This window comes from Mytilus californianus, unplaced genomic scaffold, assembly GCF_021869535.1.
Source record: "Mytilus californianus isolate M0D057914Y unplaced genomic scaffold, xbMytCali1.0.p SCAF_2, whole genome shotgun sequence".
Classification (NCBI taxonomy): Eukaryota; Metazoa; Mollusca; class Bivalvia; order Mytilida; family Mytilidae; genus Mytilus; species Mytilus californianus.
The window spans coordinates 33,419,795-33,491,883 of NW_026262668.1; the positions used below are offsets into that span (position 1 = coordinate 33,419,795).

The 72,089-nt window shown below is 31.7% G+C and overlaps 1 protein-coding gene and 2 long non-coding RNA genes across 3 annotated transcripts; all 3 read left to right on the plus strand.

Moving 5' to 3' along the window:
- Window positions 1–6,217: 6,217 nt before the first annotated feature.
- Window positions 6,218–18,158, plus strand: LOC127728780 (uncharacterized). Its single transcript, XR_007994371.1, has 3 exons — window positions 6,218–6,317; window positions 15,269–15,368; window positions 17,932–18,158. It is a non-coding gene; the product is annotated as an uncharacterized LOC127728780 (long non-coding RNA).
- A 536-nt stretch (window positions 18,159–18,694) lies between these two features.
- On the plus strand, window positions 18,695–38,830 carry LOC127729740 (uncharacterized). The gene is made up of 11 exons (XM_052237612.1): window positions 18,695–18,800; window positions 20,252–20,387; window positions 21,016–21,137; window positions 22,611–22,811; window positions 24,941–25,120; window positions 29,652–29,924; window positions 30,198–30,410; window positions 33,061–33,237; window positions 35,164–35,634; window positions 37,783–37,939; window positions 38,703–38,830. The coding sequence occupies exons 2-10, from the start codon at window positions 20,323–20,325 to the stop codon at window positions 37,890–37,892; spliced, it is 1,812 nt and encodes a 603-aa protein (XP_052093572.1). The 5' UTR covers window positions 18,695–18,800; window positions 20,252–20,322; the 3' UTR covers window positions 37,893–37,939; window positions 38,703–38,830.
- Window positions 38,831–56,026: 17,196 nt separating this feature from the next.
- LOC127729742 (uncharacterized) lies at window positions 56,027–58,550 on the plus strand. The gene is made up of 3 exons (XR_007994817.1): window positions 56,027–57,095; window positions 57,747–57,796; window positions 58,014–58,550. It is a non-coding gene; the product is annotated as an uncharacterized LOC127729742 (long non-coding RNA).
- The last annotated feature ends 13,539 nt before the right edge of the window (window positions 58,551–72,089 follow it).

The window sequence follows — 72,089 nt, forward strand, 5'->3', positions numbered from 1 at the left end:
CTAGAGGATCCTTATGGGGGATTCCTAGAATTATAATTGTATACAATGACAATATGGTGTTTTACACAAAGTAGATTTTTTTCATTTTTTGCAGTTTGAAAATGAAGTATTTAATTTGTATTTTCTTTTAAAAAGAATTCATATTTAAACATTCTCTTCAAGAAATTCTAGTATAAACATCAGCAACATTTATTGTTGCACAATTATATTTGTTTACTATCTGTACATTTATATTTTGATTCCCTCTTTAGCTCCAAATAGTTGTTTTGTTTTTTCTCCTGACATCTCCAATACAGAATTGTATTTTTATTTGGAATTCATTATCTTTTATTTTTCCATAAATCCCTAATCCACCTCTTTTTCATAACTGTTATTTTCTATTGCTGGTCAGTGGTTGTAAAGCTTTCAAATGATTCTATTGATTAACCGCATAGTACTACCCTCATGTTCTTATCTTGTATCAGTCAGACACGTGCATTTGTTTATAAAACTAATTATCACCAAAACTCATTAACACTGCAAGATAAGTAAATAATTTTTTCTTCTGTGGTTTTTGAATATTAAGAAGTAACAAAAACAGCCGAAAATGAAATTTTGATAAAATTTAGATGCTTTTGTATTGTGCTACCTTAAATTAACCGGAAGCGACATTTTGTGAACTGGAAGTATCAAATTATCTCCCTTATTTCAAGCAAAATTAAATAGAAACCATATATTTTTCAAATCAGTGAATTTTATGCTATCATATGACTCCGAAAATTGCATGTCGGTGACCGAAAGTAGCCAATTATCTCCTCCTTTCCCAATGATAATAAATAAAAACAATATTTGTTTAGTAACCAGTGAAAAATAAGTTATTAGTTAACACCGAAAGTGACTTTTTGAAACCGGTAGTAGCTGAGCATCTCTTTTATTTCAGAGAAAAGAAGTAATAACTATATTTTTGAAATCTGTGCAAGATGTTATCTTCTTACACCGTTTTTTGTATACCAATATAAAATAAGAAGATGTGGTATGATTGCCAATGATACAACTCCCCGCCAGACACCAAATAACTTAGAAATTAGCAACTTTAGGTCACCGTACGACCATCAACAATGAGCAAAACCCATACCGCATAGCAAGTAATAAGAAGGCCCTGACTTGACAAATGCAAAACAATTCAAACGAGAAAACTAACGGCCTGGTTTACATACAAAACAATAAGCGAAAAACTACAACTAGGGAGTGTTTAACGACCTTGACTAACAATGAGGGTCTCGCACGGTCGGTAGCAAAAAACAATTATGATAAGCAGAACAAAAAGGACAAACACTGAATTACAGGCAACTGACTTGGGACTCGCACATACAGAATGTGCCGGGTTTAAAAAATTGCAAGAGCCCATTCCATCCGATAACCCGAGACAGTGGTGTAACAGCGAAACATTAGAACAAACTATAACAATGAGTTGAATAGGGCTTAACTCATCAGATCGATACAAAGCACAAAAAAAAAGAAAGAACAACAACAGTACATATCTGAGAGTACTCGCAGTTACGTTGTACCGAAAGATAGTTCAAAGCCGAAAACAACAAATAAAAAAATCATGTATTTAAGACTAAAATACCAATCAGTATACATTTAACTTCCAATGAATTGAGTGTAAAGACGTCTTTAACAGTCAGAGAAAAAAAAACCTTGTACATTGGCAAAATAAAGGTATCGACCGATTGTAGGACCGTGAATTTGATAACAAAATCAAAATGTATACTAATAGAACAATGTTCAAAGATCTAATAACAATGTTGAGTTGGTAACCTTTAAGAATAAGAATAAGTTTATTTAAAGGATCAATAAGTTTACCCTGATCGTATCTAAATTCACTTGTTTGGTAAACAACATCACCGAAAAAATTAGGGTGTCCTTTCCCGTTTGTTATAAGCTTTCTGCAGGTACAACCAAACTTCAAAACTAATCTTTGTATCCATAAAAGAATTTAGTAAAGGTTTTAAGTAACAAAATCATTGACTTAATAATTTACCAGTAATACATAGATTAAGTTAATTGTAATCAAAAAACGTTCCTACAGACACGGACATAACGAACGAGTTGGGGATGGTGCCAAAGGAACATTACCGTCTAAAAAACAATTAACAATAGGCAACAAAGAATCGTCACTGTTGTAAAAATTGTGTGTGTAGAATTTTCCGTGTTAAACTGAAATATCTGAATACTAGTATAGGAAAAGTAATTTATTGCTGTTTATATTGGATTTTTTCAAGTAAGTTTCTTTGGGTAAATTACGGCAGTATATTAAGAGATTATTTAACGAAAAAATATCATCAAGATAACGGCAAGTGTTGTTGAATTAATCAATTAAATGGAACTAAGACGGGTCTTTACTAAGTTTGGCCATAAGCTGTTATTCAAAACAGTACAGGAACAAGTCTGTTATCAAAGGGTTGCAATTGGTGCCCATAGAAATACATATAACCTGCCGAAAAACTTTATTGCCGAAACGCATTTAAATGTTGTCAAGGAGAAAATTTAAAGCTTTTGTCATCTCATGACACCTCCAGTAATTATATCTAGCATATTTACCCTTTTCATTACAGAAGAAAACTTTATATGAGTTGCAGCAGATAAATTTGCAATCAGATTTTTCAAACGATCATTTAATCAAATAGAAAAAAAAATACTATTGTAATTAATTTTTGCATATATGTATAAAAATTCATTTTAACCTTATTTACCAATATGTGAAGCAGAAAGACCTTCTGTTGTGTTAAAAAAGGTATTTAATGTAATATTTCTGCTGCTAGATAAGTAGTTTTCTTTTCTGTGTTTGAATTTTGACGGAAATTATTTTTTGCAATGCACACTTTAGTGTTTTTCTTACACTCACTATGTATTAAGTTGCACCATTGTTTGATTTTTTTTTGTTACTGCGCTTTTTATTGAAATTTTTATCTCCCGCTGATCGAGATAATAATAGGGGATGGCTGATTTTTTTTTATTGTTTAACTCTGTCAAATAAAAATTGTCCTGTCCCACGCTGGGAATTACGTCAGTGGATGTCGCTGATTTTTCAGGTTTAGGTGTATTTGGTGCTATTGTCAGATAATTGGTAGTTCGTGTTGAGTTTTTTCGCTATCATGTAAATGTATTTTAAAATGCCTGCATACTGCTGATAGTCATATATTGACTTGATTAAAAGGCTTCTTAGTTTTATACGTTCAGACAAAGTTGATCTCGAAATGAATTTTAGTTTTTTGTTGTTTTGGACTTTCACTTTTCTATTTAGTCATGTACTAGATAAGATTTAGCTGTTTGTTTTCACATTTTAAATTATAAGGCCAACGAACAATTGTGAGTTGTAAATTTTGCCCTCAGAACGTGTGTCTTGCGGAATGAAATCAATATCATTGTTTTTATTATATACATGCAATTATGTACATCAAATAAAATCCTTCCGTCAAATATTTCTGTGACATTTTAATTCTTTTTTGATGAAAAAGAGGCGAAAGATGTCTTAGGACATTCAAACACATAAGGGGACGACCATTTGATATTCTGGGGGGGGGGGGGGGGGGGGGCAGGAGGATTTTGAAAATAAATAACTCAGCCTTGATAATCACAAACATAAATGGTTTGTTCTGTGGTAGTTCGTAAATAAATAACCTGACTTACAATGTATTGAAATTGAATAACTCGGCAGGTCTCGGCAGGTCTTTGAGCCATTTATAAATGCTATTCGAAAGTATGAGGTGGCACCAGATTCTTCATAAAATTCATCTTTTTTTCAAAAACAAATTCGGGAAACACTTCCCAAATCTTTTAATAAAAAAGGTATAAATATTATTTAAATATACTTGAAATGTCTGAAAATAGGTTTCATTTAACTTGAGGTATATTGGCTCAGGAACACTTACCTCACTTTTATTACAGGGCTGTAACTACATTGAGGCAAATGCCTTTATGTAGGAAATTTTAAAACCAAAAGCTTGTCTTCATATCAAATTGTTTTCACAGCGAGTGTTTGCAAGAAGCAAGTTCTGTTCTCCCTTGGACATAGCACCTGTTTTTTCGGGTTCAATGTTTCTTTAAATTTGTCTTTTGTTCATTGATTGCCCTTCTGTATTCTCTTAGTGTTGCATTCCTTTTGAGATTTAGAAATTTTGTTTTCAACTTGATCATGAGTTTTATTTTATTTAAGACTTTTTAGCTAATTTTACAACTTAACTACTTTAAATTGTATCCCAGTTAAGAGCTACATCAAGTTGTAATTGAAATGTGTTATTAAAAATTACTTGACATAGTTATATCACTGATAATCAGCCCCCTTTTAACCGTTGGCTTAATTTGAATAAAACCCCATATAATATACAGGTATAAAAGAAACATGCCGAAACAACAACAACAAAAAAAAAAAAAAAAAAAAAAACCAGCAGCCACATACTTAACTATGTGAATTACATTTTTACTTTATTTTTCATTTTGGTCTTTTGATGTTGTCCATAAAAACTTAAGTCTTACGCTGAATCTTTACATTTTGCTTTGAGACAAAAATATTGTCAAAAAATTATTAAAACATAACTTGCGTTTTCAGAATAAGAAAGGGTCTGGGAACGGCCAGAAAGCACGATTTTGCATCATTTGTTCTATAGTTTCTTTGGGCCTTCAGCGGCTTCAAAACCCTTCAAAATTTTTTTGCCTCGCTCCGCTCGGCGTAAATATATTTGGCAATACTTTTAAAAGAGGCTAGTCACAGCCCAACTCTAATACCGTGTATGTATGCAATACATGTATATGCAGTTGGGAATTCAGAAGATTCATTTCCGCAGAGGAGGAGGATTAATTCTGATTAAATGGTACATTAATGACTTGACTGTACATGTATTATTTATAACAAAAAATAAATTTAAAAATTGTATGTTTTCAAATATTATTAACATAGTTATGAAGATAAATAATCAGTCCCTTGTTTTAATGAAAATGAAAAATCTTGCTTCAACAGTGCAGAAAATAAATAATCTGTCCTCTTAGTTTACAAAAATAAATAACCGATCCAAAACAAATCCTCCTGCCCCGCCCCCCCCCCCAGAATATCAAATGGTCGTCCCCTAAGTCGAAAATAAAATGAGAACTCCATGACAATAAAAGATAAAAGGACCAAAGACAAAGAGTATACACAACACAACATATAAAACTAAAAACTGAGCAACACGAACCCAACCAAAAACCGAAGTTAATTTCAGGTGCTCCATAAGGGTAAGCAGATCCTGCTCCACACGTAACACCCGTTGAGTTACTCCTAGACAATTTGTTAACAGTGGCGGATATTTTTCCAACAAAACGGGGGGGGGGGGGGGCAAATATGTTAGCCCGGCCTAAAAAACCGGTCTTATCATCGACGTCACAATGAATGAACCGACATTGATAAGTTTGACCCGAACTTATCAAGTCATCTTCCGGTTTGCTGGTGAAACAAAGAAAACACATTTGTTTCTAGCAAAATTCACAAATACAATCCGATAAATCGATTATCCGATTTTCATCATATTTATGTTGTAAAATATTAGCTGCTCGACACAATTTGAAACCTGTTTGAACTTTTTCTCAGCCCTCACTCGACAAAAAAGCTTCATATTGTGACTCATAGCTGATATTTTACAATATCAATATGCAGATAACACGATAATCGGTACAGCAACTCATAACAGCACTTTCTTTATTTTTGAATAAAAAATCACATTCTGTTGATGTTATACCGTTTTTTAAGATTAATCTCAACGTTTCTTTTAGCTAGCTCAAGGAAGTGTTTTCCACTGATACAAATGATTATGTACATACCATAGTGTGTTATAAAGGAACTGCACTTCTAAAGATATTTAATATACTTGAATGTGTTTGTTTAACCATATTTGGCAAACACTTCAGATAATCTTTGGAGTGGTACTAGGTTATATCACCCCAGAATATGGTTCCTTTAATTTTTTTTAACCTAGTGTTATTTCAAATCTGTATTAAAAAAAAGTTTTGTAGGTATAACACTAACGAACAATTTAACTTATATCTATTAACCACGATTAATTAATGGGACTTCCAACATTACACGGAATTAATTTTGAATTCAGCAGAAATCAATCATCAATATATCGACGCTTAAATGAATTTTTTGAGTTCAGTCAACTGACCAATTACTTCCTTGTACATTGACGAGGTGATCAGTAGCATTTAAACACAAACAGGGTACTGTGACCTATAGTTATTTATTCTACACCAGAGTTGTCTCATTGACAATCAAACCATATCTGCCTATTTTTTTTATGAAGGTAAGTTATCTACAAAATATTTAACTTGTTATCTTTAAAATACAGAAAAATTGGAAAAAAGCCTTGATCATACAAGTCATCTACACTGTATAATGATTATTTGGAAAGTACAAAAAGTTATGGAATATGAAATGAATTATATTTATATCAAAATGTCTGTTTAAAATTCAAATTATTATATTGACGTCTTAAAAAACCAAACAACGATTTGGTTAAGCCTTAATTAGTAAATAGTATTATACATTGTAGACGACTTTTGATGAAAATGGAATAGAAATAAATGTAATACTCCATTAAAAGAATTTCAAAAGTTTAAAAGTTTCAAGCGAATTTTTATCTTTTCAATTTTCATTCAGGACAACTTTAAGTGAAGCAAATTTAAAGTTTTCAGTCCCTTTTACCTATAAGGTTTCTCGGGCATAATAAGAGTTTTCAACGTTGAACAGTTTGAGGTTTTTAATTTTTTTGTACATTTTTTTTCCAGTTATGATAACAAATTTTGCAATTAAAATGATCGAAAAGCATCTGAATTTGACCAAGAAGAATCAGTGTTGACCCGAAAATTTCATGAAGTTTCAGGTTATAAATTATCAACATGACCAATAGGGGAATAAATAATGCACACGAAAAATGCATAATCATCAAGTGTTGGTATATAACATTCGTAAGAATGTCATTGTCACATCAAAATTTGACTGACAAGACTGATTAAGACAGAGTTATGGATACTTTTTACCTACACTCGTTTCTTAGTTAGTGTGGCAAGTCTTACTAGACATTTTCGAAAACTAATCGATACTGACACTTACACATAAGCCTAGGACGACAAGTAACCTTTTAATTGGGTATTATCGCAAGGTTTACAATGATTTCAGGTACAATAGCATCTAATGGTGGTTTATTACATATATATTATATACTATCTAAAACATTTATTTATTTTGATGCTTTGTTCCATGATTACTTATCTGTTCACCATTATGCACGAATAATACATCCTTAAAAATATATAAGAACATAAGCATCTTGGAATAGCCCTATCATCTAATACCAGATTGAGAAGTCACATACGGGGATATCTATACAAAAGCTTGTAGACGTCTTAATACAATGAGATATTTAAAAAATAAAATTGATAGATAGTCGTTAGAAAGACTGTATATTGCTTGTATTAGACCTACCTTTAGAATATGGGAATATAATTGGAGATAACTGCACAAAAGAAGAATCAGATCTAGTTGAGTCTGTACAAAAAGCTACTGCTAGAATTGTATCTGGGCTTCGAAAGGAACACCTAGATAGAAATTATACACACAAAAATAATAAAAGTGTTATAAAAAATCATGCAAATAACGGATTTTGTAATAAGATGGTATACTGTCTGACTCTGTACACATATTGAAAAATAAGGGGCAATAATTCTTATATATATATTTATTTATATATTACAAAAACAAATATAATGGAGTGAGTTTGTGAATTTGAGTAAATATCACCGAATCGTGTTTATTTAATTCTTTACCTTTAATTTTTATGTGATATGAAAGTTGACATTTTTATTCAGAGTAGTGTTCACTGATAATTATTCATTAGATATGCATATACAATAACAAAAAAAGTCTAAAAGCTGGGAAGGGGAGGATGTTGCCTCTCCTGAATCAATGTAATAATGAATGATCTATGAATGATCAGAAATATATTATATACTAGTAAATTCTTAAATTAATCTTGCATGGAAAAAGATTCGTAAAGGCTTTGCCTTTTGTCCAATCCCTTGGTTTAAATGTATTTTGACTTATGAACAATAACATTCTTTGAATAGAATTGAATTGATTTGTCGGTTTAGTAAAATAGAATTGTCCGATGCTCAATTAAAAATGTAATGTTTTTTGTTTTTGTGAAAATTAAAGAAAAAGAGATTTAAAAAGTAGAACAAAAACAGAAAAATATAAAGCCTTTAATGATGTGAAACATAACTTAGTATAGATTATGTAATACTTTGTTTAAAAGAACAACTGACATCAACGAAAAACGAAGCCTGCTCAGATTTCAATCAGTAGAGATAATTTGCGCGATAAAAATGTTCCGAACGCAATTTTTTTTAACGTATTCCCCTAAACAGAATAAAAAAAATGTTAAAAGAGAGGCGAAAGATACCATAGGTATATTCAATTTAATATTGCAATTTAATAAATAATCCAGTAGTGATATGTTGTGTTTGAAAATAAATGAATAAATAAATACGTGCACATATTGCCGTGTAAAAGGACGTTTATTATTTTGATAACACATCAACAAAAACATCTTTGAACAGAAACTTTTATTTCATGAATATGCAATAGTTTGAATATCGTTTTCAACTTACTTAAAAATGATATAGTAAAATAGGGAAAACTTAGTAAGTAGTTTGTCATTGATCTACATGCGTATTATGGCAGTAAAGTTTAGTCTTCTGTTGAGATTTTACATTCAATTCAAAACGCAAGATTATTCATTAGAACAGACGATGCTTGTATGGGAGACGGGAAAACGAATAGCTATCGTATTTTGGAAAGATAAATTTTTATAAAATACGGAATCAACCATTTTACAATTTCAAGGACCTTCTTTTCCCTAAATATCATCTAAAAGTTGACTTGAATTTGAATACTCGAATTTGACATACACAGTCATCTCAGTACCAGAATCTATGACAAACGAGATGATTTTAATTTTGAAATTATCAATCCCCCCCCCCCCCCCCCCCCCTTTAGTAGCAATATACCAACTATAGATTCTGCGTACTGACGTTGTTTATCATCTTAATAACGTGTTATAGTATTCTTTTATTTGTCTTTATTAATATTACTTTTACTGTTAAGTCTGTTTTTTGTGATATCCATTTGACGTGACTCTGTTCTTATGTATCCCGTCATACTTTGAACGACAAAATCATTTTATATCTACATGTGTGACGTCAAACGCGCGATTCTACGCCAGTACTTAAAACCTTCCATTCTTTATGGGTGGATTTTACATAGATAAATAAAATCGTATAATAAAAAAGCAAAATGAGGATGTTGAATTTGATGTATGCCTTTTTGTGCTTCTTTGTTACATTTGTTTGTTTTTATAGTGATTAAGATGATAACACAATGTTGACTGCTGTACCCCTATTTTTGACATTTTTACCTATTGTGTCTGTTTGTTTTGTTCACGCATCGTTGTCAATATAATGGAATTTGATGCGACTGTCACACAAGTGAGAGGTTTAGCTAGCTATAAAACCAGGTTCAATCCACCATTTTCTACATAAGAAAATGCCTGTACCAAGTCAGGAATATGACAGTTGTTATCCATTCGTTTGATGTGTTTGAGCTTTTGATTTTGCCATTTGATTAGGGACTTTCCTTTTTGACTTTTCCTCGGAGTTCAGTATTTTTGTGATTTTACTTTTGAATACATTTATAATGTTTTGGAATTGTTTTTCTTACACGTTTATAGCAAATCCAATCAATATCAATTCAGAATATTTCGACATTTTGAGACGACCCCTCTATTTTTAATCAACATAGGTATGAATGTCGATAGAAGCGTCTGACTAGACGACTTTCCAAAAAAATGTCTAATATTAGTAGTTTAGCGAACTCTCTATAACCTCAACCACTGGACTAATAATCGTCTTTTGTCACTTAACCTGCTCTTTACAATTTTATTTGGTAGTGCTTCATGTATAAAGTATAATTATAGAAAAGAACCGAAATCCAAGGGGAATTCAAAACGGAAAGTCCTTTTTCAAATGGCAAAAGTGTATAGTTTATTTGATGGGACCTTTAAATTTCTTCCAAGAGAAATCTATCACTCACTGATTAACTTTACCTGAACAAAAAATTGAACTGTCAAAAATGAAAATACATGTACAAATACTAAATAAGGACTCAAAAAAACTGCATGTGATGTTGTATTTATTCAATATCAATAATTCATCTTTAATAGTTTCAATATAAACACTGATATAAAAATTAAAAGTTGATTTCTAAACAAATTTTTTATATTTTCCCTATTAAAATTTGCTTTTTTTTGTGTGTTTGGCAAAAAAAAAATTGAAAAAAATTGTGTTTAAATGTATTCTATAACTGAACAACAACAAAAACATGCAAATTCATTGGAACAATACTAAAAATTTTGTCAGAAATAAACTTTTTATAATTAAATCAGTGTATATATTGAACAGATTGAAAATATATTATTGATATTGATTAAATACAATATTGCATGCAGTTTATGCGAGTTTATACAACTATTTCCCCCAAAAAAGAAGATAATTTTTTGGTCAGGTAAATTAATCAATGAGTGATAGATTTCTCCTAGAAGAAATTTAAAGGTCCCAGTGAAAAAACTACACAGAGAACAATAGCTATTGTATTTATTCAATAGGACAAGAGAATAGACAAAAGTTTAAATACCCTGGTCAAGAGCAGACGACTCTGTGGAAGACTTTCATTTGATTCGTAATTACACCTTATATAAGAATGCCGGATTTTGATTGGTTGTTAGCCAGTGTATTTTTTCGCATATTCTAACATTTTTTCCTCATTTCAAACGAATTTGCCTGTTTTTTCACCTCTGCCGGGGAATTTGCCTCAAATTCCCCTCTCTGCCGTGGTATTTGCCATTTTGGATATTCCTTTTTTACCCTCGCGAGCCTGTTCCCGCCAAAATTATTCGGAACATTTCTCACTTTATCCCGACAACATGGTTAAGCACTATTGATTGAGTTAAACCGAAAACTGTCAGAAATATACATATAAAGAGGGAAAAAAAATGTCTATACAAATGAACGATTTAATGATGGAATAACAATGACGTTTACACATATAGATACCATGACGTTACAAAAAGACAACAGTAACGCATATAAGTACATGTATAATTACCGCGGTACTACGATTTCCCTTTACATGTACAGACAGTTTCAATCAAAATCCATTCGGTGTAATTAAACAGATATATCATGTTATGGAGGGGTATTTGCGAAAAATACCAGTCTTGGGACCAAATTTCCCTCGCCTAGCGGCTTGGGAAATTTCACCGTCCCTTAACTGGTATTTTTCGCAAATACCCCTCCATAACATGATATATCTGTTCACAATAATACATATGTTTAAATTTGCATATTGGCAAATCACTATGAGAGTAATTCGTAATGTGCCTAGAATAAGTTTTCTTGCTAGAAATTCGGAAACATACGTATTATATATACTTAGAAGTTACTTCGAATATGCCTTAATTTGTAAATTACAGATAATAATCAGATTCATAATAATTCAATAGAAATTTCAGTATAGTATACTGAAAGTGCATACAATTTTGTTTTTAAATATTATTTCATGATTTAAATCCACTTCCTGTATACTTCTAACTATTGGTTGTTTCTTGTGAACCATTCAAGATGATTTGGTGGTTATTTCAACACACTGATAATATGGCCTAATTAATGAAAGAACTGTAATTTTGAAAAGACTTTTCAACAATTATCTAAATAAAAGAAACAATGGATAAGCCATGGGCCACTCACCTTCCGGGTTCATAATATCCTTTTAACGAACCAATGCTTATTCAATGTATCTACATTATATATTTTATCAGCTCATTATGACTCCATAATAAACACGAAAACTAGATTAATCATTTAAAACTGTTTCGTAAAGGCTTAAAACCACATTCTCGGTTTTTGAGTGTCAGATAAAGAACTGTTTTTCATTTGACCTTACTAAAATAGGAAATTTGTAAAGACCAAATCATCAGTATGATATGATAAGTGTACCAAGCTAGATAATTTTGTGCTATGTGAAGTCTGTGAATAATATATAAATTCAGTGCATTAGTCCCAGGTGAAGTGCTTGCTATAAAATAAATTTGTAAAGAATACATTAAATAACAATAGTTAATTATTAGTCTAGTGGTCGTGTTTGAAGATACTTTGATAGACTACAAGTAAGACTTGTCGCACTAAGTGGTGACTAACTAAAAAAAGAGAATAAAAACACACCACATGCACTTATATACATACATGTTAATATGGGTGTGTATTCTACATCTTAATTTTTCTGCAAGAATTTTATTTTGGCCCAAGGATGTGGCAACTGTTTTCCAGAAGAAATGCACCTTTAATTGCATTAAAACAGCAAGCTCTGCTAAACCTGAATTCTATATTCTACCTTAGAATCTGTCAACAATAACGCAAAACAAAGTTTAAGTTGGGTTATGACTGACTTTTAATTAGAAGGGCAAAATTGGGACAACTAGTGCGGTGTTTACGAATTTATTCATTGTATCAATATAAATGTAAAAGTTTTAATGATTTATTTTGTTTTTGTCATCATTTCTTTTGCGGAAATGTCTTAATCCCTCGGTTTTAGTTTGTTACCCGGATTTATTTTTCCTTTATTTAATTATGACTATTGAACAGCTATAAACTACTGCTGCCTTTATTTATTCGACTTTAAATTTCCCTTTGATATCTTCTATCTTTTTATAAACTAATGATATTGTCAATATTGTGTAAGCTTCGATGTTTAATGATATTGGCAATATTGCGTTAGCTTCCATGTTTAATGATATTGGCAAAATTGCATTAGCTTCCATGTTTAAAGATATCGGCAATATTGCGTTAGCTTCCATGTTGAATGATATTGGCCATATTGCGTTAGCTTCCATGTTTAATGATATTGGCAAAATTGCGTTAGCTTCCTTGTTTATTGATATCGGCAATATTGCGTTAGCTTCCATGTTTAATGATATCAGCAATATTGTATTAGCTTCCATGTTTAATGATATTTGCAATATTGTGTTAGCTTCCATTTTTAATGATACTGACATTATTTTTTTTAACTTCGATGTTTAAAGATACTGGCTTCATTTTGTTAGCTTCGATGATTAATGATATTGGCACTACTTTTTTAACTTCGATGTTTAAAGATACTGGCTTCATTTTATTAGATTCGATGTTTAATTAAATGAGTTTAATGTGAAAATATAAAACAGTGTATAGTGGAATAGAAATGGTATTTATAACAAATCTTGTAAATACACCACAATTTTTCTTTATAAACAAAATTGTACAATGAAAATCAACTTTACTACATGATAATTGAAATTGCAAAGATTGAAGTTTGACCAACATGTTAAAATGTCATACATTTATAGGTGTTACACTATACACATATAGGTTCAGACGTAGAATCTTCCCTTACTCTGATACTTATAGATAGAAATTGTCGCATGTTTAGTAGATAAGGTGTCAACATCGCATATACAACTTAATTTATGAATTGATCTCATATCACATGCACATCACGTTTTTTTCTGGAATAACTGTCATCAGGTTCGATCGGTACAAAAAAATGAAAGCCAAAACTCGGAAACGTTGGAGAGCACAACAAATAACAAATTGGTGTAAAGTGAACCGTCATAAATGTATTCCAATACTGAAAACTGGCTACAGGAGGAACGGAACCCTCGGGAATACTGAACGTTACTAGAGAGCCTGACAACTCTTTTTCAAAGCCGACCGACTTTACGGGAAAAAAAAATGATTTTCATTTGTTCTATTCGTTCTCTTCCTAAAAAACTTTTATTATTTGCCGTTTGTCACATCGATACATCTAGTGATAGTATTTATTGTTTTAATTTTTCATGATGTATATTTATATTTTTTCACACGTAGTCATTTATCATACAAAGTAAGTGTCTTCCTCATCATCAACCATGGTTTCAACTTTTTGGTTGCCATCTTAAAATATCGAGACTATTGCGCCTAATTTATTTCGCTCTTGCTTATCTCTATCTCGATCGCTTTACTCATTTTCTGAACGTAATGGCAAAAATGAAAGAATGCTAATATCCACCTCATTTGGTCTCTGGTGAATAGAAAGATGGCAAACATACCAAAAGGACATTAAAAGTCGAAAATAAACTGACAATACCATGGCTAAAAAAGAAAAAGACAAAAGAAAAACAGCAATACACAAAACACTACATAGAAAACTAAAGACTGAGAAACATGAACCCTACTAAGAACTGTGGGTGATCTCAGTTGCTCCGGGAGGGTAAGCAGATCCTGATCCACAATAGGCACTCGTCGTGTTGCTCATGTTAATACAAACCCGGTTATAAGTCTAATTCGGTAGGTCACATTGGTGGAAAAGGGAACGGGATTGTAGTTACGTCATCTGTGACACATATATCCCATAACGGTTGACCAACTCGTTATGGCGTCCGTAAAATTTACGAAGGAATGATTTAATTTTATTTTTCATTCTCTTATTTTTTTATATAAAAAGTCGTAATGCATGTTCTGGGATATCAGACGTAAATAATTAATATCTCTCAGAAAAGCCAGTCGGAAGCTCAAAATTTACATAGTTTGAATACAAATTTATGTTCATTTACAAGCACTTGGTCGATACCAGTGCTGATGGACTGTTGGCCCCAGATGATATCACCAGTAGGCAGCGCTTCGGTACTTACATGATGTATACCAGCATTTAGGATGTTTGAAATTTAGCTGTTGCGATAGTATAAATGTCTGAATAAATGAGTCACGCTTAGGCGTATAGTTTCGGTTTACTTTCCAATCGTTGAATTTGTTTTTATACGGAATTAACATGACGTAAACGCGGACTGCGATGAGGACCCCGAATTGAATTGTCACGTAAACAGTAATTTGAATATAACCGTTCGCTTACAGCAGAAGCAGGATATCAGGAGACTATAAACGTTAACAACTCGTTTATTATACGTTATCTATATATTCATGATAGTAGCAATTGCAGGTTAAAATATAAACAAAAAAGTTAATGTACTTCTTATCCTAGCTTGCATCCATAAACATAGTGATTATTCCTAGAGAAATACTGAACACTTCTAAATGTTCAACACTGTAACTGTTTTCTCTTTTATTTTTATAGGCATGATCTTTTGTTTAGAAAGAAAAAAATGCTGTCCGCAATTAGTTTATTTGTCTTGCTCATACTGCCTTCTACAAAAGGAGATCTTTTACAAGATGCTGTAAGTATTTTTGCCATATAAAAGTACAACACTGATGATTTTGAGCACGTCACGAGTTTTTGGAGTAACCCTAATCATTTTGTCGATTATGTCGACTCGTACGAATAAACGCATGAAAGGATCGTTTTACAGTTGAAAGGATTCAAACAGGAATGCCAAGGAGTAGGATAAACAATATACAAAAAGCTTATCTTGAATAAAGATAACATGCTACCGTTGTTTTTATCTGAAAAAACTCATCAAAGCTACCAGGCCTACAATTTTGTACTCCAGACGCGCTTTTCATCTACAAAAGACACATCAGTGACGCTCGAATCAAAATGGTTTAAAGGCCAAATTAAATACAAAGTTGGAAAGCATTGGGAACCGCAAATTACCGAAATGTTTTGCCACCTAATCTATCCCTGGGGGTAGACCACCCTTCGTTTTTCGAACAATTAAAAGTTTTGTAATCTATAAATTTATGAATATGACCATATAATTGATATGTCATATCAAAAAAGTATAACAAAAATACAGAACTCCATTGGCAATAGAAGTGATATCTCTAAGAAGCCACTCCTCCTAGTTAGTCAGCATTTCAGACAGTGTTTATATTGACTAAAGATAATGTGTCCCTGTTGTCTATGTTTATATTGACTAAATACAATGTGTCCATGTTGTCTATGTTTATATTGACTAAATATAATGTGTCCCTGTTGTCTTTGTGTATATTGACTAAAGATAATGTGTCCCTGTTGTCTTTGTTTATATTGACTAAATACAATGTGTCCATGTTGTCTAGGTTTATATTGACTAAATATAATGTGTCCCTGTTGCCTTTGTGTATATTGACTAAAGATAATTTGCCCCCATTGTATTTGTTTATTTTGACTAAAGATAATGTGTCCCTGTTGTCTATGTTTATATTGACTAAAGTTAATGTGTCCCTATTGTCTTTGTTTATATTGACTAAAGATAATGTGTACCTGTTTTCTTTGTTTATATTGACTAAAGGTAGTCTGTCCCTATTGTCTTTGTTTATATTTACTAAAGGTAATGTGTCCCTATTGTCTATGTTTCTATTGACTAAAGATAATGTGTCCTTATTGTCCATGTTTTTATTGACTAAAGATAATGTGTCCCGGTTGTCTTTGTTTATATTGACTAAAGATAATGTGTCCCTATTGTATGTGTTTATATTGACTATAGATAACGCGTCCCAAATGGCCTTGTTTATATTGAATAAAGATAATGAATACCTGTTGTCCTTGCTTATGTTGACTAAAGTGAATGTTTCACCCTTGTTTTATTTAATCTTAACTAAGAGAATGTGTCACTGTTGTCCATCTGTATTTTATAAGTTAAATGAGGCCAAAAGTGTTTTCTTTGTTTTCGGATCTGCTTGATATTAGCTTTATCATGGTTAACTGAGATAAATACACACAGCACTGAAACAAAAATGTTTAGGGGGATATATACTATATACAAATGTATGTCCTGAATACTATTTTGAATCCAAATAAAAACATTCTACATGTACAATGTATGCTGATATATATATTTTGTTGTTAAAAGAATTGTTCTACATTGTATTGCATGTTTAATTTATAGTTGTGTTTTTATTTTCATACTGCAGCCAGAACACTTCCTGCTGTTTGTATCTATCAAATATAGATATTTCCTACAACGTCGATTGTATGTCACGTCACTTTTCTTCACAATCTGGGTTGCGTTCAATATCGTAGCAGCTAGTATAGCCGCTATGTCTTAGATATTTATTTATGTTGAACGATATGCTACGTAGCTAGCCTATCAAAATGACGTCACCAGTAATAACCTTCCGACGCCATTTTGAATTCTCTAGATAGCATATATTTTGGGGCTATCTAGTAAAATTGAGAATGGAAATGGGGAATGTGTCAAAGAGACAACAACCCGACCAAAGAGCAGAAAACAGCCGAAGGCCACCAATGATTTTTCAATACAGCGAGAAAATCCCGCACCCGGAGGCGTGCTTCAGCTGACCCCTAAACAAAAATATGTACTAGTTCAGTAACAATGGACGTCAACTAGACCTATTAGCGACTAGGCTAGCTACACGTTCAGTCGTTAAAATCTACTTAGCCCTACATAGCCGCTACGATATTGAACGCACCCAAGAGCTTCATTTAGGGATGGAAAAAGTTTTATTTTTTTAATAAAATTTTCATAAATATAATTGTAGCAATATTAAACTGCAGTATTAAAACAATATAAGGTCAATGTCAGAAAAAATATCAACTTTTTTGTATTAAATACGGAACTGTTAAAAGGCTCGGTAAACCGCGCCCTTCTCCAATTTCTAAGCCTCATACAAAAAATTTGATATTCTTATGACATTGATCTAATATTGTATATTTATGCATGGTTTTTCTTCCTGGCTGGCTGATAGATATAAACATTTGACTTGACGCCAAAAAATAAAACCTATTATATTTAACAATGTTTACTCTTTTATAGTATGCATTGTTTTATCCATAAAAAAAATAGAGACGACATAATATTGTTTTGCATAATAGAAGACTCATTTAAATCTCTCTAGGTAAATGAGATTAGTCAAAAAGCTAACGAAGACTGTAAAATACAAATTGAAGATCGACAGCTCGTCGGATGTGATGTGGATTCAGCTACAGATACTGTTCCATCAGGAGCTTTGTGTACCTACATAAGTGAGGGTAGGATCCAATCCGATAATCCGGTAGAAACATTTGTATGTGACCAGGGATTTTTTATCTACTTACATCACAAAAGTACAGGCTAGTTTTTACCATGTTGGTGACATATATAATATATGCATTTTTCTAACATCAATGTTTGAGAATACAAGGAATGCATTTATATCCTTGCTTCCTGTTATCATATACTTATTTGGAGGATTGAATATCCCCCTTTAATTGACCGATTTCTAAACGCTGTCACATACTTTATTTTTGATAATAAGATAACAAATTTCAAAAGTTCAGTATATGTTAATATCACTGCACTTTGTAGGATATGTTATTTTTTGAATATATTATGCATAAATTTTCTACCGTCATAATTGTAATGATAATTTTAGAAACTAGATCAATCTGAACTTTTTATATACTTAACGTTTTTAATTTAGATATAATGCATGTTAACAATGTTTGTACTTTGTATCTTATTCTTTTTGTCTTAAACAATGTCTGATATAATGTGCTCATTGTAGGCTCATCTAACGGAAATACATATCTTCTTCTTATACTACAGCAAGGGGCACCCCTCCATCGGAAACATTTAAATGTATCTTTTCAACATTATTGTAATTGACAATCTTCACAGGTACAGCAAATGGACACGTGATATCTAAACGATGGTTTTGGGTTGCCGCTGCATTTCTTGGCGGGGCTGCACTTTGTGCTGCATTTTGTGGTGGAGGTGGAGGCATAGGTAAGTAATATTATCAAATTAAATTGGTCTTTCGAATATTTTGCATGTAAAATTAAATTATGTAGACGCCCGTCTATTGACCTTTAGATGTGCTTTTGTTTTTGAATCGACGTCATAGAACAATCCTCTACTTTTTTTTATGTTAAATATAAAAATGATAAATTATTGAATATCTAATGTTCATAAGCTAAATCAGAAAAATGTGTGAAAGGAATTACAAAATTTTATTATATTAGATCCACGACTAATCACAATCGAGGACATACCCTTTTCAAATGATCTTTGTTCTCGATTGCCATTAAAACACACACCCACACACACCCAATATTGATTTCTATTTAGTATATATCATAAGATAAGTCTAGGTTAGTCTATGAAAAGGTATGTACTATGACAATTAGAGCGAGAGGCTTGACCCGAGCACTTAATTTCATAGTATATACCTTTTCATAGACTATCCAATTTAGCACATATTTACAACTCGAGTAATCTTTTAATTGGTCCATTGACATATTATTTTGGCTGACTTCTTGTATCACAAGTGTTTGTAAACCGGAGCTCATTAATGAAGTATTATGTTTTGTAAATCTACTCACTAGTATCATTGTAAAATATGCGATTTCAAAAGGCCCTTGACTCCAAAATGAAAAGATGGTAGCTGCTGGTGTAAGTATGTATATTGATATAAAGCGGTGTTTTACAGTGGAAGCAAACATGTTTTGAAATTTTTTTTTTAATTTCACAGTAAAACTAAAGCTATAATAAATTTGAAACATACAGATAGTTTGTTCCCATAGATAGTCTAGGGGATAGGCATTAAAAAGCAACTACCAACTAAGTTCAAAGATTATAGGTTTCGTAAATGCATGAAATATTTTCCACTGGACATTAAGCAACCAATAATCAATCAATCAATCAATTCATGACGAAATAGATTAATTTCCTTAAGAAAGTTTAAAAAATCATCCCCAAGTTGCCTTAATTTCCTTTAGTTTCATAATACACACTTTTTTTTGCGTACAAAGTAATTGCATGGATGATAAATTATCACAGATTTAAGATAGCTTTGTACTTTAATCAAGGTTTAAAGAACCATAGTTGTTACTCGTTATTTAAATGAAAGAAACTTGCAATTGTCAAAAACATTTTTAGATCCAAAGATTTTGATAGCAGGATATTTAAAAATCAATGCAAAAACTAATAATAAACTAATTAATTTAATTTGGAACACAGCTTTTTACTTCAAAATAGCCAGTGGCAATTTTTGTTTTAATACCTTGATACAATGAAAACTTACCCTTGTGGTCATTCATGCATAGTTACTTAGTACAAGGAAAAACATATGTACTATGAAAATTAGAAGGCAGATTCAAGAAATTTGATTGGACGAGAAGTTGTAAGTATGTGCTAATTAGTAATTTACCTGACACATTTGGCTTATTAACTTACAGAATATGTAGTTAATAAACCACCCACAATAACATGTCCACCTGTAGTGGGTCCGTTCTATCCGGACAAAGGGATGGATACTGTAGTTGTGACATGGGACGTGCCTACTGCATCTGATCCGGAAGGAAAGCTGGAAAGGTTTGTAGAATAACTGCTGAATATGTCAAAAATTCATTGTGAAAGTATTATTTCAGCGTAAGTTGTTACAGATGAAATGATCTTATGGAAGACACATTGGTATTCCGGGTTCTCTAGAAAATACACTTAGACGATTGAATAAATAGTATAACTCTACAGTGGGAGAATCCACATAAAAAGAAATACAAGTTATTATGTAGCTAATAACAAAGTCATCAAAATAAGAACATAACTATCGTTTATGTTTAAAGCATTTATGTATATTGATAAATTACAGGTGGATCAATGATAGGATTCCTAGAGCAAAATTGCAATTTGTATGCATACTAAAATACATTACCGCCTTTTTGAAATTCTGAATCATTGTCTCTGATTCAAATTGCAATCAAAAACCAAAACATTTGACAATGCAAATTATACCATACTTTGTTTATTTCACCACGTCTGCCTATGACGTTTGATTTACGGGCTATTTGACACATGATTTTTATATAAGTTCTATTCTAAATATTATGCATTAAGCAAAACTATAAAAGTGCAAAATAATAAAAAAAGAAAAGAAACAAAAGAAGAAACCATCAAGAAAAATGTGTTTGTTATATGATATTAGTTATACTATCCTTTTAAGTGTTGATTTGGATGGTACGCCACCCAATTCAAAGTTTGGAGATGGTAGTCATACGATTCTTTATACGGCTAGAGACGATGTTGGAAACACAGATACTTGTACCATTAGATTTCAGGTCAAAGGTGAGTTTTACTTTTAATGTCAAGGTCAGGTGGGTCAAAATGCATTATGTTTTACTGTTATGACTTTTGAACAGCGGTATACTACTGTTGCCTTTATTTACTGTTCATCTAATGTAAAGAAAACTTGGAACCGAAGTTTGTAATTTGCATGTGAGGATAACTTTGAACTGATATTTTTCACTTTTATCCTCTGTTATATGAGTCGGATGATATTGAAATTATAAAGAGGTCCAAACCTTGTTTCTTATTTCAATTGATGCCTTAAACTTGTGGTATGCGGATTTGTCAAAAACAAATCACAGAAATATTGTATATGTATCATACAATTACATGATTAAATACATAACGGGATGTGAAACTATCAACCAGAATCCAAATGACGAGTCTAAAAAATCACGGAAATATTATATATTTATCACACAATTACAAGCATATAAAAACAAATAAATGAAATGAGTTTTTAAAACATTAGGAAATGTGAAACTATTAACCAGAATCCAAATGACGAGCCTAAAAATTAACAGAAATGTTTTATCTATATATCACAAAATTACAAGCATATACAAATAAATGAAATGTAAAACATAAATTTCTTGTTTTTCACGATACTTTGAGTCTATCTTGTTTATCCAGAAATCAGCAAGCGCGCAACACTAAAAGAACCCTTGGAATTTAGGAGTAAAACCTAATCGTACCCATTAAGACAATACACAGATAATAAAGATAGTAACAGAAGAAGAGTCTCTTTTTTTGATAAACCGATGTAGAAACGTTAGGCTCAAAGATTGAAAAAAAGAAATTGGTGTCAAAAATTTTAGTGGTTATTGTCAGTTGGTTATTTTGTAACTGAAAAAAGGAGACTGTATCCCCGGTTTATCGTATTCTTTTATCTAGTTTTCAGTAACAATATTAGCAATAACAATGTTGATATGTATTAAATGAAACTATTTTTTTAAAGACTTATTTGGGCAAAAGAGTTTTCGTAATTTCATTTATAATGGAAATTTGAAAAATGGCTTTCAACCATTGATTTCATTAACAAATCTCAGATGTTCATGTAAGTCTGTGAAATGAGATACAGAAGTGATTAAATGGGCCCAAAATACTAGGTAATGAGACTTGCAACCCCTCGATTGTCTCGAGAGTAGTTGAGACGGTCAAACCAAAGTGTTTTGAAGGAATGTTTGTCGTTTCTCCGCTAGGTAAGCAGCCCTAGAAGATACGACAAATAATATGTCTGAGTTCGGTGACATGTCTTTTTACAGACTGTGAACTACCTAGCACGTTAAAAAAATGGCAAGTATATTCATTGTGACATTAAAATGTTAAAGGTATCATACAATTAATCAACCATAGTACTTGAAGTTTGAAAGCGTGAAGATTATTTACCCATTTCTCTTGGTCATTAATTTCACAAGGCCCTAGTGAAGGTCATTTATTAGAAGTCACACTAATATGGTTAACTGTTTTCAGTTATATATTGTTATTTCGGCATTAGTTTGTATGGAAAGCACGGCAGAGCAACATGTGATACACCTGCTTTGTATGGGACGACCTGTGAATTTTTCTGTAATACAGGGTATCAGCTTTCAATATCTAGTCCAACAACAAAAATATGTGAAAAAAGTGGATTGATCGGAGAATGGCAACCTTCGGATAAATTTGTGTGTGAAAGTAAGGATGCATAAAACACAAAAAATTATTACTCTTGAGAGTTTGACAAAAATGTATAATCAATGAAAGGGATGATATAGTTATTTTGGTAATCTACCATAATTCTTTCGTTTTAAACGAATTGACTGTGGGCTGTGTCAAATAATGAAGAAAAAACGCACTGTAGGGCTTTTTTTTTATTCATATGAAAATAAACTGATCATAGGTACCAGGATTGAAATCTTGTATTTGCGCCAGACGCGCGTTTCGTCTACAAAGACTTATCAGTGACGCCCGAATCCAAAAAAGTCGAAAAAGTCAAATAAAGTACGAAGTTGAAGAGCATGAAACAGATTTCACACGAGGAAGTCTCAAGAAGAACGAAAAGAATCCAACATATCCTTTAACATCATGTTCCGCTTTTAAGATGGTGTTCGCTCATTGTTTAAATTGAAGTTTGACCATGTTTAACTTATCTATTGCACTGAACGCGAACTAGGTACCAAAGTAACAATTAGGTCTGTCTGCTTCATATCTTGACTTACACCTAGAAGATGACATTGAGGGTAGATTGAAATCTGAACTTAATGACAAGAGGGATGACTTTAATTTTGTGATCTTTCCATGATCAGTCGTTACGTTTCGGTTAATATATTTTTAAACCCGTTTTAATTAAAGATTTTCTCTACTCTGTTTCAAAATTACAAGCTTTATGAATTAAAAAGAAGAAACAGAAATAAAAAAAACCATAAACAAATGCAAGGTCCGTGTTCTCCGTGTGCGATATAATAAAATTTGGTGGGAAACGATTCTCTCTAGATGTTACATACATTTACCATTGGCACATTTTTGTTTCAAAAACTAGGAAAAATAAGGATTTTATAAGATTTTCAAAAATTATATTTTAAACAAAATGTAGTAAAATTATGAAAAGAAAAGTAGGGGGTTTGCGGGCAAATATTTAATTGGCACCAAATGGATAAAACTAGAGGATTCAAAATATCTGACTAAAAGTCAAAAACAAGAGTAGCGAACATACTTAAACATACTCAACTCTGTTTGAAACTAATCAACAGTTATTATATTTCTCATGTCTTGAAATATCCACAATTGAATTCAGTACAGCGATACAAATTATAGCTTATAGTAATCAACTTTTGTTCAGGAGCGCTTTTATAGTAGGGATTATGACTTACAAAAGCTTAATTAAGGATGTTCGCTACTCTGTTTCAAAATAACAAAACTTTGAAAAGACTGTTATAAATTGATAGTATATGGATAACGGATCAAAGAAGCAGAAACAAATGAAGGGTCCGTGTCCTTGTTTTCGAGATATCAGTCATTGAAATTTTGGCGGGAGATGATTCTCTGTAGATTTTTTATACATTAAGCATTGCCACCTTTTTTCTGTCAAAAACTATGAAAAAAAAAACCAAGGATTTTATAAGATTTCAAAAATGGCTTCTTAACATACTCAACTCTGTTTAAAACTAATCAACAGTTATTATATTTCTCATGTCTTGAAATATCCACAATTGAATTCAGTACAGCAATACAAATTATAGCTTATAGTAATCAACTTTTGTTGAGGAGCGCTTTTATAGTAGGGATAATGACTTACAAAAGCTTAATAAAGGATGTTCGCTACTCTGTTTAAAAAAACAAAACTTTGAAAAGACTGTTATAAATTGATAGTATATGGATAACGGATCAAAGAAGCAGAAACAAATGAAGGGTCCGTGTCCTTGTTTTCGAGATATCAGTCATTGAAATTTTGGCGGGAAATGATTCTCTCTAGATTTTTTATACATTTAGCATTGCCACTTTTTTTCTGTCAAAAACTATGAAAAAATAACAAGGATTTTATAAGATTTCAAAAATGGCTTTTTAAACTCTATGCAATAAAATGATGAAAAGAAAAGTAGGGGTTAGTGGGCAAAATTTTTAATGACACTTCATATATAAAACGGGAATTCAGAATATCTGACAAAAGGAAAAAAAAAGAGTAGCGAACATCTTTTAATGAAGAATCCCTCAAAATTTTGAGATATTCGAACCAGATCGTTATAAGCGTTCGGAATTGTTTTGACGACCTCACTATATTATCTTTATGAAGAATGTTTCAGGAAATTTTAAAACCTTCATTTCAGAGAAGAAATGCAGCGATCCACCTGCGTATTGTAATGGACAGTTGCTATGTTCTGATGGTTATAATTTAGATTCTGTGTGTTACCCGACCTGTATTGAAGGTTATTCCACAGATATGACAAAGAATATAAGATGTAATGGTGATGAGTGGCTAGGAGTAAACCATATACAACCATGTTTAGGTATGTAAAATGTGTGCCACTGTCTCTCACTTATTATCATCTATAATACTAAATGAACAAAATTTTCGGCTTTTTCAGGAAAACAAAATGTTACAACTAAACGTGATATAGTTTAGTTTGCACTTGTTGTTCTCGCATTAGCATATCTTCTCTTACAAACATACCCTTTTCGTGAATTCATTTATATATGTCTATTTATTTGCAAATTATGCTCTTTTTATTACCAAATGCCTCCTACCTTAGAATATGATAGTGTTCATTTACGTCTTAGATATTCATACTAGGTGCTGAGATGCAAAGGCGTATCCATGTCTAATGATGATGGCATTGTCTCTCTTTGCCACACACATTTTTTATAAATTGACAGGTTTGCAAATTCAAACATGCGAGAAATCGATAAAAAAAAATAATAGGAACACGACTATTGTTTAACAACATGCTTTCAATTACCATTTTTACATAGTGCATTGCTTCTACACTACAAATGAATAAGTTTAATAAAACATATCTTTATTTGACTTTATTCAAAGTACTTGAACATTTGTTTTATTCTTATCAGTAAAAATATATGGTGTGTTTGCATTTTGTATTAGAATGTATTTATTATTTATTCCGATTTACTAATTTTTTTCAACAGCTATAGCTCTCCTTGGTATAAAGTAACTACCATTTTAATGAAAGGTTATGTTTTGGGAAATCCTAAACTGTTTTGAGATATTTCGTAGCAAAAATATGGGGTCAAATTTCTACTCCCTCCGAAATCGGAGAAATGGTTCAGTTTAAAAATAAGAAGATTTGATGTGATTGCCAGTGAGATTTTTTTTTATCAACCAGAAACCAAAATATATGTCAGCGCCCGGCCTTCAAAAATGAGCAAAACCATTACCTTATAGCATGTTTTAAAGGCCCTTACATGAAGAAATGTAAAACAGTTCAAACGAGAATATCAATGGCCTGATCTTTTTTCAAAACAATACAATAAATGCGGTGGATTTGAACATGTTTGCGAGCGCTCAACCCTTAATTAACATATGACAGTAGTGTCACAACACAACATAAGAACAAACTGTAAAATTCAGTTGAAAAAAACTTGAAACATCAGATCTTAACACAAAGCACAAAAAAAAACAAATAAAAAAGAATAAAGACAAAACGTACCGATGAAAGAGCACTTGCAGGTACTGAACGGTAGTTCAAAACCAATCGCAACTAATAAATAAATTTTGTGCGCAGATTAAAATATCAATCAGTACACATCCAATGGATTAAGTGTAAAGACGTGATTTGTGTTAATTGATCTTGTTAGTTTGTGTTTTGTGTCTAAAGGACTATTTAGAACTATTAAGAGAAACTAACATTGCATAACATGAATTTTCCTTTAGTTTCTACAAATGTATTTGCAACAGCTTCTATACAGCAGTATTAAACGGAACAATCATATATATATCAGAAGTAAATCAAGTTGGTTCATAATATTTTATTTGACTTAAATATTGGTCATTAGTTCTAAAAGCAACCGCATAGACTATGACTGCGAGAAGTAGGTTACTATAAAGTTTTTGTTATGCAATGGGATTGCTGTCTAATTGGCGTATACTCCGCATTTTTTTTTAACGAATACAATATATTCATGGTATAATCTATCAAAAGTCTTTAATTCATTTAAACTAAATTTGAGAGAAAATAAAGAATTACTCTGCTTTATTCATAAATAAGTATATTTAAGTGTCATTTACTCTCTAGAAATTGTATAAATGAAAGGTTTCAGTGCACACGCCAAATGTTTATATCCTTAAACTAGCTTTGTCATTTTCGCCAGAAACTAAACGTTAAGAAAAAGAATACATCAAGCGTTTAGCAGCATTACTCCCAAAACTGTGTCATATATCCTTTGCCTAAATATGGTGTGACATAAGTTTAAATACACTAAAATAATTTATAAACTAAAAATCTGTATTCAAAAAGTTCAAATATATTTAATACTTGACCGAAGTACTCGATACCCAGCTGATGGTTTTCTGAAGCGACAATTACTATTCAGTAGACACCAACAATTTGTTATCAACAGGTATAACTTCAAATCAAACATACTGTGATGTAGGTAACATATTTTCTTATTGAATTAAAGATTCTAATTTGTACGTTTTACTAGTAAACAAGTAAGTAATTGCACCATACAAGTCTAGCATATGTCCGTAACTCTCCGCTTTATCCGTATTGACAAGAGAAATGAAATTCACAACATTTTATATAATTCGAAAATGTCAATACTATAAAACTGTAGAGAACACAAGAGACAATACATTTACTTGGTTAAACTTGAAAAGAGCGACATATATATTTATGGGTGTCTTTGTTTGTGCACTATTTTAAAAAAATGTACATTTTAAAATGCACTCCTTTTACTGATTTTAGAAATTAAAGATATAATTCGGTTTGAAATCGATGAAACTTTCTTTTCACTGGACCATTGTTCATGCATCTATATGGTAGTGTGAAAGTCTTAGAAGATTTAAGCACTTAAGAATTTAAATGTAATTACAATATCAAAGGGGCATAAAGGATATACCTTAATTATACATTCTTTTAAAAAACTTTGAATCAAGATACATTATTTTAAAAATGTATAGTTACTTTACGCATATATTTGTAATAAAGAGTTACATTTAAAACATATGACAACATGGTTTTTTTGCCCCCGCAACTAAAAGTTGGGGGCATATTGTTTGTCCGTCCGTCCGTCTGTCAGTCCTTCCGTCCGTCGGTCCCATTATGGGTATATAGTTATTCCAGATAACTCCTCCTACAGTTTGAATGCTAGGAAGTTTACTCTTTGTTTGCTGTTTGTACATATATTAAAAGTGTGCAAGTGGTTATGGTTTTGATATTTATTAATATCTGCTCTTTTGGGAGATAGCTGAATTTTGTCATTTTTTGGCGTATTTAATTGCATAAGAGGTGCAAAGCGTTTCCGGATAACTTCTCCGTCAGTTTGAATGTTAGGAAGTTTTCACTTTGCTGGCCGTTTGTACATATATTGAAGGTGTGCATCTGGTCAGGGTTTTGAATTTTATTAATATTTGTTCTTTTGGGAGATAGTTGAACTTTATCATTTTTTGGGGTATCTACTTACATAAGAGGTGCATAGCGTTTCCGAATTACTCCTCCTACAGTTTGAATGCTAGGAAGATTTCACTTTGCTGGGTGTTTGTACATATATTGAAGGTGTGCATGTGGTCAGGGTTTTGATTTTTATTAATAGTTGCTCTTTTTGGAGATAGTTGAACTTTGTCACTTTTGGAGTATATACTTGCATAAGAGGTGTATAGTTTTTCCGAATAACTCCTACTACAGTGAACCATAGATCTATGTGCTCACATGCTCAACTTTTGTATTTTAAAATAACTCTTTGCATCTGCGGGGACATCATTTGTTTCTCCCAGACACAATAATATCTCAAAGAAAGTCCTACATTGATTTTGTTATAATACAGTTACTTAAGAGTGGAGTGGGGGGCATCACTTTGTATAGTTTAAGTATTAATTGTTTTAATGAACGAACTAGAATTGTCAAACTTAAATGTAAGCGCAGGCCGATTATGTTAAATAGTAGAGGATACATTAGGTGAAAGTGTTCTTAATCATTGGAAAGATTTTAGAGAAAATACAGATAAGAGTAAACTCGTGACTTATTTGTCAATTAAATATTTGTTGGAACAGAATTGTTTCAGAATTAAAAGAATTTAAAGATAGGCAAGCACTATGCCAGATCAGAATAAGAGCACACCCTGTTAAAACAGAGACTGATTGATATAAAAAAACCGATATAGATAAATCACAAATATTATGTAAAAAATGTATGTTGGATAAAGTTGAAATTGAAGAAAATATAAATTCTAATCTTTTGAGAGTTTTTTTTTATCAAATTTTGAAGTGTTAAACACAAGTGCCAGGTTCAATTGGCTTTCTATTCAAGAAAACCTAGAGGTATTGAGAAGTATTTGAACTTATATATTAATAACGTTTTGAACTCAGAAAAACTATCAATATAATAGAGATATGTTTATATGTAACCCATTAAGAGTATTGCCTATTGATATTTTATTCAATCTGTTTTGTTACTGCTTTATTACACACATTCTTATGGCTCTGGTCTGGCTGTGGTTAAGGATCTAACATTAAGTTATATTCATATTTATTTAAGATTGTCAAAATCATTTGTGGCTCTCAATCACAAAAAAAATCACTTAAATAAATTTCTTTGCTCATCATGGGCCCTTTAATTGAAATAATAATATCCTTATCTTTATCTTTAAAGTAAGAAATGTATACATTGGCAATCATACAACATCTCCTTAATTTTATATGTTATTGAAATAAAACAATCAAACTGTTTAAAAATTGACAAATTTCTTTGTCATTTGTGCATATGAACATTGCTCGTTCTTCTAAGATTTACGCTTGTTGAATCATCAAATATTTTCATTAATGTCGTAACAGATAATATATGTATAATATTTTATTTGCGACAGATGTTCAGCCTCCCGAGTTTTCATTGTGTCCAGAGTCAGTTCATGCATTTTCTGATGTAAATGGTTTTGCAATTGTTGATTGGCCAATACCAGAAGCATCAGACAATTCACAATATGCAGACAGTTGCGGAGGTAGTAGTGGAATAACTGTATCCCAAGTACTTGGACAAGCTCCAAGATCAAACTTTGAAATAGGTTACCATGACATAACTTACACTGCAACAGACAATAACAATAATGGTGGATTGTGTACATTTACAGTCATAGTTGAAGGTACGACTGATATATTTCCCCCCGTTTAGTCATAAAAACGAACTGGTAAGGCATTCAGAAGGTCCACGCAAAGGTGTTTTTATTGGTTTTTCCTGAATCATATGTCAACATTTCAAAATCCTATTATATATTTTTATTTCATTGCATTTGAACCAGCAGTTAAACAGGTTAGATTTTGTTTTTTCATTATACATTTGTACCATATAATATAAGAACAACCTTATCGGTAACAATTTTCTACATGTATAACATTATTATTATTTATTTTTACAGAGCTTACTTGTGATCCGCTTGTTGTTCAAGACCAGTATTTACTAGTTCAGTGCCCGAATGGTTATTCCTTTGGATCAACATGTTCAATTTCCTGTTTTTTAAGCTACGAACTGAAAGGCGGCACGAATGTTACATGTCAAAAACATCCAAATTTTGAAAACAAAGCATTTTGGGATTGGAAAAACGCCAATGAATCTTACTGTGAAAAGTTGAGTAAGTGTGTTATGTGTTTTATGGCCTCTACAGTACTTATAGATATATACAAAATATACTGATAAAAAATTTCTCCTATATACAAGGGAAACAAACGAACATGTAATGCATCGTAATAGGAGTACTGGCCATCAGATTTTAGATAAAGGTAAATCAAGAAAAGCGGTTCGGACGCACAAAATTAATAAAGTGTGTTATTTTTATTAACAAGAAGCGGTTATATTTTGCTGCTGGTGGACTGCTAGTCTATGAGGTTATCATAAGGTCAGAAGTCAATGTTTCGGTACCGAAATGATTTGTAACATGTTTTCTTTTTACTTAAATTCTCTGTTGATGAATTAAGAAATTATCAACAAATTAAGGTTCCAACTCCCTCAGACAAAATGGCTTTATATTCATTTAAAAATTCTGTTTAGGTCCCTCTTTGTCGTATAGCTCGTAATGTATTCAAGTACTTATACATACTTCTAGGTTTGAATGTTGATCATGTAGGTCAATCCTGAAAATAGCTGCGAACGTACTATATTTTAAAATTCTTATTTCATTTGTACTCAAAGCCTATAATTTGACAATTGTTCATGCTTACAATTCATTTTGCGAGAAATAGATATCTGTGACATATTTTAATTGCTCATTTTTAAAAGATGACTTTTTGTGGACGTCGCATGAGACGTTTCCGTAGACTTTACTCTTTTTACTGGATACTTCATCTGTTGATATATAATATGACCGTTTGTGTATATTTAAATATGTTAAGCTTCGTTGAAAGACATGCATAATGGCAAATTCTAAAAATACAAATTAATTAGTCTCGAAGAAAACCTTGTAATATTTTCGCTGCTTAGTTTGCAAAGTGGGTTCAATTTGGGTACTTGATGCAGTGTGGGTACGATGACGTTAGACACAATAGTTTTACTGCCGATCGGAATATCAAGGTGACTAAGGTTGCCATATTTCTATCCCCTAGTCAACCTTGGGGTAAGAAATCATATGGATGTAACAGCAAAAAAGAAAAAAATAACCATGACAGAAAACCTGATAATAGCACTAATGCTATTGACATAATAATTCATTTGATATGCCATTTTCACGTCATAATTGTGCACTTCGATGTATAAGATCATAATTTTGAATACTAGTTGGATTGTCTTTGCTTTCGAAAAAATCGGACAAAATACCTAAGAAAGATCTAATCTGATATCAACACATCATAAAAAGGAATTGAACTAGTCGAAAGTTAGATCAATAATGCTTAGGAAAATTAGGTTTTTGAAAATTGTGAATTGTAAATGATGTCAAATTTTAGTTTATACATCAATGTTTGAATATAACGATTTTCAAATTTAATGGCAGAATTTAAGCAGTTTTTTCATTTTTGTTAGCCTAAGATGTAAAAAAGTCATCTTTTGTTTTATAAGTGTTGTTTCAGAGTAGAATGATTTAACATTGCAATGACATATTCGTCGCCTTGGCATGCAAAGGGTTGAAAAAAATTAAATTTTGCAAAAGGGTTGAAAAAAGTAAAATCACAAAAATACTGAACTCCGAGGAAAATTCAAAAAAAGGAAAGTTCCCAATCAAATGGCAAAATCAAAAAAACAAACACATCAAACGAATGGATAACAACTGTCATATTCCTGACTTGGTACAGGCATTTTCTTATGTAGAAAATGGTGGATTGAACCTGGTTTTATAGCTAGCTAAACCTCTCACTTGTATGACAGTCGCATCAAATTCCATTATATTGATAACGATGCGTGAACAAAACAAACAGACACAATAGGTAAAAATGTCAAAAATAGGGGTACAGCAGTCAACATTGTGTTATCATCTTAATCACTATAAAAACAAACAAATGTAACGAAGAAGCACAAAAAGGCATACATCAAATTTAAAATCCTCATTTTGCTTATATTATATGATTTTATTTATCTATGTAAAATCCACCCATAAAGGATGGAAGGTTTTAAGTTTATACTTTAATGAAATTTAAAGCGCGATGTTTCATGTTTGCCATAAATTAAGGACGATTACGAAAACAGAACCCAGTTCTTTTCGTTCACATAACATTGACCGAACATATGGTGGGCGATTATTTATTATGTTAATGCACTTTTGATTCCTTTTATAGAAGGGAAACATTGTTTAAACACAGTTCATCGACATAAATTTAATATAAAGTAATAAACTCCATGTTCAAAAGTCATACTTTAAATAGTACTCAATCTGCTGTATAACAACATTTGCATTCTTTCTCCAGAAAAAATGTACAATTTATCGGAATTCATGACAGATAAGGGTGTTTTCATCCTTTTGAGACATTTGAAATAGAAGAATTTTAGCCAAGAAGCAATGCAATATACCTTTTCATAGTTTAAAATTTAAAAAAATAAATGTGAAACTGTATGAAATGTGTAGAAAAAGTTATAAACAAAAATACCGATCTCCAAGGTAAATTCAAAAAGGGAAAAGTACATAAAACATGACAAAAAATAACACAAAAGTAAATATTTTATCTGAAGAATTTTATCATGTATGCTTTTAGAATATATTGAGAAATATAGGCAATGCAGTGCAAAACATTGTGTAAAGAAAAAACTTGACAAGTATGAAGGAAAATCTTAATATCAAACCTTTTTTAATTGTTCAGCATGTCCTGATCTACCACCACCGGCTGGAGGTGCTCTGGCATGTTCCACGGTTCTGGGTAATCAAATCTGTACAATGTCATGTTCTGATAAATACCAGATATCTAAACAGACATCAAAAGAATATGTTTGTAATGATGACAAAATTTGGATACAAGGAATTCCTCCGAATTGTACAGGTATGTATATATATGTTTAGAAATTATTTGAATAGTAACTGGAAAAATTAATGTAATGATATTAATGGTTGTATAGATCTGGTGAGTTAAACCCCTTTCAACTGATTTTTACAGCTTGTTATTTTGTTGTGCTTGGTCTCTGGTGGAGAGTTGTCTCATTGGCAATCATACCATATCTTATTCTTTTTTATACTAAAACTTTTTTCTCGAGATTTTTCATGATTTTCAAAATTTTCAAGATTTGATTATTAGGAAACTTTTAGACAAGTTTATGTGTGACATACGGTAAATATCACAAATAATCATGAACTATATTAAAGCAGTAACAAGATGATACAAAACAAAGTTATTTATCAAAATAGGCAATTTAAGTTACTAATTAGAGATGACAACTATCAATACATCTACAAAAAATTATCGCACCACCCTAATTTTTCTCACAAACCCAAATATTATAACACATAATATTTTTTATGTCCACAAAAGTTTATAAATTAAGCAATTCTGATATTGACTAGACCACAGGCATGAATAAATTAAAAGAAATAATGAAAGATAACAAATTTAATTGATAAAATTGAGAATGGAAACGGGGAATGTGTCAAAGAGACAACAACCCGACCAAAGAGCGAGAATGTTTGGGTATTAAAATGGACAATGTTCAACTATTGGTGCATTCAAGTAGAAAAGCTCATCAGCTCAATTCACCCCTTTTTCAGTTTTTATGAAACGAAAATATGTGTCAGTGACAACAATAAACACAACAATGTTTAATACAGAGTGAAACAACCGATTATACGAATCACCGATTCACACCGCCTTCTCATGCCATGGTTGAAACGTTGAATTTGTTATTGTTGTAGCATTTAGATGAATCATCGATTTAGCATATCTGTGACATAGTTAGTATGTGAGAGAGTATCAAATGTTTAGAATCTCGATGATTTATCTCACGCTTTGCAGATGTAATTGCTTTCAGCTATAAAACCAGGTTTAACCCACTATTTTTTTTCTTCGAAAAATGCATGTACCAAGTCAGGAATATAGCAGTTGTTTTTACTTATTCCGTTGATTGATAGCATTTGATTTTGTCAGTATTTATGGACTTCCCCTTTTTGAATTTGCCTTTGAATTCGGTTTTTTTGTTATACTTTTTCACTACTTCCATAACATATTCAACATTTGACTAATGCAATGAGAAGATGGTTAGCATCGATTATTCGTGTTGACGGTAGGTTAACTCTGTATTGACCATTGCTGTGTTTATTGTTACCACAGACAAGTATTCTCGTTTTCCTATCAAAAGGAACAGTGCTATCAAACGTTTCTTTTTGTAAGCATACAAAGTAAAGCATTGTTAATTTGTAGTACCCAAGACATCCTCTTGTCTGTCAAAAAGGTGGTAAATTAAATTCGTCATTTTCCTTCAATCTTTTCAATTTAAATATGGCTTTGGTTTTGTCAATGACAAAATGACCTTATTTATATACTTTCGGAGCCATACATAATATTATATATGTTTTGATATTTTGGTTTGTGTGAAAAATCAGAGCAGCGCTAAAATCTTTTTACAGGTGTATGTATAAATTAACTGCATTGAAATATTATCAAATCGCAATTTTTCCCAAATTCTTTCCTGTTTTGGCCGCGAATCCCCCATGAAAAAAAGAAAAGTAGCAATTTTATGTGAAAGAATTGTAAATTGAAGGACATCAAGTATATAAACGAGGAAAATACGAACAAAATAAGGTTTAAATTGTACTTGGTTACCTTGTTTACTATAAATGTAGTGTTCCAAAATTCCCCCGAAAATTGTAGTGTAAGCATTAACTACAGTACGTGTCAGTAAAACAGTATAGCCTTCGCATTTATGCATATATGCATTTTATACATGAAATACATTGTTTTTTTAAATCTTTTTATCAGACAGAGTTCATCCATCGAATGCAATATTGCCCGGTGAATTATTTTACTACTACTCAGGGAATTGTTCAGACTCTGGTGTTCAAGAGAGTATACAGAATAATTTTGTAGAGGTGATGAAAAGTCTTGAAGGTACATATGGATGGGATAATATTTGTCCAGCTTACTGCACTGTGGAAGGGGTGACTGTTACATGCGGTCCTTCAAACGGTCGACGCCGACGGAGCATATTCAAACGATCAACAAATAATGAAATTATAGTTGATTTTAAAGTTTCATCACAATGGGAGACAACTAAATCCCTATGGGGAAATGATGATACTCTACAAAACTTGGGCAACTTGATAAAAAGTGAAGTGTCAAAAGGAGCAGTTGACGTTAATGGAACTACTACTGGAAGAATGACTTTTGGTTGGATAGAATTCCCATGTGAAATTGGGCAAGAACCAGTCTATGAAGATGATGCTAGATGTGGTGAGTTAACAATTGCAATCTTACGACATATACAATATATATACAGGTAGTAAGATGTCAACTTTTCGCACAAAATTATTCGTTGGCATAACTAATTTAATAGATCTATTTTATGTTAAATGCATATTTGTCCAATATAAAGAAACACGTCCTTTTGTCAGATAAAAACAAGTGAATGCCAAAAAAGGTTAATTATAACTTGATTAACGGAACGTACACCTATAGTTCAATTCAATGAGGTTTGTATTTGTGGTTGTGGTATATACAAATTTTATATTATTTGGTAAATGCACGTGAGTATGTCCAGATCAAAGTTTAATGGCAGGCTAATATTCTTTTATCTGGTCGATACAAATATGTCATGACCGGTTTTTACCATTATAGCATCATAGCATTTAAAAGCTGTGATTAGTGACACAATGACACAATCGTTTAAATTTTATTTGAGATAACAGAAATTTTGAGATAAAAGATGTTAATATAACGAAAGTTAATTTACAATTAATAAACATAGGTACAATGTAAGTTCTGCAGAGTTAGTCAAACGTAATAAAAAGTGGGAAATTTTGACTGCCATCCGTAAATAAGAGTTTGTCTGGTATGAACAGAGAGAATACTGTGAGAACTCAAGATTGACCATATTTCCATTTCAATTATTGGGATTGTGTTATAATAAATGTGTGATCATAAAAAAATACTGGTATTTAAAGTGTTTCGTTTAGCACCTTTCATGGCCGATAATGATATGGCAATTTCTTCGGAAAATGCCTGTACTAAGTCAGGAATATGGCAGTTGTTTTTTGACTTGTTCCGTTGATTGATAGCATTTGATTTTGTCAGTTTTATGGACTTCTCTTTTTTGAAAATGCCTTGGAGTTGAGTATTTTTGTTAAGTTCTTTTATTAGGCAAGTACACAAATTTGTTAACAATCAAATGTGAAGGTTAAGAGACTATCGCGTTAAAATCGCTGTTAAAAATCCGAAAGATAAAGGTTTCGTTAAGCCCTTTTTATGGCCGATAATCATCAGGCAATCTCATTAAGCAAGTAATCGAATTTGTTTACAAAATCAAGTGTGAAGTAAAGAGACATAAGCGTTTAAATCACTGATAAAAATCCGATAGATAAAGAGAGGCGGAATATACCAACTACCAAAGGGATAGTCAAACTGGAAAGTCGAAAGCAAACTGACAATGCCATGGCTAAAAACGAAAAACGACAAACTTTAGAAAAACAACATTCTACAAATCACAACATAGAAAGTAATGACTAAGCAACACAAACCCGAACAAAACAAGGGGTGATCCGGAAGGGCAAGCAGATCCTGTGTCACATATAGCATCCGTCGTGTTGCTCATGAAAGTACAAATTCGGAGGAAAAAAGGACGGGATGGTGGTTACGACAATTTGAACATTTCCGTTGTCATCTGTGAAACAGATATTCAATTACGGTCATTTAACATGAAAATACCTAATAAGCTTTTTTTAACAAAACGAAATTTAATAAAGTGATTAATTTGTTTCATTAAAATCAGAAATGCGCATTGCTCTGTTCATTGTTTTAGTAAAAAAAAGCAAAGATACACTTAGATCCTGGACAATCTTAATTATCATACAGTATTTAAGTGTAAACTGTTGAAACTCGTGAAAGATACCTGAATTATAATCTAGTACGTTATATGCGTGTTTCATCTACATAAGACTCGTCAGTGGCACTGGATTCAAAAAGTTGAATAACAAATCAATAATGGAAAGGAGACAGATGAATAGTGCTACAATTTTACGGTTATTAGATTTAAAACACTGGAATACATCTTTCATTCTTCAGAAACTAGATCAAATTGTCATTACTTTTGGACGAAACCTTGTCATAGTACTTTAGAATTCAACTGGTAGATGTGTTAACGGTTTTTAAAGGGCTTAGTGGAAAACTGGGTAGACCCCATTATTTACCGTTGTAGAACAAGTTTCACATTTAATGAAATGGCACCATTATGTATGTTTGGTTTCCAATTGTGTGTTATCTGGTCTTGGCTAATTATCTTCAAGCTGTCAATTTAGTGTTCATTACATATACATATCATATTTTCACGAGTTTTGTCTTTAAAAAATTACAACCCTTATACACATTTACTGATTCTGCTTTCAGTCGGATGTTCACCTGGAAAATATTTGCAAGACGGGGAATGTCATGAATGTGACAAGGGTAACTTTCAAGAGAAAGAATACCAAATAAATTGCACAAAATGCCCTACATGAAAAATCTACAGCAGATAATGGGTCAAAAAGTATAAATGATTGTAAAGGTAAGCAATTAACTCTCATAAATGCACATTAATAGAAATGTAACAATTTAGCATGTAACATTTTGACAAGAATGCATCACAACCGGTTAGTAAGGCGAAGTGAAACCGAGTCCAATGCACATCCATGTGTTTAAAACATACGTCATAAAAGCTAAGAATCAAAGTAACTGGAAGCCAAAGGAATGATTTAATCGATGGATGGGTGCAGTTTAAATACTTAATGGGGGGTTAAACGAAATAATGTCATATATGATAGACTTTGCCTGATGATGATACAGACATGATCTACATAATTTTCATTTATCTTCTTGGAATTTAAAAAGTTCTTTATAATTTGTTAAGAGTATTGATTGAGTGGCCTATGTTCAATTATTTTTTGTAATCAAACATAACTTGAACTGTTTCATAATAGCAATATGCAAGCAATTAATCAAAAAGAGGAATACCAGACAAGCGTTTAGATAACATGGCTAAGTGATACTAATTAAGAAAAGTAAAAGAAGGAAAACTAGCAAATTAAGAGTAAAGATATAATGAATTATCATTGCTTTAGTATATTATACCTAGGACTTAAATATAATTGTTATAGATATAACAGTGAATCTTTTCCGACAGTATATTCTTTCCTTTTGGAAGAAGGTATACACCAGTGCATTTCATATAAAGGAAGTTATGCATTATAAGAATGAAAATATGTTTACATGGGAACACATTTCATTTTACTAAGAAAATATACAGCTGTGTTCATTTGGATATGTTTCAGATATGTGTCCTCCTGGAACTTATTCTAGCACAGGTGTTGAACCATGTTCACCTTGCCCTCTTGGACAATACCAGTCTATGTATGAATCTACATCGTGTTTGGTATGTGATCCATTAGAGTTTACTAATTCAACAGGATCTAAAAGTAAAGCGGAATGTCAAGGTATGTATGAATGATGTGTTATACGCTATATTAGCAATATGTTTTAAAATTAGAACATGTAATATGATGTATAAGTGTTGCTGCCAAAACTGTAGTTCCTATGCTATGTACATTATTTACTAGTAATCTAATCGAATACATACTCTTTTTGAATTCTATTGGAACTTGATTTGCGGACGGCTTACAGCATGTCTGACATTTTATGAAAAAATAAAGTCTAATATTAAAAGAAGATGTGGTATGATTACAAATGAGACAACTCTCCTTAAGAGACCAAATGCAACAGAAATTAACAACTATAAGTCATCGTATGGCCTTTAACAATGAGAAAAACCCATACCGCATAGTCAGCTATAAAAGACCCCGAAATGACAAATGTAAAACAATTCAAACGAGAAAACTATCGGCCTTATTTATGGACAAAATAATGAACGAAAAACAAATATGTTACACAGCAACAAACGACAACCAATTAATTACAGGCTCTAGACTTGGGACAGATACAAAATTATACTATTATAAAACAAATATAACAGGAATCAACCCCTTTGTGTACATGATGTCGATTTTCACATTAAACGGGTGCATTATGAATATTTACTGTCAGTTGCTAACGACAGATGAGTCTTGTCAAACAAAAAATAACATAAACGAATTCGATAAATCATATGTTTAAATAGAAACAGTTTTAGACAAATCTCAACCGGAGATTAAACGTACCAGTTCTAAAGGTAAAAGTACACATGAAGACATGTCTACCCGGATATATCTAACAGGACACTTTAGTCTGACTTTGAACCGACAAGCCTTTGCTCTTTTACCTAAATGCATAGTGCATAGCGAAAGGCAGCTTATACTAATTTTACAGTCTCTGGTTTAAACCAGTAGCGGATTGAGCCCACGGCATCTCTAATTCGTGACAAACCTGCTTCCACGAGACCACCATGGATGTCTATCCCACATGTATATATCTGAATAAAAGGAAGCAGATGTTTACAAATATTCATGACTCTTAAATGAATTTCGAATAAACTAACCATGCGAATAAACCTGAGGTAATCGCATAAGCTCAAACAAAGCTTGGTCCAGGTAAACGTATCCTGCTATGAATGCGTCGCCCGCCATGTGAATCCAAAATCTATAAAAGAATTCACAATACATATGATACAGTCGATAAATTTTAGATCAGATGAGCTTTTTCTGTCGATGTCGGTTACAATCGGTCCTAGTTTAGAAATTTGTTTTACTTTTTATTTATTTCTATTGTTGTATCTTGTTGAAAATGTCACAACGTTTCATTATAGGGGTAGATTTAACTTTCATGTGTGATAACGCTTCAGTAAAGCTTGGATCATTACTTAGAAGTATAGACAGCTTTAGTATCGGATTCTTCATGAAATGTCCAAATGCAACCAACACGACACTTCTGTTTTCGTTGGTGAATTTTAAGTTTTCAGTTGGAGCGGAAATGGTCTTTACTGTAGCTGAGTAAGTACTTTATGGATGAAATATTTAAATGAAATGAAATTCAATTACTATATGTTATTATGATTTCTAATACTGGACCCTACAGACACTGATCGGCGCAAAGCTTTTGACTCTGTTCTTCATAATTTTACCAAATAAAGCCACTGAAGTAACACCATGTTATATGCAAGTAGATTTGTCTATACGATGATGATGATGATGATGATGATGATGATGATGATGATGATGATTCACCACCAAAAACAACACAAAACACCAACAACAACGGAACAACGGTTATAAAACAAATATTGATAATGTATTTCTAAATATTTCTAGACACTCTTTTCACCATGCTGTGTCTAATGAAGTAAATGTAAGAAAATGGTCACATATAACTTTGACATGGGACAAAAACTTAAAGGAAGTTAAGATGTATGGGAATGGTGCAAAATTTACTTCTTCAGTATTAGATGCTGTAACACTCCAGGAAGCTGCTATCCCAATTGGAAGTATTCTTGAAATAATGTCAACTCATCCTGGTGAGTAATGTTTTTCATCGTATATCAGTATGAGTATTTACGGAACTAAAACTTTTCATTTAAGATTTGACTTAACTTAATAAATATCTGTATTTTTTTAATCAATGTTATTTGCAGAGCTCGTTTTATCTATTTTTGCGTATGAACTAATTAAAGAATTTACTGCTTTCTTCAAGATATTAGTTCATTGACAAATTGATATAAATAATAAACTCATCATAGATACTAGGATTGAAATTTTATACGCCAGACGCGTGTTTCGTCTACAAAAGACTCATCAAATAAAAAAAATAAATAAAAAGGCCATATAAAGTACGAAGTTGAAGAGCATTGAGGACCAAAATATTCTAAAAGTTTTGTCAAATACAACTAAAGTAAGGTTTTCAATACAAACCAACAGTAACATCACTATCCCCAAATGTTTTAACAATCCCTATGATCGTCTTTTTGCTTGTTTTATGATCAGAATGTTTTGTTCGGGCAGTGAATGGCAGAGTTTTAGAATATATGTACTTTTTTATATGCAATTTTTATACATTTAATAGCTAAGTCCACTGTTACTTCCTTTATTTTATAGTAGTCATCGATATATATTAATAAGTATCACTGAAGGTAGACCAATTGCTCTATCATGTTTTGAATTTTTGCAGGTTAACTGTATCGTTTAATACTAAAAATGTGCTGTAAGCGTCGTTTTCTCCAGACTCTATTTATAGTAAGCAATCTGAATTAATATAATACTATGTTTAAGGAATATAAAAATCCAAGCGCGAAAAGAAGTGGGTAGGAATAAATGGAAATCAAATACCCCTCCCAAACAATGACCTATACGGTTTTAATTTTTTTCTATTGGTAAATGGCTGTAGCACTTTCTGTCTAAAAAAATATAGCTGGAAATTGGAATCCTTTAAACTACATTGTCAAGGAAAAGACTTATTATATTGAATGTATTTTGTACAAAACCCGACTGTTCATAAACTGTTTTAAAAATACGAATCCTATAGATGACACCTTAAATAAAAGATAAGATATTAAATACACAAAAACCACTGGTAATTACCAAATGTTCAATTAAGCAATAACATAAACGGTACCATTTTTAATGCACCGGATGCAAATTTCGAGACTTTTAGCGTCTATTAGTGGACACGTTGTCAGAAACGTTTGAGATAGAAAAAATTCAGACACGATTGAGCGAAGTTAATTAATGGACACGTTTGGGGGATGTGAAATCGGACACGTTTATGCGATTTGTGATTTTATGACACGTTTGGGCGAAATGGACACGTTTAGGCGATTTGTAATCTTAGAACACGTTAAGTATATATACGGAGTATATATTTCCCAATTGATACGATATTCCCGGGCTTGTGTTTCCTATCATGATTTCCTTTATAAAGGATTGCTGCTCACAAGGAAGCTATTAAGCCAAGAGTTCCAAATGGTAAAGTTGAAATCATCCCTTCGTAAATTTTACGGACGCCATCACGAGTTGGTTGACCGTTACGGAATAACCGTTTCACAGATGATATCGGATATGTTCCTTATGTCGTAACTACAATACCCTTCCCTTTTCACGAATGTGACTTACCGAATTAGACTATTTACCGGATTAGTAATAACATAAGCAACACGACGGGTGCCACATGTGGAGCAGGATCTGCTTACCCTTCCGGAGCACCTGAGATCACCCCCAGCTTTTGGTGGGGTTCGTGTTGCTTAGTCTTTAGTTTTCTATGTTGTGTTATCTGTACTGTTGTTTGTCTGTTTGTCTTTTTATTTCTGGCCATGGCGTTGTCAGTTTGTTTTCGATCTATGAGTTTGACTGTCCCTCTGGTATCTTTCGTCCCTCTTTTAAGGCGAAGTGGATACGTTTAGAGGACTGAACACGTTTCAAGTAATCGACACGTTTGAGAGTGTTACATATTTATTACATATATATATTTTCCAAGTTTAGGTTGTATATACTTTATTCTGGTACACAGTATAGAAGAGCATCGAAAAGCTGAAACAAGCATAAAGAACGGTCGTTACGACCTCGGATAGCCATGTTTTTTTAATGTTTTCAGATACAGTATACAAATTTAAATAATTTATCAGCAAAAAACGTAGTCATTTACCTATATACATTTGGAATGTTTGATTATTAAATAACTTCTAATCAATATTGTAAAAGAAATATTAACGTATTTATAAAACATGTAGTAGAGAGGATAAGGTGTTAACATTATCGAAAAATAATGCGATGTATTCAAGAAAATAGATATACGGGATAATTTACTGGAGGTTAAGTGTTCAAGTCATATTTAAATAAGTACGTGTCAGTCTTTGAAAGGAAGAATTTCAAAACAAGACCGAAAGAAAAACCCGCCGACCTTACCATCCTATTTTGAAGTTAGCCTTGTCCTGAGTTAGAAATAGAAGTTTTTCGTTTTTGTGTATCTGGTAATTCGAGAAATCTCTAGATAACTTTTGGTTAAAATGACAGCAAATAAAGGAGTTAGGTTCCCTTTATTTGAAATTTCTAGTGCATTTCAACCAAATTATATTTTGAAATCCCAGAACAGTAAAAGAAAACGAATGTTATATATCAGTCTTGGTAAGGGCATGAAAGACTGTTTGACTGTTTCGATCCAAAAGAACGTCTGCCATCGTAAACCTATTTGCAATTTTTACTCTCAGAATATTCTTTAAAGAAAATTTAAAGAAAAAGAGACACGGATTCAAATTGAAAGTGTATTCATTTACCTCGGCAACTTCAGAAAGCTATATGACAATATATTAACGTAGAATGCATACATCCTGTTTGCCAAATGATTGAAATTACCATAATAAGAATTATTTGGTTATAATAATAACTTTGTTTTTATTACGGCACATGCGACTTTCATATAAACATAGTTTAAATGAATCAACAAAATGAATGTGTTCCACATTAAGACGTTAATGTACTTTGTCTATAGAGTGTCTATATGCCATTTTGTTTTTCTTTGTTGACATAGTTATTTGTTTTTATAGTGATAAAGGATTCAACACAATGTTGACGGCTGTACCCAAATTTTTGACAATTTTACCTATTATGTCTGTTTGTTTTGCTCACACATTATTGTCAATATAATGGAATTCTAATACCGATTTATTCGGGAATATGTAGAACCAACTACTTTTTTACTTTTTTCAGTTTAAACGATGAATATCCCGAGATAACATGAAATAAGTATATCATTAAATATTATTAAATTTAAGTCTCAACATTTTTTAGGGTGTTCAACAAGTGGTTTGTTCCTAGTAGCGAGAGTGTTACCAGAAAATGAAATTAATCAACTCAAAGATTCATGTGTAGCATCAGTATTAAATTCTATTTATTCCATGAATAATGTATTTACCTCAGAGATGACCGGAACTGAATTATCACCCTCAGGATGTGATGGTATTATACAATATTACTTTAATTCAATCTTTTAGCCAAAGTTGCCTTTAAATACAAAACGATTCATAAGTGTGTACATTTTACATGTTATTTGCTATACTTTATAAAAAAGTTATGTTCGATTTTACAAATACATTTGAAACTATTAAAACAACTTAATGTAGACATTTGCAAGGTTACTTTAATTTTATGAGCAGTCGAAGTTAAGATTAATGCGATTTTGGCAGGTCTGTCAAGGCCAATATACTTTTGTATGCGTTTTGCTTTTCAAACGTTTGATCAGGCAAAAAAGAGGCGGCAGATACTAAAGGAACACCATCAAAACTCAAAAGTCCAGGAGAAACTGACAAAATCATGTCAAACAATGAAATTTGTTTCCGAAATACTCGTTTCATTGAAATAGGAATGAATAATAAATTTATACAATATATAGCAATATATCCAGCTATTTAATTACAGACTTAATCATACATAGTATTTCTGATATATAGAACATGCCAGTAGAGTATGTTAAATCAACTACTCTTTGCATACGTTTGTCTTTATAAGTAATGTAAAAACTAGGATTTACTCTTTTGTTTTTTAAAGTTCATATATTAATGTAATATTGATTGAGCACAAGAACTTTTAGGTAAATTTCAGCAATAGATGAATGTGAAAGTAGTCCCTGTGGCAATGGCAATGTGTGTACAAACAAGAAAAGTGGTTACGAGTGCCAATGCAATGGTGGTTATACTGGAATACATTGTCAAATTCCACCAGATTTTTGTGTTTCAAATGACTTAGCTAATGGTGCATCATGTCTTTCCCATTTTACAAACTACTCTTGCCAATGTCCAGCGGATTATACTGGATTGTTGTGTGAAACAAAGATAGGTAAATACAAAATAAATGCTCTACAACACTGTAAACCAACTTATTTTCGCGGATACTTTATTTTGCGTTCAGTCCTTTCTAAAGGACTTCGAGGCGATTTATTTTTGCCAGTTTCTTAAAGCCTTGCTGTATTTATTTAAGGGAAGATCTAAGTTTTACATATTCGCGTTATTGTTTTACTCGCGAAAGTCGCGATAATAATTCGTTCGTGAACATAAGTTGGTTTACTGGCCGATTTGTTTTTGTACTCGTATGAAGCAGAATTCATTCAGAACCTTTTAAAAGACAAAAAGAAAAAGCACCTTGCGAAATTCTTTAATTTTACTTTCAGATATATTGATGATGTCCTATCACTGAATAACCCATATTTCAGCCAATACTTACATCTCATATATCCCAGTGAACTTGAAATTAATGATATTACTGATACTAGAAGGACTGCTTCATACATTGATCTTTTCCACAATATTGACACAGATGGACGACTTCACACTAAAATCTATGACAAACGGGACGATTTCAACTTCCCAATTATCAATTTCCCATTTCTCAGCAGTAACATACCCTCTGCCCCATCGTATGGAGTTTACATATCTCAGTTGATACGTTATGCTCGTGCATGTTCACACTATACGGACTTCATATACAGGAGTGTGCTCCTTACGCAGAAACTGCTCCAACAAAGTTATGAGGAGGAAAGATTAAAAATGACACTCCGTAAATTTTATGGACACCGTCACGAATTGGTTGATCCATACGATGTGTCTGTGTCTAAACTAACTGAGGACATTTTTCCCACGTCTTAGACTGTGGTTTACCATTTACGTCGTCTGGTCTTTTAAGTACCGAACATGACCTATTCCCGAATATGACTGTTTTGCTGAGTGTGAATTCGCATTGCTATAAGACGTGTCACGGTATTTGTTTATCCAACATTCATGTATTTAGTTATGATGTTGTATTTGTATTTCTGATCGGATATTGTTTAATGTCTTATCGTTTGTAGTTGTAATTCTAATTTTTTTTAATTTTATTTTCGTATGTAAAAGTAAAGATAATTAATCACCCAGTTCATTTATAGGATTTTAGTTTAAATCAACTATATGTACACGACTTATTTGTTTTAAAGTTTGATTTAGAAGAAATACCGACATAGCTAGATAATACAATTAATTATCTAATTACTAACACAATTCTAAATTAATATTCTTGTAATTGTTATAAAATACATCAAATGACATAGTTACAAACCTGATTTTGAACTGTATCAAATTTTTAGAAATTTACCTTGTGACGTTACTTTTGTGGCGTTGATCAAGTCGTGTGAAAAACAGTTCGTGGTTCTGTTGTGCTGTATTTTGTGTGCTGTCCTATGTTATTTTATGCGTTCTTTTTTATTCTGTGGTTAGCATGTCGAAATGTACTACTGTATTGTTTATTTGTGTATTTCTCTGTCCTGAATATTCTTGCATTTATTTGTACTGTATTCCTGTCATGTTATGTTGTCATTTTAGTGTTATATTTAACATTGCCATAAAAGCGCGAGGTTTGGATAGCCACAAAACCAGGTTCAACCCAGCATTTTTTTCTTAAAATGTCATATACCGAGTCAGGAAAATGGCAGTTGTTATCTTATAGTTCGTTTCTGTGTGTGTTGCATTGTCGTTTGTTTTTTTTCACTTCAGTGTTTTTGTTGTTTCGTTGTTTTCCTCTTATAGTTGATGTGTTTCCCTCGGTTTTACTTTGTAACCCGGATTTGTTTTCTCTCAATCGATTTATGACTTTCGAACAGCGATATACTACTGTTGCCTTTATTTACTGTATATGAATGTATGTAACAAACATTACAATGTAATAAATAGTACTGTCTTATTAATTATTGTTTTTACTATTGTGTTTTTACAAAGTCCGTGTAAGCAACGATTTATAAAACAATCCAATAATTGCCCCCTACGAATATGTTTAGTTATCGCTGTCCATTATTTTGATAAGTTTGTTTTCTAGCAAACTCGCGTGGAAGCATTATTTTATTTAACTATCTACTTTCACTTATATCTAATGCTTTTTCGAATGTATTTTTCTATTCTCAAAATGGTTGATGCTATATATGTGCGGTTCCAATATAATATCATATAAAGTAATATTGTTTCTATTTTCTTATAAAAACAGCTTCAACATTTGGATCACTTTACTGTTATTTTTATGATATTACATCATTGTTGTAATTCTAAAACACATTTGGGTCATAATGGATTACATTTGCGCTTGAAATTACAACGGAATAATTTGACATTTGTTTGTAAGTTGAAACATCCTTATTTAACAAATGCCTTTGAAACTATACAGAAATAATTTTGAATGGACATTTACAAGTTAACTTTTATTTGAAGCAGTCAAATAGGTTACTTACTTTTGGAATTGCTTCTATTCGGTAATGGAGGTTTAAACGAAATTCGTTGATCACTCATGATAAAAGGTCTGCTCAAAACCAAACATTTGAACATTTTCGTTTGAAATAAGTTCATTGGACGGGTCCACCTCAGACCAGACTTCAGAACTTGTTTGCATGTTACCGGTCTTTTGTGCTGGTCTTTTAATAAATGGATCTTAGAAGAAATCTGCCTTATTACTTGTCCTGATGCTCAATAATATTATTTCTTTGTATGCATGGCAATTTATTCCATTTTAGTACAGGACAGTTTTAAGTTTTGGAAGTGAACTGAATTAAGATGGTTAAATAAAAATAATAAATTGGAAATCCTACATGTTAATCAGTTCTTACAAGTAAAGATTAGTAAATATTTCTTTAAAATTCGCAGTGCATGGAAATTGGGGTTCTTGGATTAATTCATCTGACTGTTCGGTTTCTTGCGGTGCCGGTTCACGTACAAGGACTCGTTACTGCAATAACCCTAGCCCTGATGTGTATGGCATGAACTGTGCAGGAAGCAACACGTCGCAGAGTATATGCAATACTGATGACTGTCCAGGTAAGATAAAAAAAAGACTTTTTCATATACAATTGATAACGACCTGTTACTTTTAGGTTGACTTACTCATATTCAGTAATTTAATTGTTGAAAGATAAGAATGCATATTTACATAATATATATATAAACGCCTAAAAAGTGTATATAATTTGGCGTTTATATAACTTATTTATTGTGGATATACAGGGCTAACACCATAATATATATATAATTCGTCTTAAATTTAGCCCAACAATGTTCGATCTTCAAATTTGCGTTAGCAAATTTTCGTTCTTCCCTCAGATATATATAGGGAATTTTCGAAATGTAATATGATTTCCACATGTCTCACTTCGTAAACGATATTCGTGTCTGTAACAAATTCAAAAGTAAAAAATAAGGATTTGAAATGCAGTAAAATACAAACAAACAAAACAACACCAAAAATGACCTTGATGACTACTATTGAGAAATACAGTTTGTAAACGTCACACTAAAAGATAGGACATGTTATAAATTCAAGCATGCATGCATAATATCATATCAATATTTGATTCTTAAAATCTTCAGTATAAAATTATTCCACTTTTTTCAGTTTGTCCACCATATTACACAGTCAGGGGGTACAAAAATAGTTTCAACTGTTCTACAGATGCTGATTGAATATCATGTGTTGTTACCTGCAAAGATGGTTATACCTTTGTAAAAGATTATTATCCACTTGAGAAATATGAATGTGGGCCTCAGACAGGACACAATTGGACCGCAAGACCTCCACCGTGTGCTTGTATGTATTATTTTGCAAGGAATATAGTATTTGCAAAACACTGCTTTAAAATGCTGCATAATACTGAACTTTTGATGTTGACAAACGTCACACATCAGTAGTTTAGGAGCTAACAATAGTCTATTAATTCAGTATTAACGCCAAGTTTAATTCAATGCGGGATAAATACTTATCCAAAATCTTCATTTATATTATGTTCCTTAAAGACGAGCATATCCTGCTTCCCAAGCGGCATCTATCAATTACCAAATGATAAATAGTTAAATTTGGTCAACGTCAAAATTAAAATAATAATGATACGAAAAAGGCTATTGGCAATATGTATTTGTTCATTACGTAACACTTGCGCTTGATAACGATCAACCAATACATCAACGCCATAGTTTCATTGATGGCGTTTGAAAAGATGACATTATGTTTAGGCTGACAATGATAATTACCAAACAGATAATGTGACAATTTAAGTGCTGTCAAAAGCATTAACGTATAAAAGCACAAAGAAAAAAGCAACTCCGTTATGCAAAACCTGTTAGCAGTTGATGTATGTTTATCGCTTTTCAAGAGAATGTTTTTTTTAAACTAGTTCCCTGACAACAATTAAAAAACTTATTTATTCTTTTATGATAAATCACATGAAAATAATCGAAATAATTATTTTGTAGCATTTCAATTTAGTCCTTTTAATTCGTTTGACTTTTCGTCTCTCTACACAACACTTTCACACCATCTTATCGAACAAACGTTATCTCAAATAATCAAATTGCTTTTGTAAAAATATGATTGCAAATGTATTTGCTGCAACTTATATAGGCCTAATTCTGTAATAGAAAGGTTAATATGCTAGTTACACTTACTGGAAATGTGATGAAATGATTAAATCACTTATTTTCTTCTTGCCAACAAATGTGCCTTTGCCTCATTGACAATGCCTCCCGTCTCCTTAGTCTATAAATTGACCACAATCAATATTAGGGTATTTAGTTTAAAATAGGTGTCTGCAATGTCTTCCATGCAAAAAAACATGGCCGATGTGGCTACAAAACGACTTCTAAAAGTTAGTATCATTGTTTTGCCTCTTGGAGAATTATTTTGTAAACAATAATAGATTTATGGAACCTGTTAACAGCAACTAGATCAGCAAGACATTTGTTGTTTATTTTTTAATGTTGCATATTTTTGCAAGGTGAGCGATACAGGCTCCTTGTGTAGTTACATTATCTAATGAATGTGCATCCTTTATATTGGGGAAGCTAGCATCTGTTTGTGTTTTATAATAAACCTTCGATGAATATTGATATAGAGTTGTGACAAATTCTACACAATTAGTTTCTATTGGAATGACAATCGTCTGCTGGAAAAAATATACACCAATTTGAACCAAACGTTGTTAATCCATCCGAAGCATAGAGTTATCTCTTAAACAGAAAACAATGTGTGTATAAAAAAATTGTTAAAAAAGAGGCAAAGATACAAAAGGAACATTCAAACTATGAGTTAAAAATAAATTGACAACGCCGTGGCAAAAAAGAGATAAGACCAAAAGACAAACACCTTCAATCAACATATTAGATTATACGGCCAAAGTCGAAAACAGTTTCTTATAATTTGATAGCATAATAGAACCAAGATATAAACCATTATATGTTAACTTAAAATTGTATTTTGAAAACTCTGAGTGCTGGTCCTTAAAAGCGATAAGGTTTAGATAAATTTAAGAAATAGCAAACATACGAAACAATTCAAATAGCACCTCCAGCAAAAATCGCCGAAATAACTCATATCATATGTAAACATGATTTGCATCTCTTTTCATACCAACTGCAGTATCAAACCAAGCTACAGACAGGTAAATACAACTGACATTGAATTTTATATAGTTGCATTATTGTCTTTACATTAAAATCGTCATAATTCAATTTTCTTGTAGTTGGAGACCGCCCAACGGGTATCACTAGTACAACTGTTGCAACTTACAGTGTAAATTGTGATGACCAGACGAAGATGATGTCTTCGCTTTCCACAAAACTAGATGAACTTCAGTGTATTCAAAATCAAACATGCTCGTTGAAAACAGAGGTATCAGGGTGTCAAAATAGTGGTAGAAAGAAACGATCTACATCTTTTGAAGTGACAATTCAATTATACACAGATTTCACACAAATCGGGGATTTGAATTTGCAGGAATTCTTTGCTAACAATATAGGTGAAATGATTTAACATAACATAATCTGAAATTGTTTATGCACATACATATAATATAAAATGTCTTTGAAAGAAATATTTTCGAAAGAGGCATTTGCTTGTATAACTGTAAATATTTTTGTTCTTCTTTTACTTCGAAGTTCTGTTCTGTAAAATGTGTGCACATAAAAAATAGGAGAACAAACTTCTTAATTCTTACAAATGTAATTTTTGTCGTAAATATGCATCTTGTCATTATCAAGATTATATGTATCAAAAGATTTCTATAAACGTTTACATAAAAGAATCAAATGCTAGTTATCGATACTAAAACAAAATATAGATCACATGGGTCTTGTGTTGCTAATCTAAGTCATGTTGTCTATGTATCAGTGGGACATGTCCAATTTATCTACCCCATGAATAGATTACAAATGTACATTAGCTGTATTTGGCTAAACCTTTTAGAATGTTTGGTCCACAATGCTCTTTTACTTCGTATTGTATTTGGCCTGATAACATGTTTGATTCGAGTGTCATTCTTGAGTCTTTTGTAGACGAAACACGTATCTGGTTTACAAAAATTATAAACCTAGTATCTGAGGCTTTTTCATCAATGCTATTATAACGTTCCAAGCTATGTGCAAATGTTGCAAGATTGAAAGGCTTGCTACTATTGGCTATTTTGTGGTGGCTAGTTTTTATTTGAGGAGGAAACCGAAGTACCTGGAGAGAACCACCGACCATCGGTAGGAAAAATGGCAATCCTAGTCAATTAAGATTGCCACGTGCGGGATTTGAAATCACAACCTCAGTGTTAATAGGCTAGTTGTACAGTAGTTGTACTACTTTGACTACTCAACCAAAAGGTCTCCCAAATAAAAAGACGAAAAGTAGAAAAGTAGAAAACAATAGAACCAAAAACATCGATAAATAGATAGACAATCAAGGTAATATATATAATAATTCTAAATGAAATTGATAGAAATTAATAAATGTACTTTTTACTTTCAGTGTCACAAGAACTTATAGATCTAATTCAAGGTTACACAGACATGAAAGAGTCTATTGACCAATTAAACGGCACAGATATATTGACAATTGATGTAAATGGCAACTTGTATACAACAGACATATCTACCTTATCATTCACAACAAACATTTCATGTCCCGAGGGAACAGTTAATGAAGAACTTCTATGTGGTAAGTAGATAAAAGACAAATCGTTTATTATATGTATTATTTTTCGTTATATCATATGCCCATTTTAAGCAAATTACTGTCCTAAAAGTGTTAATGTACAAAAAAATCCAAAATACACGAGTCACGTAAGGACATTGAGTGTCATACGTTTATCTAACTACGGATAAGTCATTGTTGCTGCTTGCTGGTATATTTCAATCTGCGAAGGAATCATCCGCCATATGGCAAGTGTTTTGGTGTATATACTTTCGTATTTTAGTATAAATTAATTGAAAATGTATTTTCATTAGTGAAATGTTCCTAATTGAATCATTTATAGATTAGATTATCTAAGCAGAAAATAAATTTTCGTAATCAATCTAGATCTACTCAGTCAAATAGATTTAGTTATTCCGCCTGGTTATAGATCTCACATATCCAATTCCATCAGTCAGAGAAGTTTTGACATTTTCTAGCCTTTGAGATTTTTTAGAAATCGTATGATCCGTGGTGCAAAGGAGAAGATGCTTACCTTTGGAAAGTACAATTTTTCCATGGAATTGTGAAACTAGTTTTTGTGGTATAAATCCAATCGCTTCTAATATCGATCAGAGAAATAACAATAAAACTGAGTACATAAAGAGCGGGTAACTCACATTATACCGATAGAAAAATAACAAAATCACCAACATAACAATAACGAACAATGTTGTATCAAAGAGCGCTTTTGTCAACTTTAATCAAGCTAAAAGTTCTTAACCTTCTGTTATATAAAATATCGCCGTTGGCAACGTTATATTGGCAGTTGTACGTCGGAATTGTTTTCATACAGCAAAAATATGCATACATTATATATGAAAGCTTATTGGGGATTTTTTTGGCGAAATTGAAACAAACTTAATTGACTGTTAATTACGAATGATAATTCCAAATGTTTTTTTTGTAATTTTTTTAAGCAAAAACAAAACATACTTTATATGTTTTGCAACTTAAACTGTCGAAATCGCAGCAAATGCTCTTTTATTATCCATCAAACACATAATAGTATCTTCATCTTTTCATGAGAAAACACAAATGCAAAGCCTAAAAAGTAAGCGTTAATCGAGAAATAGGATGACCCATCAAATATATACTATGTGATGTAAACATTCATTCGTCTGACACAATATTCTCATATATGAATATAGCGTTTTAAAGGAATATAAAAGGCAATACTACCCCCTCCTCCAGCCCATAATTTATTCCATAATAGCTTTACATTAAAAAAGTCTTTGATTTTTTCCTACAATTCACATGATCATTGCTTTGTGCCTATACTTCTGGCAACATTGTATCATATTGCTTAATATGTTACCAAATTATAAATACTAGAAAAAAGTAAAATAACAAAAATACCGAACTCCGAGGAAAATCAAAACGGAAAGTCCCTAATCAAATGGCAAAATCAAAAGCTGAAACACATTAAACGAATGGATAACAACTGTCATATTCCTCACTTGGTACAGGCATTTTCTTATGTAAAAAATGGAGGATTGAACCTGGTGTTATAGCTAGCTAAACCACTCATGTATGAATGACAGTCGCATAAAATTCCTTTATATTGACAACAATGTGTGACCAAACAAACAGACATAATAGGTAAAAATGTCAAAAATAGGGGTACAGCAGTCAACATTGTGTTATAATCTTAATCACTATAAAAACAAACAAATATGTCAACAAAGAAAAACAAAAAGGTATATAGACAAAGCACATTAGCAAAAAAGAAAGAATACAAAAATTTACCATTGCACAATAATTATTGTTCAAAACTATAATTTGTGTAGATTTTGAAAGAAATTGAGATTTGATGCCAAGGTATATAGAGTCTTACAAGTAAAAGAATCAATGTAAAGCAATGAAAAACGTTATGGTTCTATGAATATCTATATTTGTTGTTGAAAAGATTGTATTATAAAGACTCTTTAATTTTCGACTTTGGTGGTCAAATGAATGACACAAAAATTGTAATAACTTTTCAAAATATTGAACTATCATTCCTGGAGTTTTCTATATTTCAGTTGAATGTCCATTTGGAACTTACTGGAGTAGTGGTTTTTGTGTAATGTGTCCAAAAGGATACTTTCAAGACACAAGTAGACAGTTATCATGTAAAACTTGTCCTGTAGGTTATTCAACGCAATTTATTGCTTCCAGAAATGAAAGTGAATGTACATGTAAGTCTATTTTTTAAATAATATGCATATCTACAGTGTATAAGGAGTAAAGGTAACTGATCAAACATATGTAACAGCAAGACTGTGTTACCAGTGTGAAAAGAAAACATGTAGAAATCACCACACTGCATTCACTGATAAGCAGAGGTCATCAGAAGATAGTTACGTATACAACCATATATATCTTCCTTTCAATGAAATGTCAACAAACGTAAGCCGCTGACAAAAGCCAGAAAAAATACGTTAAAAACACTTATTAAATAACATTTTTTATTTTTCTGGTAATGTTGTTTATATTGCCCTTAAACTAAGCCACGATCCATGTTAGCTCATTGATCCTTGGAATAAAGTTATTCTAAAAAGAATATAAATTTAACGACGTATAACGATCTTTGAATATTGTTTTTGTAGATACTAACATTGATTTGATTAGATAAATTAAAACATTACTAAACATGTATTGAAATACATGATGAAAATTTATGGTTCTACATCCTGTCGATATTATGTTACTTTTTTGCAGTGCGCAAGGTCATACTTTCTCCAGATTATTTATGAAATCTCCACATTAAGTCCGTTGGATGTGTACTAATTGATATAAAATTTTTACTGTGTGTTCTTTTGGTTTGTCTAACGCCACTGGAGCGTGGAGCGTTCACAAACATGTTTAACCTCGCCACATTATATGTGTGCCTATCTAAAGTCAGGAGCCTTTAATTCAGAGGTTGTTGTGGTTGCTGTCTCTTATGTTTGTTTTTTTGTTTATTGTTTTGTTATAATTCAGGCCGTTTGATTCTTCGCTTGAATTGTTAAAACATTTTATCATTTGATTTTCATAATATTTTCATCGCGTCTTTAGTCCGCCCATTACACTTTGTTTTTGCCATGCTAGTGCCTTCATTTTGACCAGATCCGCTTTAAATTTGGATGACGGTATCCACTCGTCAAAACTTGAAACGGTAAACCATTTCTGTTTCTGAAGGAGGGGGTGCTGCTTCTAAGAATATTCAATTTAAATCTTGTCAATTCTTGTCGCAAGAAATATAACATTTCTCTTTAAGTTTGAATAAAGGGAACCGTCATTCCTCATCAAAACCTGAAATGAGTTCAATTATCAGACAAATCTTCTATTTATTTCGAGAGGAAGACTCACCAAAGTATCCCAAACTAATCGGTAATTGACTCTTCTCGTCTCAAAAAGTCTTTGACATGATGATAAGACTTGTATACTATGCACAAAAGTGTACGTTGAATATGATTGGGTTTAGCTAATTCAAGAAGGTTGTGTGAATTTTCTCTTGTATCGGGTATAACTTGTAGTCAGTATATTGATTGGCATACGTACACTACTTGAAATAAAATAATCACCTATGAAAATTTAATCTATAGTCCAATTGAAATATTTAATTGGACAAGGTAAATGTTTAAGTTTTAATTTTTCAGTGCCTTATACTATTACAACAGAAGCTGACCAATTTACGCATTCAGCTGACGAAAAGAGTGAAGGTATTTTATATTTCTTTTGTATTGCAAATGAACGTTTTGTGTACTTTACGCATAATTATTCCTTTTCCGTAAGAATTACTAAGTATATATCAAAAGAGGACTGCATTGAAAGATAAGTTTCTTTTAACAAGTCCAAAGAAGACCTTTGTAATATCTGTGAAAATATTCTGTTAATTACAATAATATGTGAACTTTCTTCAATTCTTAAAGTTAATTCATAACTCTGTTAGTGCATTGTTTTGTGTTTACTTGTTACTGTCTATATTACTAATAATTCACATAACATTCATTTGATATTGTTTATTTTAGTAATTTACTGAACCTCAAGTTTCATCAAATCGGATGATATTGTAATTGACATTTCAAACATTATACAAAACATTACGTGTACAGTTCAAATATCAATGTATTAACTTAACCTAATAAAATTTAATATAACAAGAACTTGTGATGTAATCTTTTGGTGTCTGCTTTTACTTATAAAAATAATTACAACTGCTTGGGAAATTTTTTCAATTAAATGTAGTCACTAAAATTATGCTTTAGATTTGTTTTCTTTATTACAAAACAATTATTTCAATTTGAATTAATGTAAATAATTAATAATATTTATGGCATGTTTCATCACAGTTAACAATATCTGATATTCTTATTTTTGTTTCCATACACTAACTTCAGTTTTTTCTTCTTCAATTATTAGCAATTACATTAATTTTTAAATGAACATAATTATTCTATTAATACAGATATTGTTCTGTTTCAAAGAAAAAAAAAAGAAAGTTTGTCATATCTTTGTGTGTTCAGAATACCTGTTAATTAAAAAAAAGACATACTAACGCTATAAATCTACATTCGTTTTACATAGTCAGATGATGTAAATGATAGAATCAAGATAATATTCATTTTAAGTGTGCATGTTTCAACAATTGCTTTTGGTTTCTGTGTTTTATTTGTTGTTAATTTTTTTATACAGACAAAGTTGTTGCTACATCTATTGTCTTGTCGCCTCTGTAGTAACCATTGCGTGCTTTGCCGTGGTACTCGGTATCATACTGATATATAGAAAATACTTCAGGTACTATATTATAGTTCTACTTCAATTTTATTAAATTATATATGAAATAAATATCAAGAGAGTTAACAGAAGAAAAGTATGAATTGAATATCAAATATATGAAATTGTTTTAAAAAAAAAGTATATAGTTTCCAGGTATATTTAGTCCATATAAATATTAGATTTATGAAATTAATCGAGAATTTTGCCGAATTCACTACAACACGCGTGTTTCCAGAATAGTCTTTGTCAGTTTTATTCGAGAAAAAGAGTTGTGGAAAATAAATATTGAAGTGATTTAAAAGAAATGTTAATGGTTCTAACTCAGATTATCAAACAACCTTTAGAAATATGAAAATCATATAAATTACAAACACATGGAATTAATTCATTTTTATTCTAAAGCACAAGTTATATGACGAATGGTACCCGCGTCTGGACTGACCATCCACAAGCCGCTACACAACCAAGTTGTATTAAAATAAAAGTATAACAATAGTTATCGTATAACATATCTTAATATATTTCGTTATCTGGAGAATTGTTTCTGTTAAATTTCAAATTCACAACATTTGTAGAATCAAGACGATTTAGATCTGACATATTGTTTAAAAACCTGTCTATTGTTGAAGATTGATGTTGCCCTCCAAATGTTTTGTTTTACATTTTTAGGTCCATGTGTTGCTGTCGCATTGACATATACCCCATCCATCCCTATATTGGTATGTATGAAACCGATTTCAGCGCGCAAACCACATTTGTTTGGAAGTGGATAGAACTATGTTCCTTATCAATTTTCACAAACAATATATAATGGCGTAATAGTATAAATCAACATAATTCTTGAATAACGTTTACTTATTCCTGATATTTGATTCAGAAAAGGCAAATCGATTAATATTTTTCATTATTTATTTGTTTTGTATTCTTTTGTTCTAGGAAAGCACTAAGGAGTGAACGTAGGATGTCAATTAGAAGTATAGCTAGTCTACATAAGGTCCGTCCTAGCTTTGATAAAGCTGATAATGCAGATAACTGTATGCTAAATGACTTGCCGGGTGATATGAGGTACACAAATCCGGCTACAAAGTGCGGTTTGTCAGTTAAACAACATTGAAAGTATAACAAGATAAAAGCTATCATTGGTTAATGCAATGTGATTTTCTTATTTTTTTATATATATTATATATATCTATTTAATTTAACTTAATGTTTAGCAAGCGTGAATTTATGGATATTGTTATATCTAGAATTATTGTAAATACATGTAATAGTACTCTCTTATTTTAAATAGTAATGAGAGAGAGAGAGATAGAGAGAGAGAGAGAGAGAATATGATATTAATGTGATTTATTGTAGATGCAACTGATAGAATTAAAAATGATTACAGATATAATTTGTATTCATTTATTTTTTTTAAATGCTTATACTTGTCACCGGTACCATTACAAGTTCAAATTAAAACGTATTTTCATACATGTGGTTTATATAATTAGCTAGATTTAGTAAGACGGCGCGTTTTCTCAAATAATGAATAACAAGAACATCACCTTTATTTGTCACGCAAGATGAGTACTTTGAAAAAACAAACTCCTATTTACTAGCATAAAAAGTAGATTGACAAGTAGATCCATGACTAGAGATATAAAGTGCAGACAAAATTTAAGAGTATGATTTGAGTTACACTATATGGATTGGAAATTCCATCTTGTTTTTTTTTCAGTATAGTTTGTTAGAAGAAAAGTATACAATCATTTAGTTTTATGATCCGCTGAAGGCAAAAACAACTAACACAAGTTATGATGATGCAGGCCAAAAATGTGACAGTTATTATTCAAATTTCATATAAAAAGATACATGTATAAAATTTAGCATACACTACAATTATAACTACTCATTGTAAATTTTAATATACCATACTTTTAGTACAATCTCAACCCATAAAAACATATTTTGTAATAAGTGAAAAAGACAAATGGCATCAATTATTAAAATCTAAAATTTTTAAAAGTCAAATAATTTAGAGTTATCTCCCATTAACTATAAATTTTCTTATAATAGTGTAATATCTCAATTTTTGGAAGCAGATACCGCCATAACGTGAGAAGCTCTTTTGGGACTGAAAAACGCTGCCCCAAGGGGAAGCTGCATCAACCGTCATCTAAAAAAAGCATTGTTTAAGGAGCATATAATATCATGAGTCACTGCCTGTCTACCTTTAATATCTTATTTACTTAGATACCAAATATTTAAAATTGGACAATATGTTGAACAGAGTTCAAAGGGTATTGTACGCAATATATAATATACATTGACAAATGCACCGAAGTTATCGGAATGAAACTATGTACAATTGAGCGCATACAAAAGTACTAACGAGAAACTTTTTGTGACTCATGAAATGATTTTAAGCTCAAAAAAAAAATGTCTCTCATAATATTATTTACCGAAGAATATAACAAATCGATACTAGTAAAGGCTATTGTATGCCTCACCAAAAACTCATTTGATACACTTTACCAGCATTGAATCTGAGTAACGTACTATTGCTTGACATATATACATGTTAGGAAAAGTAACCTACTAAGATGACACAATTTACGAACATTGTATTCGACCAATGTATTCAAATGATACCTGAAAATTATATACTAGAAAAACACAATTCACAGACATCGTGTCCCACGAATGTATCTAATTGATACAAACAACACATTTACTAAAAGGACAAAATTTACAGACATTGTATTATTACAAATGTATCTAAAAGAGGGACGAAAGATATCAGAGGGACAGTCAAACTCATAGATCGAAAACAAACTGACAACGCCATGGCCAAAAATAAAAAGACAAACAGACAAATAATAGTACAGATGACAAAACATAGAAAACCAAAGACTAAGCAACACGAACCCCACCAAAAACTGGGGGTGATCTCAGGTGCTCCAGAAGGGTAAGCAGATCCTGCTCCACATGTGGCACCCGTCGTGTTGCTTATGTTATTACAAATCCGGTAAATAGCCTAATTCGGTAAGTCACATTCGTAAAAAGGGAGGGTATTGTAGTTACGACATAAGGAACATATCCGATATCATCTGTGAAACGGTTATTCCATAACGGTCAACCAACTCGTGATTGCGTCCGTAAAATTTACGAAGGGATGACTTCAACTTCCCCATTTGGAACTCTTGGTTTAATAGCTTCCTTGTGAGCAGCAATTGATACGAACAAAATTGAATATTAAAAGGACACAATTTACAAACATTGTGTACCACAAGTGTATCTAATTGGTACAAACAAAAAATTATACTAAGTGGACACTTGTGTCCCACATATGTATCTAATTGCTACCAAAAAATATGTACTAAAAAGGACACAATTTACAGACATTGTGTCCACAGATGTACCAAATTGGTACGAACCAACCTATGAAACCTAATAACTTTATTAATACAATATATTTCGCTTTCACCTATTAGAACCTAAAGGATGATATTTCCCTAATCAAGTATTCTCAGCATACGGCTTAATGTTATTATATGCAAATTATGTGTTTTAAAAGTCATATATTGGAAACAACTTTTAGAAGAGGCCGATTTAGGGGGACAGGGTACCCGGTCCTCTTATGGAGCTACATATATGGTTAATGCATATATTTTTTACATGTCCCACTCCAAACTTTGCTTACTTTGGGGCCCCAGGCCCCTTTTATCAAAATCCTGGACTCGCATCTGTTGTGGGATTAATTTTTGACAGGAACTAAACTTTGCATAAGCATCTTCAAAATTTACAAACTAAGTGCATGAAATTGTATGAAATTACTTGCACGTAACAAGCAATACACAATTATTATGGTTGTGAAATATATAATTCAGCTTCTTTTATAACTAAAAAATGGTTAAATATCATTCATACTCAGGAATTACGTAAATGTGCCGGCTCAATGAGATCTGCTTCTTAAGAGTCCGACTTTAGGTGCAGAACGATACTGTTATTTTTTATAATTGTATTTCTAAAATTATTAAACAAATAAGATGTCATAAATATTTTTATTTTAGATCATAATCGGAAGTTCAACAGTATAAGAAGAATTTTTATAAAATATCCCATCTATTTTTGAATTTTTCTGAATGTATTTATTGTTTTACATTTATTATCAAAAATATAATATGAAAATAATATTAGATATAGTATACAGGTCTCACTATAACTTCATTAAAGAAACAATTTTAATTGCTATATAAACTCCAATCCCATCTATTGTTTGACACTTGTAGTTGGATTTTTCAATTTGAAGAACCGCGAATAAACTACGACGACACCAAGTGGGAAATATCCAACACTGAACCTCAGGGCTATTTGAGCATAAAAAACGGTGAATTTATTTGTACAGGTGTTGATTTATGAAACATATTTATATATTTTCCGGGCATCGTCTTATAAAATTTTTTGAGAATGAATGATTGATTTATTATTGTTTGGTTACCCCCTGTGGCAAATATTCCATACATATGCAGAACGAGAACAAAATACCAATAGTTCAAATAGGTAGGTTTATTAAGTGGGTCGACCTGGATGAAAGGTGGGGCTGTCGCCATGACAAAATGAGGGTATGGAGTAAAATGTTTGTCTCGTGTGACAGTGTTAAATCATATTAAGGCGAAGTATACGTAATTGCACGCCTCTAGCGGAATTCGGGATACAAAACGTGCGTCGTTAGTAACGCAAGTTATCTCCCCTACTCCAAGAACGGGAAATGGGCACATGAAAGAGAAATCATAATTTTAATGACTTTGTGCGGTCTATCATGAACCCAAACAAGTATTCCTTTGCTAGGTCAAAATTTCAAAGAAATTAGCTGACTCCAATCAGAAATCTTAGATCTTAATATCCTATTGTGTGTTAGTCTGCAACTTTTTTTTGTTTTAGCCTCACGCAGGAGCGGGTACATAATACCGCTCGTATTTATTTCAACAGAAATTAAAAATAAAATAATAAACTAGTGACAATTTTGCTTCTAGTCGTATCATACTCGTTAAAATCAATCCAGAATTGACCCCACAATATTATTTGAATGAAATTGACAGTGTCAGTGTAGCGTAATCTTGAGTCAAAGGTAACGAATAATTACCGGTAAATTGCATGTAAATGTGTATGTTGAACTAGAAAGCACAGGCACTTGTCTTAGAATTTGTTCCCCTATATATGTGTTATATTACGGTATATAGGATTTATTTTTTCTGAGACAAGTGCCTGTGCTAGAAAGGCGTTGGCATGTTCCGTTTTTTTTAAAGAATTGAAAATTTTAGGATAATTTATATCTGTGTGAAAAGTATAAACGATAACAAAGGGTAATCGACCACAAGTGAAACATTTTTAACATGTATACATAAGTGGAAGGACAAAGCTTACAGAAAAGAAACGAACAAAAAAATCAGATTCCGTCTACAAAACTTTAGTCCAAATAAGATTTAAATCAAATTTGCTAAATTTTTATTGGGTGTAAATAAAGGTGCTGTGAATAATGCTGTACTTGCTGAATTAGGTTTATTCCCACTTTCATTGTCAGCCCTTAAAAATACAATTAATTTCTGGATTCATATCATTAATATGAATAGCGAGAGTATGGTAAAGAAAGCATACAGTGAAAACTTGCATGTCTAATGGTTTTTGTAGTAAAATAAAAGTGTTATTAGGTAAACTTGGTTTTCAGCATGTTTGGGAAAATCAAAATACTATGTCAAAGACAAAATTACTTTTTTCAGTTCAAAAGAAATTAGAGGAGGAATTCATAAAATCCTGGAAACAAGCTCTTTTTTGTGACTCTAATAAAGATAGTCATGGTAATAAACTAAGAACGTATCGCAAAGTTAAAAATAATTACGAATTAGAAAAATATCTCCTACTGGACCTTAACAAAAATGTTATTTCTAAAATGGTAAAAATTAGAATTAGTAATAGCAAATTACTAATAGAAGTTGGTAGATATACTAGAACACCTTTAGAACAGAGAATTTGTCCACTTTGCAAGGATGGAATTGAAGATGAATTCCATTTCCTCATTAAATGTAAAGCGTTAGAATTTAATAGAAATATACTCTTTTGTAATTTAAGTGATATAGTTCCATCTTTTGTTAACATGTCTGAACAAGATTTAGTTTCATTTTGAAAAGTAATGATACTGACATTTGTACTGTATGTGTAGCTGGAATAAGCGATATCTATGATTCTGATGCAAACATAATGTTGTTAAGAACTGTTGTAGTATTAAAGCTTATTGTAATAGCTTGAAGAGATAATATAGTATGAATAACACCTCCACGCAATGTAGATATGTGTCTCTTATCATTGAGAAAACATATCTCTGTATATTTGTTTTTTGTTTATTTTTGTCTGTTTTTGTATTTGTATTTTGTAAATGTCAGCTGGTATCATTCCTGTATTAGAATTTACACCAATAAAATTATTTGATTTGATTTCTATCTCATCCAAATCTCAGTTCTCAAGAAGCAGAAAATAAACAGGTGTCTTCTTTTTCGTCCACAATTTTTGGGGAAAGTAAAATCTAAATTTAGAACCATGGTTGAAACTGAAACTACACATGTATGATAAAAATAGAACATGTAGTTTTTTTCTTGATCAAATTCCAATTTCGAAAGAATAGCGAAATTTGCATTCTTGTGTTGTTCTTTTGTGTATCATTCAGAAGTAGAGAATACAATTTTGAAGTAATTTTTTCTTCTCAAGTCTCAATATTGAAGATTACTAGTATTATAGAATTATAGAGTATAAGTTATAGGGAAGAAGGGAGAGGGTGAAGAAAATAATGTTACTATGTCGGGGCCTTTTATAACCGACTAAACGTTAGGGCCAAGTTTTCTCATGGTTGATGGTCTTATGGTTGCCTATTTTAATTGCTTATATCCACTTCATTCAATAAGGCAGTTGGGGTGTCAAAACTTTCGACGATAAATGTTTCGTAAGCTTCTGTAAAAGACTTTTCGGTCAAAGTAATTTCAAATTTCAATATAAAAACTTGAGATCGCGGACCTTGTTTTTTCGTAACAATACATTGAAATTAACCACATTTAGGGTATTTTATTTTGTTTATATAGGGGAAACTTACGTTTTCCTTATTGAAGAAACATTACACGATAGAATTGTCTAAAATTCGAAGAGATAATTTCGTTAATTAATACTTCTGAAATATATATATATATATAAAAAGGGGGTCACGGGCCTAATTTTCTTGAAAAAAAATATTGATAGTTCAATCTTTAAATTTCAAGTTGTAGGTATTTTGTTGTATATTGAATGATACTAGTGGTAAACTATTTGTAAAACAAATAAGTAATTTTGCAACATTACCAGAAAGGACGCGCAGAAAAAATACACCAGATAGATCTACCTTAAACTGTGGCAAATAGTTGTCCAATTTGCAATGATACCACATCTCCTTATTTTTATATCACATTAAAAAACCCAATTTATTTGCATTAGATACAGGCACAATACGCATGGTAAACTCGTATACATCATTAAATTATGAACAGTCTCCTTGCCAACTTCCGAAGCAAGGTTGTCGGCTCTCCGAACTTTCTAGAGGTCCTGATTTTGTTGCCGAGTTTATGAGCTTCGATCCTTGCTTAGAAGTGGTCTCCTTACACTATACTGGATACAATCTGATGAATTTACACTAGAAACATTTTTTAGCATCATACTGGATGATTACATTCTCATAACATCGCCCTTGGTACATTCGTATATCATTACATACGTATATTCGTATAGCATTACATACGTACATTTGTTTCATGTCACCAGTACATTTATATAATGACACCAGCACATTTACATCATATAACTATAATACACAAAGCTTCATACTTAAACTTAACAATACGGCTTTAGCATTACAATATACACAGTGTTAAGGCATAACACAGGCAGTGATCTATGCAACGGGAAGTTTTATAAAAAACTCCGATCTGTTTTATTTTGCTGAAATTCATAATACGGGTTCTTCTTTTGACCTTATTACAGCCATTCTCAAGATAATATGCATTTCGGATTTCTTAATTTTTATGAGTCGTACATGTGGAAATTTAAGAAATAATGGTACAAGAAATTATTTCCTTTGTTAATGAATCTCCAGCAAACATTACACGAAGTATAATTCCTTGTCGTGTAGGTAAAGAAAAAAGGGAAAGCTATCGAGACAGGAAATTTTCAAGTAAAATTGTAGAATCACGTGCACGTGTGTGAACTTGACAAATAGAATGGGTTGTGTACGCAATACCTCGCATAGTGCCGGAAATGGTGAGGATGAAAAGAAGCGATCCCAATATTATAACCGAATTTTTCAAATATGTATAGAATCATTCTGTACTAATCTGGACAACTCGATATTTTCTTTAAAATTATTAGAACAATATAAATATATATATAAAAAAAGATGTGGAACCCTGTCTAATCAAGAAAAGATGGAGTTAAAGTCTATACAGTAACTTTCTTTCACTTGCAGTATATTTATTTGCCAATTTGCAATATTTTGGCAGCAGAAATATCCTAAAACATTTTTTCAGTTTGTATCATTATCAACCATGTCAACCGATTACGCTTTTATTATTTCTAGCATTTCCAATACATAGGAAAATGTGTTACACACACTCACGATTTGTATGACAATACTGTACAGTACAATGGGTATACCAGCGTTATAGAATAGAATTTGTGGTGACGTTACAGCAGACATCAATAACGTCGCCGAATATTTTATAATTTTCTGCTAAAAATCAAACTTCAAGAGAATATAGCTTGAAAACTAGCACGGTTGCTAAGGACTTTCTTTGCACCAATGGATTCGTCGTTTATTTTTGAATCGCATTTCGAATTTAAAAAAAAATTCTGTTAACCAACGAATTAGAAAATAATGATAAAGTAAAAATATCTGCCGTTTTTTAAGATTTTTCCTCTATTATATACTTTGTATTTCTGGCGTATCATGCTGTTAGTTTTAACAGCTTGTATCTGAAAAACGGAAACGGTTACCCCCTTTTTTATTTTATATTCTGATGTAATTTTACAAGCAGAATCCACATGTAAAATATAAAAACATTCTGTGGAGTAGTTATATTACATACACTTCGCCTTAAAACAAATAAATCGAATTTTGGTCACAATTCTATTTCACAATTTGAATTTTATATCTATGGCATTTATGGATATTTATCATGAATAATATTTCAAATCGTTATCTTGTAAGACTATATGTTTAAGATAGAGGTTGCACTTCTGTAAATTAAATATAGACAATGCAATTTCCCATAGGAACTACCTTTACGGCTAAAACTTGTGAAGTTTCGTAAAAAATATATTCTAGAATGGAAAGTTCATATATGCACTGCTGTTTTTTTCAAAGGTAAAAATATAGGACTGTGCAGCATATTTTCAACATTTATATTCCTCAACCTTCTAAGAGTTTAAACTTATACAAAAATCTGTAATACCCCTTCACTTCCTCAGAATTCCATTTGGCCGCTATCCATGTGTATTTATACTGGTAAAATTTCCAAGTTGTGTCTCTATGAGATGAAACATAGGGATCATATCTGAGAACCAGTAGGTAAACAAACAAAATATCTATGATTATTATATATATCTCCCCAAAAGAGGTGTGGTTTGTGAAACAGCTGTATTTACTAAGTGCAAACTACAGACTTTAAATAATCTTGTGGAAAGAACGGTTGGCAGTAACTGTCATTTCTAATTTTTGTTTAGACTTTGAATTTAACTTATTTTAAGTGGCTATCTTTAGCTTTATGTTTATGCTTACAATAGAATTGAGAATGGAAACGGGGAATGTGTCAAAGAGACTAAAACCCGACCAAAGAACAGAAAACAGCTCAAGGCCACACAACAATATCTAAAAAGAACTAATAACTAAAACATTATATAGTATGATAAACTTAATGAGTTTTCATTTTTTTTTACGAGGTATATTTATAGAGTAATTAATACAATAGATTAAGGTTGACGTCAGTAATTACCAGAGTCCGGCTGCTGCAACAGGTCAGAGTTGCAATATAAAGATAAGAAGATGTTGTATGATTGCTAATGAGACAACTGTACATCAGAGACCAAATGACGTAAATGATAGCAACTATAGGTCACCGTTCGATCTTCACCAATGAGCAAAACCCATACGAATAGCAAGCTGTACTCTTAAAAGTAACCAGAACTTTTCGTGTCACGCTTGTATCAGGCCCCTACGGATCTCCAAAGGGTTGAAAAATTTCCTTAACGCGCAAAGAGCGCGACATATTTCATGTAAAGTTCCCAATTTAGATACAAGCATAAAACCGTTCAAATACAGACCATTTAAGCTTTATTTGAACACTCCAAATGCATGATATACATATAATAAGATAAAACTTAATTTTATTATTCTAACATCTTTAAATTTGAATCGCTAATACATTAAAAGTTTGTAAATATTTCTACCGCTTTTAAAAGTCCTTTTATCCCAAATTTTGCATGATGAGATTGGCGATTCAGGGATTCATATGATGAAAAACAAATATAATGATTGCGTTTGATATGATTTATTGTAGTTTTCGATGGAAGTAAGATGTTTTCTTTAAATTTAAGAAAGAATGCCTCCCCCTCCGAAAAAAAAAATAAAATAAATAATAAAACAAAAACAAAAACACAAAAACACAAAAAAAAGTTAATGTTCGCGGCATGCCATTTTTGTTTAATAGGGCAACACCACCAAAATTTTATATTCGTTTACGAATCAATACAGGGTTGGGAGGGGAATGTAAAATATTCCTCTCGTCATGTCAAGTGAAAGGTAGTTGCAATATTTCCAATAATTGAATAATTTGACAAAACAGTACGAAAACCGTATAGCAAAATTATCTATAAGCTATCATCAAACAGTAAAAGAAAAGGTGGTAATTTTTTCATGGGACAAAATAAAACAGTACACAACAATTGAGAAATTAAGTCATCAAAATTTACACCATGACACTTCTCGTCTATAACATGTCATGAACATTCCTTTATCATGAGTTTAATAGGGAATTCTGCCAAATGCCACGTCATTCGTCACAACTCGGCCGATTCCGTAGATGGAGAGAAGCAGAATCACACAAGGTTAGTCGATTGATGCCACGTTGGATGCAAAAAAAATGCCAGCATTGCAAAAATTGCTCACCGAAAAAAAAAATCATATCCATATTTTACTAGACTATTTTACCTGAAATTACTAGAACACATATATTATAGTAGTTCAAGATTAAATCACTAATTTTATTTTAGATAATTCATAATTTCTAACCTCAATAAATTAAAAACAATATTTTCTATCATATGCAATCCTAATCTAGCTGGTTAACATTTTTTCCAACAAAGAAATCGTAGACTATAGTAGACAATTGGAAATTTTCCAATGTATATGCAACGTCCTTACGCTCTGGTTATTAAATATGCTTTTGTCAGAAATTATAAATTCAAATTATTATATAATCTTTTATTTTAGACTCAGTTTTCTTCTTACGTCATATAATTTAAATGTTAAAGTTTGGTACAATCAATTAGTGTCAGCTACGTAACTACTGCGAGGTTAGAATAACATGTATTCAGTAATAAAAAAGGAACAATAAATTAAAAAAAAGACTTATATGGATTTTGATCCACGTAGTTAAATTAGGGAAGGGGGGGGATCTTTTATGAATATGTGTTATTGGCCTTCACTCAATTTTCTTTCAAGTCACGAACGTTTCATCCATAAAGGTACCTTAAAAATCACTTGTGTTTAATTGAAGAAATTTGGGCGATCATGAATAAAACTGATATATATATATATATATATATATGTACTTACATAATAAGAATAAATTGATTTTATCGCATGTTATTTTACTCGGAAAATAATTCCTTGTGTCTGCACGCGAAAAAACATGGCCCAAACACAGACTATATAGTATGCCTACTTCGATGCATATATACCCAAAACCCCTATTTATATCTCAAAGTACAACGACAGACTCCATCCGACGAGGCAACTTTCAACTGAGGCATTTCGATAATGTGCAATTTAGGATTTCGCTAGAAAAAAATACCGTTTTGCATATACCAGACTTAAAAAAACCCAATTTATTATTATCAAATGTGGTCGGTCTCTTTTATTCTCCGTGAACCATTTTTCTTTCAATTGAAAGACACAAGCATCATCATTACATTTAATTTCATAAGGCATTTAGAACAGATGGATATCAAAATCGGATCTTTAATGAACATTCCTTTATTATGAGTTTAATAGGGAATTCTGGCAAATGCCACGTCATTTGTCACAATTCTGCCGATTCCGTAGATGGAGAGAAGCAGAGTCACCCAAGGTTAGCCGATTGATGCCACGTTGGATGCAAAAAAAAAAAGCCGGCAATGCCAAAATTACTCACCGAATAAAAATATTCATATCCATATTTCACTAGACTGTTTTACCTAAAATTACTAGAACACAATGTATTATAGTAGTTCCAGATTAAATCACTAATTTTGTATTAGTTACCCTATGAAAAACTGTTGGTTAGTATGTAGATACACGATGGGTGGAACTAAATGCACGAGAAAGCTCTGCTTTTGAGTGTGTTTTAGTCCTACCCATGGTGTATCTACATACTGACCAATCGTTTTTCATTAGGGTAAATAATATGTGCCATGGTTGGTTTAAGAATACAATAGGTTCCGTGCATTCGCTGTCGAGTATTCTTTTGTCCTGTCCATGGTGTATCTACATACTGACCAATCGTTTTTCATATAGGGTAAATAAAATGAGTAATGGTTATTAGGGGGGGTGGTCAAGGTATGTTTTCGAAAATAAGACAAACAATCCGCCAGTAATTGGGGAACAAACTTGAGTCAAAAAAGTTCAATTTGAAAAAGAAAAAAAAAAATGAAAAAAAACCTAATTACACCCCCCTCCAAAATCACACAGATCAGTGGTCGGTCCCTTTACATATATTTTATTTAAATTAAAGAGTATGTGGTAAATAAATCAAACAGTATTGGTAACTACAAAAGAATGCCTAGTCAGGGTAAATTAATCTCATATTGTATTTTTAACCGGGTGAATGAGCCACGGGGGGAGGGGGGTTGGGGAGGTTTGGGGGGGGGGGGTACTTCGGTTAAAAGTAGGTACAGGTGTGCCGGTGGGATTTGAAAAACACCCCCCATTCATAAAATGCCTAAGACCAAAAATCCGATCCATTCATATATTTGTGCAAAGAATTAATAATGACCCATTCATATATCTATCTGTTTATGCATAACAATTATTATCTATAGTGCGTAACAAGATTCTGTGAGGGAATTCGATGTTTGCTATATCATGGTTCACTTTTGCAGTTTATGACAATACCAATTAAGTAATTAGAATGAAATTTTTTGCATTATTTTTAGAAATGATTTTGCTATGAATAGATGTAACAATTGTCAAAAAGGTACCCTTTTAAAAAGACAAAATTTCTGTAAAAAGTCAATAGTTTTGTTAACTTTTGAAGCCCAAACTTTGTATTGCTATAATTACGCTAATGAGTGATCCGAAAACTATGTTAAGACAGACATATAGGTTAATGAAATTTCAGCAAAAAGTTTGGTCAATTATTTTTCGGTTGTTATTACAAGAAATCATCAAATAAAATCTGTCATTTTCTCCCAGCCCAATTTACCCCTCACACTTATTTTTATTTGGACTGGTAATTGTTATTCAATTTTCTACAGTTCAATTGGACATAGTTATAAATTTTCAACTTTACCTATAATTACATTTCTATTTAAACACACGTATACAGTAATTTAATTGACATCCAGTTAGCACGCGGACGAGTTCATCTTTTTTATGAATGAACACAAGGTATGAAAGTTTAGAAATTCTTAGTGCTTACTTTTTCACATATTTTTCATAATACAAAGAATCTTTAAAGTATCAAAATAGCACATTCGTCAGAAATGGAAGAAACTTTATGTAGATTATCCTTTTTTATCCGTTCAACGAGTTGTTATTTTGAAGATAAATACTGAAATACATTTTACACACGTTTATGCAAGGTAAAGCAGTTAGCTATCCTATCAGAAAATGCATGTTACAATTCCGAATAAAACAAAAAGAAAGCAGCGAGTTAATAATACCCCCCCCCCCCCCCCCCCCGTGGAATGAACTTGTCAAAAATTTTAAAAAAAGTTATTCGCGTTGAAATACCCTCCTTATGCATTTTCAAGTAAATTCAATTATAAAACAAATGAGGGTTGTATTGGGGGAGGGGGGGGGGGGGGGTGCACCAATAATTCATATCCCTTTAATTTATAAAGAAATATCCCATATCCCTAAAAAAAAATCGTCAAGTATCCATCAAATTTCAGAATCAAAATAATCCACATCCCTATAAATAAAACAGAAAATATACTATATCGCTAAAATAAAAATGACAAATCATCAATATCCCTAAAACCCCTATACAACCCTCACAAATAGCTCGACAACAATAATCATTTTGATAAGAATACATATAACCAAACAAACGTGTTTTTATTTAATTTGTTGGATTTTTTTTTGTAATTTCATGTTATTATCATTCTTTTACACCAACGCGGACCTCAACGAAAACACCCATTTTTTTGTATTCGGGTAGATACCTCCATTCTGAGGAGCACCCTCATAAATGAGTTGAGGCAAGCAGGATATCCGTTGAATTCCTTCATGGATTGCTTTTTGTTTCCCTAACAGTTTGACATCGAGCCCGACGCGTCCGGTCTATTGGCCAAAGTGTATTTTATAGAAAGTAGAAATCATAATTGTCGCGTCTTAATCGATGCATGCGCTTATAGACTACTGGCTTGAAAAGTAGATAAATATCTTAATGAACTATATTAATGTTTACTTTTCTATTTTTTTTTTTATTGAAGGTGGACTTAACCAACGCCATTTATCCGCCAAGAACATCAAACACT

Excerpts from the sequence above, each read along its gene's own strand:
- LOC127729740 (XM_052237612.1), top strand. The coding sequence starts at position 20,323 with ATGGATACTGTAGTTGTGACATGGGACGTGCCTACTGCATCTGATCCG. Across the intron at positions 22,812-24,940 it reads GGATAAATTTGTGTGTGAAA|AGAAGAAATGCAGCGATCCA; the intron begins GTAAGGATGCAT and ends CCTTCATTTCAG. Across the intron at positions 30,411-33,060 it reads ATCTTACTGTGAAAAGTTGA|CATGTCCTGATCTACCACCA; the intron begins GTAAGTGTGTTA and ends TTAATTGTTCAG.